The 72,089-nt window shown below is 41.0% G+C and overlaps 1 protein-coding gene across 2 annotated transcripts; it reads left to right on the top strand.

Moving 5' to 3' along the window:
* Positions 1-27,604: 27,604 nt before the first annotated feature.
* zc3h12aa (zinc finger CCCH-type containing 12Aa) lies at positions 27,605-53,763 on the top strand. Of its 2 annotated transcripts, none has more exons than XM_043717885.2 (6): positions 27,605-27,734; positions 33,970-34,574; positions 42,623-42,762; positions 44,940-45,174; positions 47,260-47,366; positions 49,787-53,763. In XM_043717885.2, the coding sequence occupies exons 1-6, from the start codon at positions 27,636-27,638 to the stop codon at positions 50,797-50,799; spliced, it is 2,199 nt and encodes a 732-aa protein (XP_043573820.1). In that variant the 5' UTR covers positions 27,605-27,635; the 3' UTR covers positions 50,800-53,763. The 2 variants fall into 2 exon arrangements, with proteins under 2 accessions (XP_043573820.1, XP_043573821.1); XM_043717886.2 differs by lacking the exon at positions 27,605-27,734 and adding an exon at positions 27,895-27,975.
* Positions 53,764-72,089: the final 18,326 nt, after the last annotated feature.

Genomic DNA, 72,089 nt, shown 5'->3' with positions numbered 1-72,089 from the left:
AAGCGCTTCGCAGGAGGCTCCCAAGCACTGATGATGTCGCCTAGCCAGGCAACGAAACGTTTGCAACAAAAACTTCCAGCTCGGCGAACAGAACCACAACAACGAGCACCCGAGCTGCAAATCTTCGCACAAACTTTGAGTATTTTATAAATTCCTACTTTGGAAATAGCACCAGTCCGACTCAAGGTTGGGATACAGACAGCCTCTAACCTCCCAACTTCAATGCATTGTCTTAGCTGAGATGTCACTTTTTTTTATGTTGATAAAACCTTAAATTATCTTGGAACTGTGAATTGAAAGGAGTTCTGGGATTTACATATTAATCATTCGAAACCTGCTTTCCCATTCTAAGTGATGAAAGACTTAACTGCTAGCTAGGTTTGTTAAATCCGTCACATCTTTTATGATAAATTCTGGAAAGGTTTGAAGTGATTCATTTTGGAAGGTTGAATTTGAATGCAGATTGCAGGGTTAAAGGCAGGATTCTTGGCAGTGTGGAGGAACAGAAGGATCTTGGGGTCCATTGTCCATAAATCCCTCAAAGTTGCCATCCAAGTTGATAGGGTTGTTAAGGAGGGTTTCATTAGCAGAGGGATTGAGTTTAAGAGCTGAGTAGTTGCGCTCCACCTCTATAGAGCCCTAGTTAGACCACACTTGGAATATTATGTTCTGGTTGCCTCATTATAGGAACTATGTGGAAACTTTAGAGAGGATGCAGAAAAGGTTTACCAAGATTCTGTTTGGACTGGAGAACATCACTTATGAAGAAAGGCTGAGGGAGCTGGGGCTTTCCTCACTGGAGCGAAGAAGGATGAGAGGTGACTTAATAGAGGTGGACAATATGATGAAAGGTATAGATAAAGTGAATAGTCAGAGACTTTTTCTGAGGGCAGAAATGTTTATCACAAAGAGGCATAATTTTAAGGTGGAAGGTTTAGGGGAGTTGTCAGAGGTAGGTTCTTTACACAGAGCGCGGTGGGTGTATGGAATGCACTGCCATTGCTGGTGGTACAGTACATTCAGGGCATTTAAGGGACACCTGGAGAGGCATACGAATGATTGTGAACTGAAGGGTATATAGGTTAGCCTGATCTTAAAGTAGGATAAAAGTCGGCACAACATCAAGGGCTGAAGACCCTATACTGTGCTATTTTGTTCTATGTTCTGTGTCCTATAATCTTGTCCCATTAGTTATGAAGGACTAGCGCTCCGAAAGCTATTGCTTCCAAATAAACCTGTAGGACTATAACCTAGTATTGTCTGATTTTTAACTTTGTCCACCCCCGTCCAAAACCAGCACATCCACAACTCGGGCAAAGTATGTTTAATATATAAACAGGTCAAAGTGTCCAAAGCACAGACAACACTGCCGTCAATTAGAAGCATAAGTTTGCAAAAACCCCCAAGTCAAACCCCACCAACCTTGAACTCTCAAACATCCAGCCTGAGCCTGATTTAAGAGGGAAGCTACCCCACGTGATGGCCAGGGTTCAAGTGCATAAAAGATGATGAAACATTCCAATCAGTGATTAAGCCATAATCCAAGGGCTTCTAATGAGAGGAGCACAACAAACCAAAGTTAGTACAGAGTCAGGGACCATAGAATGGGAAATCTAGCACAAGCCAGGACAGAGTCAGAGACCTCATAGGAAACAGAGGGAAGGAAGTTGAATACAGGTAGGGGGGCCTACAAGATGATGAGATGTCAGATATTGGGGTCAGGAACCATGAGGAAACAGAGTAGGGTCAGGGACACATGATGTAAGAGGTAGTGAAAAGGATTAGGGACCTAGAACAGAGAAGCGATGAAGTAGCTAATATAGGGTCAGGTGCCCACAAGGAAGAGACAGATATTGAAAAGTTAAAATAACAGGAAAAATGACACAGAGCCCAGAGTGGGAGGGGACACTATGGAAGTACCTAAATAAGAAGTAATCCAGGTGGGTCTGCCGTTGCATTGAGCAAATATCAGGTCCGGGACCCTCAGAACAGGAATGCTGGGAGGTGGCACAAAAAGCAGAAGGGAAGTGTGATTTAAACCTCAGGGAGTCTGAGCAGCTGTGAGGTAGAGAATGGGAGGAGGTGAAGCAAAGTAAAGAATTGGAGGAGGTGAAGCAGGAACTAGAGAAAATAAGAGTCAAAACAGCAGAGCAGGACCAGAGGAACCAGATGAACGTGGTACACTGGGACAGTTTCAGATCCAGTGTGATAGAGTGTACCAAGAGGAGCAGCGCGTGGCTCGTGATCGGAACGCAGCCAATAAAGCTGTGGGCAACCTGACCACGAAATGCAAAAGCCTATAATTTACATCAGAATTCTGCACCAGGCAAGCAAAAAAAACCAGAGCCCATGCTGTGGACCATTCATAATTTCGGTGTGAGATTGAAAAATTAAAGTGCCTACTTTCATGCAAAAGGGGAGGGCAAATGCATTTTTCAGCATCCCTGGAAAATCTCCCTTTCCAGTAGACGGACACACAGGCAACATGTATATCTGCAATACCTGACCTCCTGTAACTGTGGGAAACTAAAGGATCCATCTCTGCAGAGAGGAAGCATTACCTCCTGCAGCCCTTGCTCATATTGATTCTCCAAACAGCCCAAGGCTGTGAATGTGGCGTCACTCTGGTTAGACCCCACCACTGATCTTCCTTAACTGGGAATATATGACTGGGCAGATAAGTTGGTGAAGTAGCTTGCCCATGAAGGGGGACCATGGTAGTCCCCCATTCCGGAACAAATAGATACCGTCACTGGGAGCCAAACCAAGATCAAAGTTCTGTTACAGAGCAGTGACACCAAGTTAAAACAAATAAAGGAGGGAACCATCCCCGCTTCATGCAGGTAGTTCTCCTATAACACCGTAGCTGCTTAATAGAAAATCGCGGAATAGAAATAATGGGGCCAATGGGAAAAGTGGAATTGGGGCAGACCAGCAACAAATATCACTCACAATCGCTCAAAAATCATGTTGTGGCTGTACAGGACATTGGATAGGCCATTCTTAGAATACTGTGTTCAATTTTGGTCTCTCTGTGACAGGAAATATGTTGTTAAACTTTAAAGAGTTCAGAAAAGATTTAAAAGAATGTTGCCAGTTTGAGCTTTAGTGAGAGGCTGATTAGGCTGGGGCAATTTTTCCTGAATTGTCAGATACTGAGGGGCGACCTTATATAGATTTATAAAATCATGAAGGGGATGGGTAGAATGAATAGCCAAGGTCTTTTCACCAGGGTAGAGGAGTCCAATACTAGAGGGCATAGGTTTGAGGTGAGAGGAGAAAGATTTAAAAGGAACCTAAGGGGCCATTTTTTCCCACAGGAATGATGCATGTATGGAATGAGCTGCTAGAGAAAATAGAGTCAGAAAGTCAGGGAGATGTACAGACCTTTTGGTCCAACTCATCCATGCCAACCAGATATCCTAACCCAAACTAAACCGAGTTGACCACACTTAGCCCATATCCCTCGCAACCCTTCTTATTCATATACCCATCCAGGTGCCTTTTAAATGTTGCAACTGTATCAGCTCCGCCACTTCCTCTGGCAACTCATTCCATACACGCACCACCCTCTGCATGAAAGAGTTGGCCCTTATGTCCCTTTTATATCTTTCCCCTCTCAGCCTAAACCTGTGCCCTCTCGTTCTGGACTCCTCCACCCCAGAGAAAAGACTTTGTCTATTTATCCTATCCATGCCCTTCATGATTTTATAAACCTCTATAAGGTCACCCCTCAGGGGTGCTCCAGGGAAAATAGCCCCAGTCTATTCAATCTCTCCCTATAGCTCAAACCCTCCAACTATGGCAACTTCCTTGTAAATGTTTTCTGAACCCTTTCAAGTTTCACAACATCCTTCCAAAAGAAAGGAGGCCAAAATTGCATTTTTAAATTGCATTTATTCAAAGGCTCGGAAAAGTGCTTTAAAGACAAATCATGTTTTTGAACCATAGTCACTGCAGAGTCAAAATCTTGAAGCTCACTATCTAACAGCATCTTGGAGCATTGTCACTGTACAGACTCATTATCATCATCATCATCATCATCAGACAATAGTAGTTTCACAAATAAAAAAGCCTAACTACATTTTCAGGGCAACTAGGAATTGACAACAAATGCCAGCCTTGTCCATAATATCAATATCCCAAGAATGGATGTTTAAAAGAACATTGGCAGTTTCTCCATAGTCAGGTCAACAACAATGCAATAATGGCCAGCCAATCAGTTTTAGTGGTGTTGGTTCAGAAATTAATATTTACCAATTTAACAGAAGAACTTACACGCCTATTCTTAAGAATTCTCTTTTGCAGAGGGTTATGGATATTTCTTTAAAATATTTGAGAATGAGTTTAATAGAACTTTGAATTCTTAACAAATCGAGACATTCAGGGATAAGATGGGGGAAAAGTGTATGCAAGGTCAGAGATCATCCATGATGTTATCCAATATTTGAGCAGCAGTGAGAAGATGTCTGGTCTATACTTATTCACGTTTCATATGTTCTCTACTGCTCTTGCTTGAATAGTACCAAGAGATGTTTTATGACCATCTGAGAGGGTAGAATTCATCTGAATGAAAACACACCTAATGGTGCAGAAGGTATTCCATAGTCAGAACTGTCATTGTTCCTTTCAGAAGAAACTATTCAGAACTGTTAAAGACATATTTTGCACACCATAGACAAATGAATGTTGCAATACATTCAAACAATTACTGCCCACAAACATGCAAACAAATATGTCTCTGAGTCAGAGGGAGACCATCACTGTTTTGTGTTTTCAATTAATATGTCAGTAAACCTTTAAGAAACATGCTTATGATTCATTACTGTGTCGTAGACTATGACCTGAGGATATAAGTATCCCAGTCATGAAAAGGAACAGATATCACAGGCTTCATGCTGCTCTGAGCTACTGGGCCAAGCACAGCTGCCCTGCCCCAAACCAAGTGCAACAGGCCCCTTAGAGACCTGGGCTTTAGTTATTTGGTCCCTTGTGTACTCCCTGGTTGAAGGTGGCTCTGATCTCAGTCTCTGTCTTAACTCAGGCCACTTGGAGCATGACATGCTGAGAGCAGCACAGTACGCTTTGTCACTATATAGCCAGGCCCAGACACATTGCTGCCTCTAATTTAAAGTTGTATAGAACAGTGAGTTGAAATAAGGGTTTCATGACCTGTATACCCACATCTAATTTCTTATGTTACAGGAGATAATGTAAACATTGCTTCATGAGGAGAAGCAGCCCTGCTAGAAGCAAAATGCACAGTAATCACAGTGTTCACTCCTTAACTGGTTCATAATTTAAACTCCAAATCCTGCCAGCTTCCACTGTCTTTACTTTGTCAAACAATGAAAGGCTTGTTGTGTTTATAAACTTGGTGTACACTAATGAGATATCATTCTTAATCACTCTAGTGATTGGAGGATCAAGCCACTGAAGAGACTTTGCAAAAGAATAATAACTCTTCTGGATAATGTTGCAGCAGCAAGCTGGGACACACTTGGCTACCTGTTTAGCCAATAGATTTATCACAACTTCAATTGACAATATATAATTGTTGAATATGCAATGCCCTGCTGGGAAAATGATTCATTATCCAGAGAGACCAAGGTGTCAAGGGGTATCAGATTTGGTTGTTCTTGAATAGTAATGCTGTGTGCAATTCCTTATCTGAATTTCCAGTGCTCGATATAATGCAGGCAATGATCCTACTGTAAATAAGTAATTGGGAACTTAAGCAGGGGACTCTTGATGAAACAGATTACCAGTCTGATTGTTGCATTGATGTTTCATCCGGTCCTATAGCCCTGAAAATAATTAACCTCCATCATGTTCCATGCACTTGAAGAAATGGTCCTTGGGAATCCATAAGTTTGCATCCATCATCTGGATGACCCTCATATGACATCGCAGCTCACTGAATGGAACAAACTGAACCTTTAGGAAGGATCATTTTAAAACCAGAAGAATATGATTATTTTGTCTGTGCAGTCACAACCCAAAGTTGAATCGTTGAAGTTGTGAATTGATTAAAAGCTAAAGCATGATTGCTTTTAACCTTAGTTTAGATTAGTGTGGTGCTGGAAAAGCACAGCAGGTCAGGCAGCATCCGAGGAGCAGGAAAATCGACGTTTCGGGCAAAAGCCCTTCAGGGCTTCACTATTTGTCAAATAGTAAGGATATATATGAGGATTTGTAAAACAAAAATGCCACATTCTAAATTTACTGTTTTCAACGTTCCCTGCCAGGATTCTAACTCCAAGTTATTTTCAGAGATAAAAACTGAAAGTACTGTGAATGCTGTAAATCACAAACAAAAACATAAATTGAGGAAGGATCACTGGACCTGAAACATTAACTCTGATTTTCCTGCACCTCGGATGTTGCCTGACCTGCTGTGCTTTGCCAGCACCACTCTGATCTAAACTCTGGTTTCCAGCATCTGCAGTCCTCACTTTTGCCGAGTTGCTTTTAATCTTATCAAACAGGAGAGAGAATGTACAAGGTAAATCTCACCTCATCCAGGATTCTCAACATTCATATACGTACAGTATACACAAAAAGATGATCAAGGAAATGTGATTATTTGCATAGTTTTCGGAAACTGTGAAAATTTGACCATTAATACCCACAACAACTTGAGCCCCCCCAACATCCTGCCCTCAGCAGATTGCCCCACATTGCTCACTGGCCCTGATATAATGTGATTGACTTAAATTGGCTGCCCATTACTTACTATTGAACAGCCAATCTGACCCCAGTCTCTGACAATGAATAAAAACAGAAATTGTTGGAAAGGTTCACCAGGTTTGGCAGCTTGCGTGGAGAAAAATCAGAGTTAATGTTTCAGGTCTAGTGATCCTTCCTCAATTTAGGTTTTTGTTTGTGATTTACAGCATTCACAGTACTTTCAGTTTTTATCTCTGAAAATAACTTGGAGTTAGGATCCTGGCAGGGAACGTTGAAAACAGTAGATTTAGAATATGGCATTTTTGTTTTACAAATTCTCGTATATATCCTTACTATTTGACAAATAGTGAAGCAATGGAGCTGCTTTATATTTGGTAGGCATCTATTTTCAGTTTGATAACTTAAAAAAAACATTTGAAGCAATAGAGGAGAAACATCATTAAAGTGCTTCACACATGGGTTCTGCTTCAGTGACCCATGACAGAGCACATAGCTGAATTCTGAGTCACATGAGCTAATGTAAAAATATTATGGCTTTCCTCCACAGATATAAACACTCAAAGGAAAACAGCATCTATTAAAAATCTCACTTGCTGCCTTTGCAACAACAACTGTGGAAAAAGTTTCATTTTATTGACTGCATTTTGCTAGAAGCATTCAGTTGTCTGAGGTAGGGATTCCTTCCCCTTCCTCATGCAAATCAATGATTGATTAGCCAAGTTGTCACTTATGAAACTGGGTGATTTTGAACAGTAACCAACACTTAGTTTGAGGCTCTGTAAATCCAGTCAGCCCTGAGAGCATAGACTACCCATGCTGGTTACTTTTAATGCAGGCAGCATGCTCCTTCCTTGTTAGTTTTGATGATTTATGTTTGCTATAGAGAGGGTTTTCCAATTTGGGAGTATGATGATACATGTGGTTTATGGAAAATGTATTTTCTTTTTTGCGCATTGCCCACTTGCAATTAAAATCAGTTTGAGAATACTTTGAAGAGGGTTCATTTGTATCCTTACTGTCAGATCATTAGGCTCTAAGAATACCCATGTAACCTTGGTCTGGCAAGCAGAGGAACAGTACATAGTGTGTGCTGCCTGCTTGTAGAAAACACAAGAGAAATTGTGAAAGAGGAAGCAAGAAGGATTTTCACCAAATAGAACAGCTTTCTGCTTGGCAGCTTTTGTATAAATATTGATATTGAAGCAGGTCTCTCCAAATATTCGATTTGGAATTAGGTTTATTTCGCAAGTATTCAGCCACAGAGACACATGAGTGCAATGAAAAGTGTACAAATTCGCCATTTCCAGCACCATCTTACGTACAAAGATATCTCGGTACAAAATCTTAAGTATAAATTAGAAAATGAAGAAATAAAATCAAAAGTTCAGCATTACAGTCTTTCTAAGGCTAGGTACAAAGATACTAGGTACAAAATCTTAGCTACAGATTCAAAAAATGAAGCAATAAAGCAAAGAGTTCAGCATTACAGTCCTTCTAAAGCAAGGAGTCCATATTGGGCTTCACCTCAACTGGAAGTCCACGTTGGGCCTCCACAAGGCCGGGAGTCAATCGAGACCATCCAAGGAATGGAGGTAAATAGAGAGGGAAAATAAGTACAAATTTTTAAAAACATGAAGGAGGAGAAAGAAGAAATGGATGGAGCAAACCATCTCCAGCTTAGGAATTCTACTCCACTGACACCTCTCAGCCCAGCTCCACAGCTTATCCCTGTCCCTCTGTAACCTGCAACATCCTTCAACATTGTCCACAACTTTACCAACCTTAGTTTCATCCACAAATTTACTAACCCATCCTTCTATACCCTCATCCAGGTCATTTCTAAAAATGACAAACAGCAATGGACCCAAAACAGATCCTTGCAGTACATCACTAGTAATTGAACTCCAGGATGAACATTTCCCATCAACCACTATCCGCTGTCTTCTTTCAGCTAGCCAATTTCTGATCCAAACTGCTAAATCATGCTCAATCGCATGCCTTCATATTTTGTGCAATAGCCTATCATGGGGAACGTTATCAAATGCCTTACTGAAATGCATATGCACCATCTGAACTACTTTACCCTCATTCACCTGTTTGGTTACCTTCTCAAAGAATTCACTAAGGTTTGTGAGGCACAACCTACCCTTCACAAAACTGTGTTGACTATGCCTTATTTCTCTCCAGATGATTATAAACCTATCTGTTATAACCTTTTACAATACTTTACCCACAACCAAAGTAAGGCTCACTAGTCTATAATTACCAGGGTTGTCTCTATTCCGCTTCTTGAACGAAAGAACAACCTTTGCTATCCTCCAGTCTTCTGGCACTATTCCCGTAGCACTGATGACATCAAGATCAAAGCCAATGGCTCTGCAATCTCCTCCCTGGCTTCCCAGAGAATCCTAGATTAAATCCCTTCCAGCCCAGGAAACTTATCTATTTTCACACTTTCCAGAATTGCTAACACGTCCTCCTTGTGAACCTCAATCCCATCTAATCTAGTAGTCTGTAGCTCAGTATTCTCCTCGACAACATTGCTGTTTTCAAGTGTGAATACTGATGAAAAATATTCATTTAGTGCTTCTCCTATCTCCTCGGACTCTACGCACAACTTCCCACTACTGTCCTTGATTGGCACTAATCTTACTCTCGTCATTCTTTCATTCCTGATATACCTGTAGAAAGCCTTAGGGTTTTCCTTGATCCTAACTGCCAATGACTCTGTATGTCCCCTCCTGGATCTTCTTAGTCTCTCTGTAGGTCTTCCCTGGCTAGTTTGTAACTCTCACGCACCTTAACTGATCCTTCATTAGCTGCTGTTTTAGTGTGTTGGTGGGTTTGTGGGCTACCATGACGCCAAGGGGTCTGAGTAGTCTGGCAGTCATTTCCAAGATGTCTTTGATGTCGGGGAGAGTGGGAGGGTTTCTGGACGTGTTTTGTCTGCTTGTTTGGGTTTGTTGCTGAGAATTCGACGGACTGTGTTCATTGGGTACCCATTCTTTTTGAATACATGGTATAGGTGATTTTCTTCTGCTTTGCAGCTAATGAACTTGAAAGACCCTATACAGACAATAAGCAAAACTAATGTCATTTACAAAATACCATGCAAGGAATGTAACAAACAATACATTGGACAAACAGGCAGAACACTAGCCACCAGGATACATGAGCACCAACTAGCCACAAAAAGACATGACCCTCTCTCACTAGTATCCTCACATACGGATGAGGAAGGACACCACTTCGACTGGGAGAACACATCCATCCTAGGACAAGCCAAACAAAAACATGCATAAGAATTCCTAGAAGCATGGCATTCCAACCGGAACACATCGAGTTCATCCCCATCTACCACCCCCCTGAGAAAAGGAACAGGAAGTGACTTCACCACAGGAAATAACATCACCACAGGAAATGACATTACCAACCCAAACATATAAATAGAAAGCAGGAATTTTCAGCATTGCTTCACCTGAGGCCCACTGAAAATGTTACCTAGTAGGGTAAAGAAACATCTGGAATGAACCTTCCAGCTCAGCGAGCAAACCTACATCCAAAACCTCAACCTGAGCTACAAATCTTCTCAACACTCACTGAGCCTTCATGTCTCATCCTAACATAGGCTTTCTTCTTCTAGACAAGAGATTCAACTTCTTTAGTAAACCACGGCTCCCTCGCTCGACCACTTCCTCTCTGTCTGACGGGCACATACTTACCAAGGACACGCAGTAACTATTCCTTGAATAAGCTCCACATTTCAATTGTGCCCATCCCCTGCAATTTCCTGCCCCATCCTAAATCTTGCCTAATCACATCATAATTGCTTTTCCCCCAGCTATAACGCTTGCCCTGCAGTATATACCTATCCCTTTCCATCTCTAAAGTAAACATAACCAAATTGTGGTCACTATTACCAAAGTGCTCACCTACCTCCAAATCTAACACCTGATCGGGTTCATTACCCAGTATCAAATCCAATGTGGCCTCACTTCTTCTTGACCTGTCGACATACTGTGTCAGGAAACCCTCCTGCAGACATTGGATGAAAACTGACCCATCTAAATTACTCAAACAATAGTAATTCCAGTCAATATTTGGAAAGTTAAAGGCCCCATAACAACTACCCTGTTACTCTTGTTCCTATCCAGAATCATCTTTGCTATCCTTTCCTCTACATCTCTGGAACTATTCAGAGGCCTATAAAAAGCTCCCAACAGGGTGACATCTTCTTTCCTGTTTCTAACTTCAGCCCATGCTACCTCAGTAGACGTTTCCTCAAATGTTCTTTCTGCCACTGTAATACTGTCCTTGACTAACAATGCCACACCTCCCCTCTTTTTCCATCTTTTGTTTTTACTAAAACATTTAAATCCTGGAACTTCCAACAATGATTCATGTCCCTGCTCTATCTCTTTCTCTGAAATGGCCACAACATCGTAGTCCAGGTACCAAACAATGCTACAAGTTCACCCACCTTATTCTGGATGCTCCTGGCACTTCAAACCACCTTCCTGCTTGCCGGTGCTCTCTTGCGACCTTGAAACCATATTTCTGACCTCACTACTCTCAACCTACTGGATACTAGAACTACAACTTAGGTTCCCATCGCCCTGCTGAATTAGTTTAAACCCTCCTGAAGAGAATTAGAAAACTCCCCAGTATATTGATACCCCACTGGTTCAAGTGTAGACCATTCTGTTTGTAGAGGTCCCACCTACCCCAGAATGAGGTCATGAAGGGTCAACCACTTAAATTATTCAAGTTTCAATCTTTAGTGAAGACATCAATCTTATTCATGTTTACAAAAGCTGATGTGGTCAGAGTGCACTCAGAAACAGGATGATAGCAAGTGCTATGTAATGTTCATTAGACATTGTATTTGGTGCATCTGATATTGTGATAGACTGGGATGTGTATGTCACTGAGATGATATTGATCAATGCTGTAGCAAATGGAAATATTGTCTGATAATGCAACTGTGGCCACAACACAGGTTGTTGTGCAATTAAAAAGATAAAGAAAGTACTTGTCTTCATGCAATGACTCTAATGACCTAAGTCCCAAGAATGCTAAAGCTAATCAAATATTTTTAAAATGTTGTCTTTTATTCACTCTTTCATGAGGCTTTGGGTACTGTTGTAATGGCCATAATTTGTTCTTATTCTATAATTGCCCTTGAACCAAGTGGCAGTTAAGAGTCAACCACAATACTGTGGATGGTGCCATTGAAACAATATCTTTGCACTCACAATTTGGCACCCAGATTAATGTTCAGAGACTAGAACCTTTACTGTGCAGAAAGAGGCCATTCAGCCCATCAAGTCTGCAATGACTCTCTGAAAAGCATCCCACACAGACACACCACATCCCTGTAACCCACATTTCCCATGACAAATCCACATAGCCTGCACATCTTCGGAGTGTGGCAGGAAATTGCAGGGAATATAATCTAAAATTAGTCTCTCAAAGCAGAGGGTCTGGGTAGGTTACTCTTCGGAGGGTCAGTGTGGGCTTGTTGGGCTGAATGGCCTGTTTCCACACTGTAGGGAATATATATAATCTAAACTGGAGCACCCAAAAGAAACCCATGCAGATACAGGGGAAATTGTGCAAACCCCACACAAAGTTGTGTGACCCAAAGTTGGAATTGAACCTGGGTCCCTGGTGCTGTAAGGCAGCAGTGCTAATCAATGAGCCACCATTTCTGTGGAGGCAAGTTTGAGATCCAGTATGGCAACTGGTGGAATTTAAATTCAATTAATACATCTGCAGTGTAAAACTAGTCTCGGTAATGGAGATTGATGCCATTATCAATGAAATTTGCCATCCTTACCTGGTCTGACTAACATGTGACTCCTAATCCACTTGCTGTTTTCCCTAAAGTTATGTGACCATCTCCCACATATATGCTACAATGTAGGAAAAATGGCAGGCAATTAACTCAGGAACACAGTAAAGTCTCATATATATCTGATCATGGAATTTTTTACTGTAACATCAAGTTCATTCTGCCTTCTTTTGGTGGCTTCAGTCCATTGGTTATGCTTATATGAGAATTGCCAACTGTGAAATTGTGATTTAAAGCCAGTTAGCGTTATTGGGTTCTGTTAATTATACCTCTATTGTTCTCCCCCACCCCCCACCCCCTTATTTGGTTATCATCATAGTCCAGCATCTAATGGGACACTGCATTTTTCTACTGCAGAACAAGGGAGCAGAACTACACGTTTAATTGGAACCCATCTTGATGATAATTGCAATGGTCACCGTTACTGAGAACTCTAATTGAATTCCCCATTTCTAAAACTAAACCGGTTATTGTTAATTTTTTAGGCAAGTGAGTTTTACCAGAAATTTGTGCATAATTCTAGTTCAATAACTTATTACCAAAGTGGCACGATTAGCAGAATGCCACCAGTCTTTGAGAAGTTGAAGATAATCCTAATAAATTGCAAGTGTTGGCCGGTCCTAACTTTCCTAAATCTTTGACAATGGTAATAGATGCGAGTGACTTGTTGCAGTCTTGGAGATGAAAAGTTGGGAACCCAGTGGGATAGCTTTCTAAGAAACGAAACCAGTTTCATAGCAAATAGACTTTTGGATTATTGGCTGTTCAACACTTTGAAGACTTTTCCAACTGCACAAACGTATGAACAAGAAACAAGCGTAGGCCATTTGTCCTGCTCTGCCATTCAGTAAGATCACGGCTGATCTGAGTTTAACCTCAAGTTTAGATTCCTGCATATGCTGAAAATCTTCTATCCTCTTTGTAATTAAGAATCAATCTACCTCTATCTTAAAAAACATTTAAAGATTCTGCATCCACTGCCTTTTGAGAATGGGAATTCCAAAGATTTACAAACTTCTGAGAGGATTTTATTTTTCGCATCTCTAACTCAAATGGACAACCCCTTATTTTTAAACTATTTAGCTAAGAATCTGTGCATTTTTCATTAACAATAACAATAATAATAATCAATAATAAGATTCTGGAAATCCAAAGCAAAAACAGAAAGTGCTGGAGAAGCTCAGCAGCATCAGTGGAGACAAAAATAGACTTAATGTTTTGAATCCGGTGACCCTTCTTCAGAACTGACAAAGTCATTGGATGCAAAACATACACTTTTCAGCACTGCCATAACTCTTTTGAATTTCCCTCTCCATTTATCCCACTAACAAAAAGTCACAAAAAAAAATAAAATATTGGTTTTTAATGTGACCCTCTGTCTGTAAAGGCTGGATAAATCCATGGTGATTTAGATTCACCAGCAACAGGAAACATTCTTTCCACATCCACTCTGTCAAGTCCCCTCAGGGTCTTATATGTTTCAGTGAAGTCACCTTTGACTCTTCTGAACTCCAGAAGATGCAGGCACAGCTGGTCTAGCCTGTCCTCATCAGACGATTTGCTCATTACATGTGTCAGTTCAGTAAACCTTCTCCAAACTGCTTCCAACACATTAACATACTTCTGTGAGTACAGTGACCTGTACTGTAACCAGTCTCACCAATGCCCTGTATAACTGAACAATAACCTCTCTACTCTTCCATTCACTTCTCTTTGCAATAAAACACAATATTTTATTAGCATTTCTGATTACTTTCTATGCCTACATACCAACCCTCTATCAGGACACCCAGACCTCTCTGCATCTCAGAATTCTGTAACCTCTCACCATTTAGATAAGATGCCTCCTTTTATTTTTTCTGCCAAAATGGAAAATGTAACATTTCAGATGTTGTCCACTCAATCTATCTGTATCTTTTTGCTCAAAACAGTAACAGAGAAACATTGAACTATACTGACCATAATCTATTGGGATTCACCAAAATTTTTATTTTTAAAACTCAAAGTACAAGATTATTCAGATGGAATCTTTTGTTTCATGCATTTAATATAAATGATGTTCAGATTACTGAAAAAGATAATGTAATTACACAAGCACTGCCCTCAGTGTAAAATGCTGGAATAAACTAAATATTTAAGGAATACTATGATCGCATAAATATGTATAGGGAAAAGGAAAGGTAAGTGGATGTAAGTCTTGAGCTTTGTTGTTTGTGCATGGCAAACCTTGTGATGAAATGCATTTTTGATATGGTGTTTATTCTTATAAGAATGAGGCAGATAAAGACTGTATCTTGTTATTTTATTTCTAATTGTGGCATGCATTGAGAAATGACTCTTTTACAACAAAGGAAGGAATTGCTGTACTTTTAAAAAACCAAGTTACTGAAACTCATTGTAAATTGTGTTTGCACTCTTGCTTTGCAAGCAGTTGGAGAAGGTGTAAATAGATGGCACAGTAATCATGTGTATAAAGAGAGATTTCGCCAGCAACAAGTAACTGATTAGTTTGGGCAATTGTGACCAGTCATGGATGCCAATGGTCAGCAGCCTGACAATGAATCTCTGATTGGATGCTGGATAGTTGAAAGCTTGTGGATAAGAAACCCTCAGACCTTAGGAGGTGAGATGCTGTTTCTTTCTCTCTAGTAAAATACTAGAAAGCTGGTTGTTTTTATGAATTGCTGTAAGGAATTGTTTTTAATGAATAAGTTAGAGACGTTATCACTTGTGACTCCTGGGAGGAAGACAAAGAACCCAAAGGACAGGCTCAAGGAAATAAAAGACTTGGGAAAGTAAAGGAACCTCTCCATCAAATCCTGAGGACTGGTGCCAATGTATAGCTTCCCCTGGTTATTTTCCTCTCCATTCAAAATACCGTTTTTATTGTCTAACTGTCCATCCGTATGTGTGTGCAGCAGAGCTTTAAAAGGAGTAAGAGGTTTATTTTGTGGAGTTACATGTCAACAATTCATAGTTAATCACCTGTGGTTAGGATCCATTTAGTTGAAACAAATATTAGCTCTTGTTAGGTTGAGAAATCTGGTCCATGTTTTCTGTTAAACCAAGTCTATAAAACAGGAAAATTGGGATTCTCCTTGCTTTGACTTTTTTTTTTAAATTTATGATGACTCTAGGAATAGCAAGGCTTGATTTGCAGAATGCGACAATAATGAGGCATAACACTTGCATGATGCATTACAGAACCTCACCAATGACAGCATCTCCAAACCTGCAATATCTACCACCTAGAAAGAGAATGGCAGCAGATACTTGGGAATACCACCACCTAAAGTTTCCCTTCCAAGCCACAGAACATTTTGTCTCAGAACTAAGTCACCATTCCCTTACTGTCACTTGGTAAAATTGTGAAACAAACTCTCTAATAGCACTGTGGGTGTCTCTTTACCCTATAGATTTCAGTGGTTCAGGAGATAGCTCACTGCCATCTTCCCCAAGGTATTGAAGAATGAGCAATGAATGCTGGCTGAGCTAGAAGCCCATCCAGTTAAAGAACAAAAAGAATGTTTATGCCTTCCTTTTCTGCTAATACTGATGCAAAGAATTATTAAATATGTCTACCATTTACTTATTAGACCGTAAGATAAGCTATAGGACCAGAATTAGGCAAATCAGCTCATCAAGTCCACTGTACTATTCAATGATACCTGATTCTCCTGCTTTCTCTCCATACTTGTTGACACCCTTCCCAATCAGGATTCCATCTATCTCTGTCTTAAGTACACTCAATGACATGGCTTCCACAGCCCTCTGCGACAATGTGTTCCACAGATTAATCACCTTCTGGCTAAAATGTATTTCATTAATGACATCACCATGAGCAATTTTTACTGGGCTCAAATTGTTCTTAGATAGCTTTTCTTTTATTCATGATGTAATTGTGAAAATATGTTGTACTGCTTTTGACAGCACCTTTCAGTCAATCAAGTGTCCTTTACAACTCCCTGTGCAGGAACTGATGTATCATCATGTTTGTTAGTCATGCTTCATTTTGAATTCTCTCCCCAAGCTTCTCCACCTCTCTATTTGTCTTTCCTCCTTAAAACTTACCTCTGACTAAGTTGCTCCCTAAAAGACTCCATGTCACCTCTACTTTATAAGATCACATTGTGATGTTTCAGTAGATTAAGGATGTTGTGTAAGTACACATCTCTGTGATCAATCCACTACTCACCCACCCTTTATCCAATCTTGCAGATCTTTTTAAAATGTGTCTGTTTAAAAAAGCAACAATCAAGTCAAGAAAGGCCTAAAGCATCTCTATCCATTAGCATGTGAGAGTGTTACGTACGTATCAAAATATTGAAAGTATTGCCTGCTGTAGGTAGGAAAGTCTACAGATCTGTTACAGGAAATATAGATAGAGTCATAGAGATGTACAGCATGGAAACAGACCCTTCGGTCCAACCCATCCATGCCAAACAAATTCCCAACCCAACCTAGTCCCACCTGCCAGCACCTGGCCCATATCCCCCCAAAACCCTTCCTATTCATATACCCATCCAAATGCCTTTTAAATGTTGCAATTGTACCAGCCTTCACCACTTCCTCTGGCAGCTCATTCCATACACACACCACCCTCTGTGTGAAAAAGTTGCCCCTTAGGTCTCTTTTATATCTTTCCCCTCTAAACCTATACCCTCTAGTTCTGGACTCCCCAACCCCAGGAAAAAAACTTTGTCTATTCATCCTATCCATGCCCCTCATGATTTTGTAAACCTCTATAAGATCACCCCTCAGCCTCTGACGCTCCAGGGAAAACAGCCCCAGCCTGTTCAGCCTCTCCATATAGCTCAAATCCTCCAACTCTGGCAACGTCCTTATAAAACTTTTCTGAACCCTTTCAAGTTTCACAACATCTTTCCGATAGGATGGAGACACGAATTGCACGCAATATTCAAACAGTGGCCTAATCAATGTCCTGTACAGCCGCAACATGACCTCCCAACTCCTGTACTCAATGCTCTGACTAATAAAGGAAAGCATGCCAAACACCTTCTTCACTATCCTATCTAGCTGTGACGCCACTTTCAAGGAGCTATGAACCTGCATTCCAAGATCTCTTTGTTCAGCAACACTCCCTAGGACGTTACCACTAAGTGTATAAGTCCTGCTAAGATTTGCTTTCCCAAAATACAGCACCTCACATTTATTTGAATTAAACTCCATCTGCCACTTCTCGGCCCATTGGCCCATTTGATCAAGATCCTGTTGTAATCTGAGGTAACCTTCTTCACTGTCCACTACACCTCCAATTTTGGTGTCATCAGCAAACTTACTAACTGTACCTCTTATGCTCGCATCCAAATCATTTATGTAAATGACAAAAAGTAGAGGATCCAGCACCGATCCTTGTGGCACTCCACTGGTCACAGGCCTCCAGTCTGAAAAACAACCCTCCACCACCACCCTCTGTCTTCTACCAGTGGCACCACATTAGCCAACCTCCAGTCTTCCGGCACCTCACCTGTGACTATCGATGATACAAATATCTCAGCAAGAGGTCCAACAATCATTTCTCTAACTTCCCACAGAGTTCTAGGGTGCACCTAATCAGGTCATGGGGATTTATCCACCTTAATGCATTACAAGACATCTAGCACTTTCTCCTCTGTAATATGGACATTTTGCAAGGTGTCACCATTTATTTCCCTACATTCTATACCTTCCATATCCTTTTCCACAGTAAATACTGATGCAAAATACTCGTTTAGTATCTCCCCCATTTTCTGCAGCTCCACACAAAGGCCGCCTTGCTGATCTTTGAGGGGCCCTATACTCTCCCTAGTTACCCTTTTGTCATTAATATATTTGTAAAAACCCTTTGGATTCTCCTTTATTCTATTTGCCAAAGCTATCTCATGTCTCCTTTTTGCCCTTCTGATTTCCCTCTTAAGTATACTCCTACTGCCTTTATACTCTTCTAAGGATTCACTTGATCTATCCTGTCTATACCTTACATATGCTTCCTTCTTTTTCTTAACCAAATCCTCAATTTCTTTAGTTATCCAGCATTCCCTGTACCTACCAGCCTTTCCTTTCACCCTAACAGGAAAATACTTTCTCTGGATTCTCGTTACGTTATTTCTGAAGGCTTCCCATTTTCCAACCATCCCTTTACCTGCGAACATCTGCCCCCAATCAGCTTTTGAAGGTTCTTCCCTCATACCATCAAAATTGGCCTTTCTCCAATTTAGAACTTCAACTTTTAGATCTTGACAATTTACAAGCATCAATATGCTGTTTTTACAAATCATTCTCATTAGGTGTTGACTGAGAGACAAGTCTGAGGCAGAAGTATTTTTAGCTTCACCTGCCACTTAAATTTGTATGACAACACACCTCTTTAATTAGAACTCACAGCTATTTCACATCTAAATTACACATGTCAATGTTATTTGTTGTCCTTCTTCATACCTTGGTTTGTCTCGAGGACACCAGTTCTAATGTGAGCTGTGAGCTTGCCAACACATAATTGTCTAGTGTTAACGTGGAAAGAAAAAACAGTAGTTCTTGGAAATGACCAGTACTAGTCCAAACTGATCTCGTACTCCAGGTCACACCAATGTGGTCTCTCATACGTTTGAGCAGTATCTTTTCTTATGGTTAACTTGGCATGGTTTTAACAAATGTAAAACCACAGTCCTCCTGCTTCAGAATTGAGCATGACAAACAAATGATACATCAGTTCCTGCACAGGAAGCTGTAAAAGGCACTTGAGTTACCAATAACTTGGATTATTCCTAGAGACTTGATCCATCACATGATCTCCCATGGCTGTTTTATGAGGTAATTTTCATGTTGTGTTGGCTCTACCATCACACCATCTGTGAGTGGAGAAAGGGAGTTTGACTCTTTTGGATGGAGCTGATGTACCTATGGGTGTATCATAAAGTCCAGTTATAATGCCTGACCAAACATATTTGTACTTCTTGCTACAATGTCATAAACCTTCTTGTTACCTGAAAATAGTGTTTCTTCTTTAGATACTCTAAGGTGGTGTGTATTCAAACAATAATCATTCAGTCGCCCCTAATAAAGCAAAGGCAAAGGAGCATTGGTGGAATGATGCAAGACACATGGTCAATTTGAATGTGACTGAAGGAGCCAAAAGCTGAGTGAGTATAGGTGGGAATTTGGTTCAAAATTGGAATTCAGTGCAGAGGGGTCAGAGCTGCATTAACTAAGGAGTACTGAAAGAAGTACACTCTCCAGAATAAGAGCTAAGAGGAAGAAGATAAAAGTATGGATTGAGCAGTGAGACCATTGGAGGATGACATTATGAACCATAGTATGTTATGATTGCAGAGAAAGAAGCTGTTTTCTTAAAATATAGATGGTCAAGTATAAGATTGATACTGGTCATTTTTTAGAGAAAGAGCAGTGAATCTAGAGAAATTAATTAATAAGTTTTATCTATACAGAATAGTGATAACAGAATGCTTGATGTTTTGTTGCTGCAACATGTGGGAGCTGCTAGACACTAAGGTGAACCAGAGTGAACACATCCATATTAAGTGTTTGCAGCTCGAGGAACTTTGGATCAGAGTGAAGGAGCTGGAGTTCAATCCACAGACATTGAACCACACCAGTGAAGGGAAAAGGTACTTGGATACTTTGCTCCAGAGGGCAGGCACATCCCTCAGACTAGGGAATTCAAATCTGGTCTGTGATCTGGGACAGGAGGGTGTGACTGCAGGGAGGCAGGTTTGGAAATCCAAAGGTTGCAGTTAAAGAGCCTTGCCCACTGCAATTATCCAATACTTTGGAGGTTCCTACAAACATTGCAGATATGATTGGGCACTGCAGGGGAGATGAGTGAACCAACCATGACTGCTTTATACAGGGGGCTATTCAAGTTGAGGAAGATAATAGGAATGTAGCCATGGTAAAGAGCAATATAATTCAGGGACTATAGAAGCCCTACAGTGTGGAAGCAGGCCATTCAGTCCATTGAATCCACATCAATCCTTCAAAGTTCATCCCAAACCATTCCATATCTCCCCCCCTCCGCAACCCATTCCTGTAATCCCACATTTCTCATGGCTAACCCACCTAGCCTGCAGTTCTCTAGACACTATGTGCAATTTAGCATGGCCAATCCACCAAGCCTGCACAGCTTTGGCCTGTGAGTGGAAACTGAAGCACCCACAGGAAACAGCAGACACAGGGTGAACGTGCAAACTCCACACAGACAGTCACCCGAGACTGGAATCAAACTTGGGTCCCTGATGCTGTGAGGCAGCAGTGCACTTCCCTAAATATACACTGTTCTCTCACGTTGTGAGTATAAATCTGAAGCTGTGTTGCCTGTCCAGTGTCAGTGTTAAAGACATTCTCGAGAGGCTAAAGAAAATCTTATAGTGAGAGTGGACGAATCCAATTATTGTCATTCATGTTGGTACCAATCACATTCATAAGACTTGAAAGGGAGTTTGCTAAAAGTATGTGAACAGTTATAAGATGAATTATAAAGCAGACAGTCCAAGCTAATAATCCCTGGATTACTACCTGAGTCACAAGCAAATCGCTGTAGGTAAAATAAAGTCATGGAGTTAACTGTGTGGCTTAAAGTTTGGTGTGAGTGGTATGGATTTCACTTAATGGAGGACTAACACCAGTACTGAAGGAGAAAGGAACTGTTCCAGTTGGAGGGCTTCACTTGAATTCTTCTCGGAACAATATACTGTTCAACCAAATAACCAAGGCTGTACAGGGGCCTTTATTAACACTCTTTTCTATGTTTAATCACTCTGTTCCTTTCCACTCCACCCTGGATATCATTACCCAAATGGCTGTCGTGAAATACTGTCATATCATTTTGCTTTGTAAGACTACATTTCACCTGTCCCAAACCCTTCTCCCTAACAGTAGCTACACTGTAAGTCACAGAATAAACCAGGAGATAATAAGATGTGAAAAACACAGTACATTAATCATGTGTGCTTTAACCTTCATGGAGATTGGGAAAGTCAGATTGGCAGAGGTAGCCACGAGGAACAATTCATGGTATCAAATTTCCAAGGAAAATATGTTGTGGATCCAAATAGGGATCATACTATTTTAGATTTGGTGATATTTAATGAGACAGGTTTAAGATCGCCTACAAAACTGTGACCATAAAATGACAAAGTTTCACAATCGGTTTTAGAGGCAGAAATGTATTAGAAACAACTGTGCTAAACTAAAATGATGGCAATTACAAAGTATTGAAGGCAGAGCTAGCTGGAGTGGACTGGGAAAGGAGTTTAGCAGCAAAGATGTTTATAAAAATCAGTAATTGCTCAAAGCAAAAATATATCACAGTAAGAAAGAAGGATTCATGGAAGGCAATAAGCCAACCATAGTTAGCGTTACGGATCAGACTAAATCCCCTCAAAATATATTAAGAAGATAGTCTAGACCATTCATTTTTCTTATTTAAAAGTTAAGCATAAGGCATTGTGTTCCAAATGCAATTCATTTGGTGAAACTACTCGACTTTAAGCAAAACACAGTTTATTTTTACACTACAGTTAAAATACAGAACAAATAAAAATAAAAGAATTGGCTTAATTGTAACTCTATCAAAATGCTTAACTATATATATATATTAACTACTACCAATTAACTGTTCCTATGTAGTAACATCCCATAAATACACCCTTGGCAAAGACAAATCCAGTAAAATAGATTGTCTTACATGCAATTCTTGCAGCAGGAAGAGGACCCCAGCTTTTAGCTTAACAGAGAGAGGATTAAGAGCTTCCACATCCAATTAACGACCCTAACAACTGCGAAAAGCTAAAACTAAAAATACTGGTTCTGTAGAACGCACTTCAGTTGCTTCTATTGTTCCAACTAAAAGAAAACCCAATGTGTCACAAGCTGTTTACTCACTGACTTTGACCAGACCACTTGATACCGCTGTCTCAACCTTTCTTCATTAAAAAAAGCACAAAATATACCTTAAAAAGCCATAGAGTCATCACAGAAGTTAAGGGTAATATCAAATTGTGAAAGGAAAACCTTCAATGTCACAAAGAATAGTTGTAAGCCAGAAGATTGGGAAGGTTTTACAGACCAACAAATGATGGCATAAGGAATAATAAAGGGCAAGATAATAAATTTTGAGGTAATCTTGTGAGTAATATCAAGACAGACAGCTTCTTTAAATATACAGAGGGAGATGCCAAAGTGAAAATTCTCAAGAGAATGAAGCTGGGAAAATGATAATGAGGAACCAGGAAATGGCAGAGGAGCTGAATAAATACTTTGCATCAATCTTTCATAGTAGAAGACACTAACAGCACTCCAAAAATACTGAATAGTCAAGAGGCAAAAGAGGGGAGAGGAAATAAACACAATAACTTACACAACAGAAAATGTGTTAAGGGAATAATGTGGCTAAAGACCCAACTTCCTGTTGAACAGATAGTATCCATCTTAAGATAGTGAAAGACATAGCTGCAGAGGTAATGAATGCAAGAATTCTCAGATTCTGGAAGAGTGCGGAGGGGTTGGAAAACTTCCTATATAATACCTTTGTTCAAGTGAAGGAGACAAAAAATGTAGATAATTTTAGACCAGTTAGCTTAACATCCTTTGAAATAAAGGCAAACATTCCAATTGTCTTGAAGATAGTGAGGTCTGCTACTACCTGCTGAACTTGTGTGCCAGCTTTCTGAGATTCATGCACGAGGAATCACAAGTGTGCAACCTTCTGCAGTCTTTCTTCATTTAAGTAGTATTTAGCTCTTTTGTTTTTCCCACAACATGCATGACTTCACATTTTGCAACACTGTATTCCATTTGACAAGTTTTTACCTACAACTTTCCTTATCTTGCATCCCTCTGCAGACTCGCTGTGTCATCCACACTAATATAAAACACTGAGCACTAGTGTTTATTGTATGAAGTAACTGTATATGCTGCACCTTATTAAACACATCTGGAAATCCAAATATATTACATCTGCTGGTACCTTTATCAACCTTGCTTGTTATTTCAAAGAATTCTAATAAATTTGTCAAGCATAAATTTCTCTTTGTGCAAACTCTGCTTGTTTCTATAATTTTTAAATGCTCTCATTATATCCTTTATAATTAGATTTATTTATTTTGATTTGATTTATTATTGTCACATGTACCTAGGTACAGTGAAATGTTTTGTTTTACGAATCTTACAGGCACGTCATACTATACAGGAGCATCATGGTAACAGAACAGAGGGCAGGATATAGTGTTATAGCTGCTGAGAAGGTGTAGAGAGAGATCAATGTTAACATTAAAAACATTCCACATCATGGGAACAGTGACTTACCAGGGTAGCCACGTCTGAGCACCAGGAGGTGTTGATTAGGAGGCAGACCCCATTGTCCCTTCCCTTGCCTGAGGATGCTGAGGCGTCTATTCAGGGAACTGAGAACTTGTTGTAAGGGATGATTGGGTGTAGCAGAAGTGAGCCTTGTCTCTGTAAAACATAGCACACAGCAGTCTCTCAATTTTCTTTAGAAAGTGTAACTAGCTTCAAATTCATCCATTTTATTCTCAATTGTTTGGATGTATGCCAGGAATATACTAGGAAGGAGGGGTCTTGAAACCTTGGAGTTTCAGTCTCACCTGAAATCCAGTGCATCTCCCTAGATCCTAATATTTACCCACAAAATCAGCATTCAGGGTTAAGGTTAGATTTTAACTTTGTTTTACCTGCACTTCAGGTGTATTAAACATGGCATTCTCAAAATTGTAGCCCTAACAGAACTCTTATCCAGTATAAAACATAGAACATAGAACATTACAGTGCAGTACAGGCCCTGCAGCCCTTGATTTGCCCTGATTTGTGGAACCAATCTGAAGCCTATCTATCCTACACTGCTCCATTTTCATCCATATGTTTATCCAATGACATTTAAATTCCATTAAAGTGGGCAAGTCCACTATTGTTGCAGGCAGGGCGCTCCATCCCCTTACTACTCTCTGAGTAAAGAAACTACCTCTGACTTCTGTCCTCTATCTATCATCCCTCAATTTAAAGCTATGTCCCCTCATGCTAGCCATCACCATCTGAGGAAAAAGGCTGTTACTGTTCACCTTATCTAACCCTCTGATTATCTTATATGTCTCAATTAAATCACCTCTCAAGCTTCTTCTCTCTAATGAAAACAGCCTCAAGTCCCTCAGCCTTTCCTCATAAGATCTTCCTTCCATACAAGGCAACATCCTAGTAACTCTTCTCTGAACCCTTTCCAAACCTTCCACGGTCTTTTTTATAATGCAGTGACCAGAACTGTACGCAATACTGCAAGTGCAGCTGCTCCAAAGTTTTGTACAGCTGCAACATGACCTCATGGCTCTGAAACTCAATCCCTCCACCAATAAAAGCTAACACACTGTATGCCTTCTTAACAACCCTATCAATCTGGGTGGCAATGTTCAGGGATCTACGTACATGGACACCAAGATCTCTCTGCTCATCTACGCTGCCAGGAACCTTACCATTAGCTCAGTACTCTTTATTCCTATTGTCCCTTCTAAAGTGAATCACCTCACACTTTTCCACATTAAACTCTACTTTCCACCTCTCAACCTAGCTCTGCAATTTATCTATGTCCCTCTGTTAACTGCAACATCCTTTGGCACTGTCCACATCTCCACTGACCTTTGTTTCATCGACAAATTTACTAACCCATCCTTCGACACCCTCATCCAGGTCGTTTATAAAAATTACAAATAGAAGTGGACTCAAAACAGATCTTTGCAGTACAGCACTAGTTACTGAACTCCAGGATGAATGTTTCCCATCAACCACCAACCTCTGTCTTCTTTCAGCTAGCAAGTTTTTGATCCTATTAAATTCGACAGATAGGAATACACTTCAATCAGTTTTTAATCATTAAATTTATTCATATATTATATATAAAATGTAAAAGTAAACTTGACAATAAATGTTTATTCTATTCTATTTCTGTTCTATTCTATATTCTTGGGAGGTAAAACAGATATGTCTGCAAGAGGTGATGTTTACTGAGATGGGTGATAACCAGCCCCCCATCATGTAGGAGATTAGATTAGATTAGATTACTTACAGTATGGAAACAGGCCCTTCAGCCCAACAAGTCCATACCGCCCTGCCGAAGCGCAACCCACCCATACCCCTACATTTACATTTACCCCTTATCTAACACTACGGGCAATTTAGTATGGCCAATTCACCTGACCTGCACATCTTTGGACTGTGGGAGGAAACCAGAGCACCCGGAGGAAACCCACGCAGACACGGGGAGAACGTGCAAACTCCACACAGTCAGTCGCCTGAGGTGGGAATTGAACCCGGGTCTCTGGCGCTGTGAGGCAGCAGTGCTAACCACTGTGCCACCGTGCCGCCCACATGAGGTCATGTCTTATTTATATGTGTCTCCTGCATAAAGGTTCCAGATGCATGGGCTTCACAGTCGACTTTGCCCAACAGTCACCAAATATACATTTGCAGTTTATCTTTCTACAATAATCCTTATTAAGAAAAATCATATTCTGAAATTTAAAGTTCAATAAATATTTTTAATATGAACTGTGTAGCACCTGTATGAATCCTCTGCCCAATTATTCACATCAAACAGTATCCAATTATGACATGAACCACAATTCCAAGAAGTTGGCAGAGCTGGGAGCATTAGAAACCATACAGGAAGCTCAATTGCCTAATATGGTATTAAAAACAGAAAGCACTCGAAATACTCAGCCTGTCTGGCAGCATCAGTGATGAGTTAATGGCTTGAGTTGAATATAACTCTTTCTCAGAACTGAGACCATCTTCAAAATTGAGGAGATGGTTGTGCGGGCAATAATGATGGCATGATATTGTCACTGGATTGGTAATCCAGAAGCTCAGGCTATAGTTCTGAGGATGCAGTTTCAAAATTCAACAATGACAGCAGGTGGAATTTAAATTCAATTAATATATTGGAAATATGTAAACAGTATCAGTGATAGTGACCATTGACTATTATTCATTTTTATAAAAACTTATTGAGTTCATTCATGTCTGTTAGGGACAAAAATCTGCAATTCTGACTTAAATATGTGAGTCGAGAGCATAGTGCTGGAAAAGACAGCAGGTCAGGCAGCATCTGAAGAGCAGGAAAGTCGATGTTTCGGGTAAGAGACTTTTATCAGGAATGAGGCTTGTGAACCGAGGGGGCGGAGAGATAAATGGGAGGGGGGTGGGGCTGGGGGCAAGGTAGCTGAGAGTGCATTAGGTAGATGGAGGTCAGGATAATGGTGATAGGTTGGAGAGGAGGGTGGAGCAGATAGGTAGGAAGGAAGATGGATTGATAGGACAGTTCATGAGGACTATGCTGAATTCAGAGGTTGGATATGGGATAAGGTGGGGGGGGGGAGGGGAAATGAGGAAACTGGTGAAATCCATATTGATGTCGTGGGGTTGGAGGGTACCGAGGCAGAATATGAGTCGTTCTTCCTCCAGACGTCGGGTGGTTAGGGTGTGGTGATGGTCTGACGCCTGGAGGAAACATGTCTCATCTTCCACATTGGGACCCTCCATTGCCACGGCATCAATGTGGAATTCACCAGTTTCCTCATTTCCCCTCCCTTTGCAATGCTCACTCTCCCCACTAGATATGTGACTCCAGACCTACAGCAATGGGGTCCTGGAATTAACTGCCCAGTGCAATGCTTGGGCAAGGGCAATTAAGAATGGGCAATAAATGATAGTGTTGCCAATGGTGCCTACATTTCACGAATGAATAAAAATAAAGCACATTCAACCCAAAACATCAACTCATGTTTCTTTCTGCACAGATGCTGCCTGGTTCCCTGAGTGTTTCTGCTGTTTCTGCAGATACATAGTGTATCACTTAAAACTGTATAAGTAGACTCAGCAAATTATGTGTGAAAAGTGGAGCAGGTCCGATCAGCCCAGGCAGATTTCCTAATCGCTTTCAGCTATTTGCACTGGTGAGAATCAGGAAGTACAAGTGCTTGGCGGGGAGCGGGGTGGATTCTGCATGTATTTAAGTTGTTTCCTGGCAACAAAACAATTTCATGACATCACAAGCGGAGAGATATAAGCTATGACTCCGGTCCAGCAATCAGTTGAACGCACAGACTTAGGTGTGATTGGAATGCACCTATTGGGACTAGTAAATGGAGAACCGTGCAAACAGAGTCTGGTAAGTATGTTTCCCCTCTTGCTTTTCTCACATTCAAGGCTAGGTAACAGATCTAAAGTCCTTTGAGGGGTTCTTTCAATGCTCTGAGGTGCATTTTTACACCACTTTGTGTAGAGTGGGAGGACGTATACAGTAAGACTGAACTTGCTGAGACTAACTCATCAGTAGGGACGAAGCTGTTCGGCAGAACCCGGGACTGTTCTGAACTGGGCATTACTGTAAAAATGTCAATGCTTTTCTGGTGAGTATATCAGTGTGACGTTCAGATAGGAAATGATGAGCATAATAATTCCTGGGGACGGGAAAGGGAATGTAAACTAGTTGATAATGTCACGAACATGTTTTGTTTAAACTGTGGCAGTGGGGGGGGGGGGTCCGGTTAGAAATTAAAGAGAGCGCGTGAGACATGTTAAGTGAGCCGCTGATTTAAAATAAAGTTTGGTGACAACATCCCGGCTGAAAGGAAGTAAAATTGATTTGTTTGTAGTTCCGTCTTCAGTTATACAAAGCTGTAGAGTGGCTCAGTGGCCTCTCGGTAATTGGTATGATCGTTAGTAGTGAAGCACATGCCGTGTCTTGTGCCCACAAGGGTGGGTGTTCATTCTAAGAAGAGTCAGAAATGATACAGGCGGCTTGTTGTTCTTGCACAACCGGTATGTGTAACCTTAAAAAATGAAAGAGAGCAGTGTTGGAACAAACGAATCTTGAAAATGTATCATGAGTACGGAAATGACAGAATCAAGGAAACCACCGTCCCACTGAACCCTCAATTCGTCTCATGGTGTAGCTTTGAGAATTAATGTTCGTGTGTGTGTGTTCTCACGCCTTATTTTTATCTGCTTTTTAAAGCCAAAAGGGTCACGTTCTCAATTATTTTTTTCTGTAGTAACCATTTTTTTTGTAACATCTGGCGTGTTTGCGAATTTGTCTCGGTATAGTTATTGTGGCGAATTCATACATTGAAGGTGAAAAATAGTAACTGAGGGGAAAAGGAAAGGAGTGACATGGCGAGGATGCAACAAGCATAAACACCAATACAGACTTTTTGGTTGATTGTGCTGCAATTGTGCTGTGGAATTCCATGATTCAGGTGATCACAAAACAGTTCTGAAGAATTTCTATGTTCTTTACCCATGACAAAGTTTCTGGTAGCCCCTCCTGAAATAGAGGATGTAATGTAGAGGCTTGAATAAGTTACTGAGAATTGAATCAAAAAAGATTAATTTTTTTCACGAGGATTTAATTAGTTTGAGTTGTCCTGATATATCGTAGAAATCATTTCAGAAAATGATCAAGTTTTGCCGTGCTATCTAATGAAGAAACTCCTACCAGCAATGTCTCCCTTACCCCTGCCTTCCACAGTTCTTTTAGAGGAAAAATGAATGAGAATAGCAGGAGTTGGGAACCCTACAATTCAATGTGTTTTGTGAAGTCACATTAACATTCCATGTCTAGAAACACTACAAAAATGTTCAGTTCAAATGTATAAGGAAGATTTTAAATATTCATCACAGCATATAGACACCCTAGGACATTCTACTATTTTAAACACTCTTTAAATGTCAGCTGTCTTCATTCATCTGACAAACCTTTGAACTGTATGTTCCAGAAAATGTAAGTTTTGAGAGAAAAAAATAGATTGGATGAAACAGACTCAGTTTTCTCGGTTATAACCTTTAGTTTCTGTTCAATGGAAAAGGGAAATGGAATTCTTAATCATTAAAGGTCGACATTAAGAACTGTATTTTTATTTCAGGCTCTTGTATTAATTTTAAAACTTGTCTCTAAATTTTATGGAGGACTTAACTGAAGCAGGGAATTGAAATGTTATTGACAAATATTCAATCTTGGATCCAGGACAGAGTCAGAGAGGCATCAGAAGCCCATAATAAACTAACATTGAGATATGGATGACACTGGCAAGGCCAGCATTTGTTACCAATTCCTAACTGCCAATAAAGAGATGATAAGCTATATTTATGAAGTATAGGTAGACCCATAATGCTACCATGGATGGAATTTCAGGATTTAGATCCAGTGACCGTGAAGGAATAGAGATACAGTTCCAAGTGAAAATGATAACTTGGAGGGGAGCTGACAGCTCATTGTGTATTCATGAAGAACACTTTGCACCTCAAGGCTGTAGCCTGAGGAAGGTGTTGATGAATTAACCTTGACAAACTACAGACACTGGGAGAATGTGCAAACTCCACACAGACAGTCATCTGAAGTTGGAATCAAACCTGGGTCCCTGGTACTGTGAGGCAGCAGTGCTAACCACTGAGCCACCATGCTGCCCCTAGCATAGTGATTTACCAGTTGATGATTATAGTATGGCAGTCTTCTATTTATGAATGAGACATACTGATGGGAGAGCTCCCATCTCCTGTCATCCCCTACCTCACTTTCTTTTCAATGATTGTGGATAGGTCTCAGGCAGTCTACAATTGAAATGATGGAAAGTTCATGAACTGAGCCAATAACTGGAAAGTGAATTTCGTCGCCATGTTGAATGGCTTTGTTTTCTCCTCTTTCTGGGGAACCGCTTACATCCAATCTTCACATCACTATAAGGACATAAGTTAAACTGACATAAATTAAATTTCCTTGGATGGTGATGGCTAGCACGAGGGGACATAGCTTTAAATTGAGGGATAATAGATATAGAACAGATGTCAGAGGTAGGTATTCTTTACTCAGAGAATGGTAGAGGCATGGAATGCCCTGCCTGCAACAGTAGTACACTCACCAACTTTAAGGGCATTTAAATGGTTATTGGATAAACATATGGATGATAATTGCTTAGATGGGCTTAAGATTAGTTTCACAAATTGGCACGACATTGAAGGCTGAAGGGCCTGTACTGCACTGTAATGTTCTATGTTCTATAACCATTTCAACAGAGGGCTTTGGCTTCTAAACAATGTAAATATTTTAAAAATTTTCAGCAAGTTTGTCTCCTGTTCAAGTCTTTTTCTAATTATATATTGACCCATACAGCATCAGAAATACAGCCTGACTACCCTGTATCATTTTAGCTGTTGTGCAGGCTGCCACATTTGGCTTAGCAACAGTCACTGCACTGAAAGAAAGGACTTTGAGACATTTCAACATGTTACACGGACGTTTATCATGCAGCACTGGGCAAAGATTGCTTTTGTAAACATGTTTTGCAGCTTGGAATAATAGGGAAGATAAGAGCACAGAGCAGTCACGTGGTCGATTAATGGTGAGAGAAGGTACGAAGTTTAAATCACTCAAAAGGGCAATTCCGTGAATCAGTTACAGTCACGATAAGTTATAAATAAGATATGCAGATCCATTTAAATCATACAGGTATGGTCAGGAGGCCTTATTTGCATGGTCTATTAAACCACAGTTTGACAAGGGGCAGATAAATTGGCATGAGTAATGTTTCATAAAAAATATTATTGCAAAAAAAAGCCACTAAAATTTTTGAAAAGAATGTTGGCTAGATAGCTGCAATTATGATTATGAAAATGTTGATTATAACATGTTGATTCCAAGCTGTAGACCATAATTTAGAAATATACATGAGGTTACGTCATTAGGAGCTAAAAGATTTGTTTTCACATGTTGAAAACTATAAGGAACGTTTTTACAAACCCAATGAATTGATGTTTGTAAAAATTATGGATACACCACAGATGATGAAAACTGTCAATGAGATTTAGAAGCAGATCTGAGTGCATTTTATCCAGTTATCATTTATTATTTTACAATATCCAATATAATATAAGAAAACCTTTGCGTTGCTCCGAAAGCTAGTGTGCTTCCAATTAAACCTGTTGGACTACAACCTAGTGTTGTGTGATTTTTAACTTTGTACACCCCAGTCCAACACCGGCATCTCCAAATTTTGCAATGCAAAATATCTTTCAGAACCACAGGACACCCCAAACTGCTTAAGACAAAGAAACCCCTAGAAATGCAGTTTGGTGTAATACAGGAAATTTAGTAACCAAATTGCACACATCAAGGTTCCATACTATCTGAACCAGCTACATATGCAGTACATCTCTGTATTATTACAGAGTAAGTAAATGCCCTCAAGTAAATGTCCAGTCACGAGTGGTGTGCCCACAAGGGTCTGTTTGTTATTTTTATTAATGATTTGGACGCAGACATAAGTGGATGGGTTAGTAAGTTTGCAGATGATACTAAAGTCAGTGGAGTGGTGAACAGTGTGGAAGAATGTTGCAGGTTGCAGGGGGACTTGGATAAACTGCAGAACTGGGCTGAAAGGTGGCAAATGGGGTTCAGTGCAGATAAATGTGAGGTGATTCACTTTGGGAAGAATAACAAAAAGGCAGAATACTGGGTCAATGGAAAGATTCTTGGTAATGTGGATGTGCAGAAGAATCTTGGTGTCTATGTACATAGATCCCTGGAAGTTGTCACCCAGGTAGATTGTGCTCTTAAGAAGGCATTCAGTATGTTAGGTTTTGTTGGTAGAAGGATTGAGTTCTGGTACCATGATGTCATGCCACAACTGTATAAAACACTAATGCAACCTCACTTGGAATATTGTATACAGTTCTGGTAGCCACATTACAGGAAGGCTGTGGAAGCATTGGAAAAGGTGCAGAGGAGATTTACCAGGATGTTGCTTGTTCTGGAGAGAAGGTCTTATGATGAAAGGCTGAAGGACTTGGGTCGGTTCTCATTGGAAAGAAGAAGGTTAAGAGGCAATTTAATAGAGACATACAAGATGATCAGAGGATTAGATAGGGTGGACAGTGAAAATCTTTTTCCTAGGATGATGGCATCTGCTTGTACGAGGGGGCATAGCTGCAAATTGAGGAGTGATAAATTTAAGACAGATGTTTGAGGCAGGTTCTTTACTCAGAGTGGTAAGGGCGTGGAATGCCCTGCCTGCCAGTGTAGTTAACTCAGCATATTAGGGGCATTTAAACAGTCCTTGGATAAGCACATGGATGATGATGGGAAAATCTAAGGTGATAGGCTTAGATTAGTTCACAGGTTGGCAACATCAAGGGACAAAGGGCCTGTTCTGTGCTGTATTGTTCTATGTACTTCTATGCAGAGCTTACTGAAAAAAAAAGTGCACATTGTGATGAAATGTCATCAGATATTATCAGCAAACCTATTATGTGCCCCCATTTTGGTTTGTTCTCCTTTCAATGATGTTGTCAAGTCCAAAAGATTTGAGTAGAATGGCTGAGGTCATTCCAGCTACCCCCAACGTTTGTCATTTATTTGTACTGGCTTTTGTCAGCCATTGAGAGGGACAGTGGTGAGAACAAGAACCATAGATGTGTAAAGTACGTAGGTCTGCATGTACAGCCTTCAGTCCATTTGCTGTGGAGATTATCTTGCAGTGTAGATGAATAGCTTATACAGGCAAATATAAATGGGTCAATTAAATGATTCATTTAAATCTCTAATTTAGTCTCAGTTAGGAAAAGCAAAAGCTATTAAACTAAGAGAAAGTGCTGAAAATACTCAGAATGTCAATCAGTATCAGTGGAGAGAGAAGCACCTTTTCTCAGAAAACCAATCCTGTTCTCCATTCTAATCCAGGACAAACCTCTCCATCAGAAATTTGAACATGCCTGGTAATTACTGCTCCCATGCACACAACAGGACATTCTCAGGGTCCCAACAGTTAACAAGAACTCAAGTTCAGCACGTCATATTTCCTGATATCAGAAGATTTTGCAAATTAACTCTGTTTCTCCTTGTACAGAAACTGTCATCCCTGGTTAACATTCCCAGCAGTTATGATGTTTAGATTTCCAGTATCTATTAGCTTTTCTATTATGAGTAACTTCATCATTGCCAAACATCATTGTGACTAAACACTAAAGGGGTTCATTCACACATGTAAATTAGCTTTTTGCATGCTTCTGACATAGAATATGAGACAAATATTGAAAATTTATTCGCAGTCAATGTCTGTTTATTCTGTGTACTTGCAATTTTTGAATAGTTTTGGAACAGAACCTCAGTTTCATGTTAGAACAACAGGTTAAAATTTAACCTTAATTTGCAAAAGTTTCAGGAATTTGCTATTTTCTACAACAAAGCGCACTTGTAATTGAGAGGTTCATTTTATAAACTCAATGCCCTCTTCCCATTTCAATTTGGGTGAAGTAAGACTTTGTGCTGTGAATAATAGTTGTGACTGCTTTTAAAACATCAAGTTTTTTTTATTAGTAATGCAAATGTACTACTATTTACCTCTTCCCAGGATTTAGATTTAAAAGAACGTGGAGTCTCTCTACAAGAGAACATGAATTTGGCGGAACATGCACAATACAGCCATAAACCTTCCTTGGATTTCCCTAACTGGACAAAGAATTTCCTGGTTGATTCCTCCCATCCATCAAGGACTAATCCTACCAAGCAGAAACTGACTTTGAGTGAAGTCCAGTCAAATGATGAATGTAAAAGTAACAGTTCAAAAGAATCCAGAACGGGTAATAAACTAGAGGCAGAGTTCGGGAGAAAGCAAGAGGTTGAGGAATCCCCAGCACAGAATTCCCCTGACTCCTCCGAATTGCAGATGAAAGTGGACTTCTTTCGTAAGTTGGGTTACTCAGCGGAGCAGATTCATATGGTTTTCCAAAAAGTGGACAGTAGCGCCGATACCAACACCATACTCGGAGAACTAGTGAAGGCACAAGGCACGATGGAAAAGGAGCACGCACCAGAAGAAGTGCCTGTACCTATCCTGGTGTCTCGTGGAGGTCCTTCAGCCAAAGTCCCAGCTGGTGGACCAGTGACCGAAGAGCTGCAGGAGCAGAAAGTCAACTTGCGAGCAATTGTTATAGATGGCAGCAATGTTGCTATGAGGTATGTTATTGTTATTGGGTTTTTAGCCTGTTCGTGCTCAGAGTATGTAGGAACATATTGTTAACCATCAACACTCTAATGCTGCAAGAGGAAATACAGGTACATTCCCCACTATCTTCTGATCTACTGTAAGTGTTTGAATTTCAATTCACCACAAGGTCAAGAATTGAAAAACAATAGGGGATTTTTTTTTTAATAGAGGAAGTCTTGTGTCTTACCATCTTGTGTCTTAACCTATACCTTTAGCTAGTATGGCCATTCTGTAATCACATCCCATTGCTGTGATACGTGGTTTTAGCTCTGACATAAGGAAGGGGAACTGGAAGTCTTCATGGGGCCTCACATGGAAAGTTATGGCCTTTCTGTTATTGTTTTGTGCTGGTCCTCCTCACCCTTCCCTGCCTTGCCCACACCTCTGTCAACAGAACCTCAGTCACCACATGTACCTGAATAACCAGCTGTTGGCCACGCCTAGCCCAACTTCAACAAGACAAAGGTCGTAGCCCACTCACTTCCCACCTGTCCCATGTGAAGAGTTAAACGCTAGCATGTTAATGAGGCAAATTGTCATGGCCTCATTCACTGATGGAAATTATAATATTCTATTGGCTGTCATATTGATTCCACACAATACTCTCCTGCCTTCCCTTTTCCCGGGAGAGAGGTCCATGTATGTGGTCAATAGTATATGTGTCAGGAGTCATAATAGTGTATATGTTCCTGTGTCAGGAGCTCTAATACCTGAAATCCAAAGTCCTTACTATGATGAGGCTGAGAATGTGGAAAGGAATTACAATGGTTGTAAAATAATTCTGCCTATAAACTTTGTGCAAACTTCAAGCTAATGAGCCAATTCCTGGAACCATTTGACATTCTGGGAATCTAGTCTTTGTTTCCTGTATTGATTTTGTACCCTTGACCCTCTGCTGACTCACCAGCTGCACATGTTTTCATGTATAAATCTTTCATTAACTATATGCAAATTGGCTGCACTTCCTGCTGAGGGGAATTTTTGGCTTGGCATGGCTAGCAGAAGTGAACTTACTGTGTGTCTGTTACCAGGCTGTGAATTAAACAATGAAGGATTCCAGAGACTGTCACTGCCCATGCACTGAATTATTTACCATAGTATCACAGGATGGTGGGATTGACACATCTACAACCAGACAGACAGACAGAGAGAGGGTCCACTGGCAGATTAGATTAAGTATGTAAAATCTGACCTCAACCTGTGACAGATATGCCTTTGAAGGGATTGACTCCAGTGGCTAATTGCAGATCTCTAATTATCAAATTTAAATATGGTTCCACTCATTATATTTTGCTTGTTTAATATTATTTAACTATTCAATTGTCCCATGTCTCATGAAAGCATGCACTTAATGAAGGGTTCTTTTAGCCTTGCTTTTGGGTCAGGAGCACAATGTCTTCACATTTGTCTCCTCAAACAAATTTTCTGCTGCCCGTTCTCCAGCACCCCTATCCCTAAAAGTTCTGAGTGGTTGTGGATTTGGGAGGCTTTTCCAACAGCACCTTATTATTACTATTTTGAATGCTATGACAGTGACATCAACCATTCGTCAGATGAGCTGTAGTCAAAGCAGCTGCTTTTAAGCATTGTTCTAATGGGTGTTGCCATGAAGAACAGATCAAATCTGACAGGCTGGGATTTAACTCTTCTACAAGCAAGAGTATTTTCTGTTCTGTGAGATACCGACCTAAAACAGTGTAACTCTTGGAAGTTGAGCTCAGGTTTAAGGTATCCAATTTTGACATTGAGAGTAATCCTCTTGCTTACTAAAGTTTCACTAAAGGTGAAATTCTAAATGAAAATAAACTCACCCTATCCTTTCTTGTTCATCAAAACTAATGATGATAATTGAATAATCACAGCTCAGAAACCAATTTGGGCAAGATTGGAAAACGGTTTAGAACAAATACAGAGATTAAATTGTATCTTATCCTCAACTTGTGTGTTTGAAATCTGAAGGACTAATGTAATCATGTTCATTTGATCCTTTACAGGATTTGTTTCCCATTGAACAATGTCCGCATTTTCAACTTAATATTTTTAATTTAGAAAGTGCAAACTTGCAAATGAAAATATATCCTTAAGTTTAATTGTGTTCTTATATACCATCTACGAAACAAAGTTGTGACCTTGTAAGAACAACCTCTCGAAACACCACTCCTTGAAGAAAAATATCATAATGAAGAAAAGTTTCGCAAATCTTTCAGGAAACATATGAAGCAATGGGGTTAATTAAACTAAAAAGTATCAAATTGCTTCTAACATAATTCATTTGCAATTGCAATATAGACACACCTTCTTGAAGTAAGAAAATCATTTGCAAAACAGAGAATAATGAAGGCAGCATTAAATAATTACAAAACTATGACAAGACATTTAACAATGTAGTGTGCACAATTCATTCCAATAAATATGGAGGAAGTAATCAAAGCCAGCACTTAAGTAAGATTAACAATGGTAATAAATAGCAATAAATTTAGATGCTGCATTTATTCAGTAATACTGCACAGTTATGGTTCTGAATATGTTCTCAAACCATTAACCTGTGGTCAGTTTTGGCTTGGCTGAGCATTTGTCAAACTCACATGGGCACACTGGTTTGATAGCTATACCATATTGACAATCCAAATTCATTAGAATGTGCAGAGTGAATCTGCTGCCTGATTCCAGTGAGCAGGAATGGGAATTGAGGATCCATGGGAAGAGTCCTTGTCAGTGAGACTTGGGGGTGGAACAACCTGAGGTGACCATACAGGACGTTATGGGGGTGGCAGCAGGAAACACAATGCATGGGAGGCCTTGATTTCCTATTGTGAGCTCGTTGCTACTCCTGATTCACAGGGAACACAATAGCATTTTATAGAAATTAACTTCCAGTCCATAAGCTTCACTCAGTTCTGTTCCTTTTTTTTCAGCATAGTGCCTGAATGTGATTGAACAGGAAGATTGGTTCTGAATCCTTTCTGGGTAATAGGGTTAAAATTGAGACTGTATCCTATTACCCCATTCTCATTCGACTGAGAAGGGCAAGCTTTGCACCATTCTTGATTTTCATGAATGACACAGTGGGTTGGGAAGGTCTCTCCCAGTGTCTGCAGGTAAACTCAAAAGTATTTGCCAATTCATTGTAGGGGCTTTCCTTCAATTAGAAAAAACTTATTCTTATCAATGATCTTGGTGCTATCATAACTGTAATAAATTGGGAAACTCATTTAAACAAAAATAAAAAAAAAAGGATTAGCTGTTTCCTTGTTACTCACTTGTCTGTAAGTTGCATAGCTTATCAGATATGTTGGCTGTTGTTCTTGACTCCATCCAGGACATTTTAATATAATTGCATGGTGTTTCCCTGAGGAAACATGTTACCATTCTGACATTAAATCCATTTCAGGACTAGGTGATTTGAGTATCCTTAATTCAGGGACTGCACAGTAAGTACAATAGTTGGAGTTCAGGAAATTATTATGCTTGGTAAACAAGTATAACTGATGGAAGCTATTTTGACTTCCTGACATGGATACCGTTTCATGTGTCATAAAACATCAGAGGAAATTATTCGGTATCACAGACATCACGTTGTTTCAGCTGTGGCTTAATGGCTTGCGTCTAATTCAGGAAGTCATGGCTTTAAGTCTGCTTTCAGACATTGAACACAAAATCTAGGTTAACTCTCCAGCTAACGTTGAGGGAGTGCTAGACCGTCAAAGTTCTTTGACTCAATCCTGTCCAAGACATTTTAATATAATTGCATGGTTTTTCCCCTGAGGAAACATGTTACCAATCTAACATCAAATCCATTTCAGAACATGGGATTTGAGTATCCTAAAGTTGCTCACTTATGGTTGAGATAATAAAATGAGGTCCTGCCTGCCACCTCAGGTGGACGTAAAAGATCTCATTTGTACAATTATGAAAAAGGAGTTTAGGTAACATCATCAGTGTTCCAAAGTCATGCATCTGACAGGAAAAAGTAGATGATAGACAATAGACAATAGGTGCAGGAGTAGGCCATTCAGCCCTTCGAGCCTGCACCGCCATTCAATATGATCATGGCTGATCATTCCTAATCAGTATCCTGTTCCTGCCTTATCTCTATAACCCTTGATTCCACTATCTTTGATCTGAGAGAAAATTATTCTTAGTGGAATCTTGTGTGCATAATGTGGTCACTATGTTTCTTATATCACAAGAGCGTACCTCCAAGAAATGTTTCATTAGCTAGAAAGATGTCTCCAGTCACAATCATCAAAAACACAATGCTTTTTAAAATTATGCTTGACCTTGAATTGTACAAAATAATCACTCCTTTCCATATATTACAGGTTGATGCTTGCATTATTTTTGATATTTACACAAGCAAGCAATGCTTTCGAAGTTTCATTGTAAATTAGCATGTTGAAAATATTCCAAGAAGAGATCACAAATCGTCCTAGCCCTCACGAGAACTTTTAAAATGTGACAAACTTAAATATAAAAATGTCATAATATCTGAGTGATTTAGAATATTAATCCAATTAAGTTATTATTAGTCACCTTCTGAGACCAACAGTTATTATTTATTTGAGTCAAGTTGCATCTATAATCTGTTCTCAGAACTTCATATAAAAATGTTGTGGTGATCTTTTTATTATTTTCCTGTTTACTTATTTTGGTCCAAGCTAATAGTAATACTCGACTAGTCAGATCTCGGTGTGAAAATTGGCTTGATAGGCCATACATTTTAGTTTTGTAATTTGATTTCCACAGTGGTCAGTCGCTGAAATTATTTACACAAGGTTGCCAGTTTCTAACAAAAAAAACACAAGTTATTGCACAAAATATAAAGATATTTATATATAATTTATAAAGTTCTTAGCATAAACAGCAAAAGGAAGAATTCAACCCTTTCCCAGACAGTCACCCCAAGTGAAGTTTCACTCCTATCTGAAATGGCTTATTTAACTGATGAGGGAGCAAATATTTCCTTTTGGTGACTTTCTATACAATGACCAGATGTGATTCTCTTTCCATTGCTGTGTCTCCCTGAGTGACGCAGATGCCAGCAACTTCACTGCAACTTTTCCTTACAGAGTTCTAAAAAAAAACTGTACATAAACTGTGCAAACAGTTTGAAGACTTCTTTTTAGCTATGAAACCCCAAACTACCACAAACCAAACCTCCTGCTGGTATGAAACTGTGCTTCTCAAATGAAACCTGGATATGTATAGAAATCAGATTAGGGGACGTCATTAAAGTTCAACCACACAACCATTTCATTAATTAAATCCCCAGGTAGTTTATTTAAGCATTTAGCTTCAGATGCATATTTTCTTGGAAATAATGTTTGAACTCACTGTTCAGAAACTATTTTTTGATCATTATATTAAAGCAAAGCCACATTTTCAGAATCAAAACTAAAATCTCTTTCCTTTCACTTTCCATTCAAATTCACAAATAATAAAAAATACTACAAACCTGCAACTCAAAATCTCTTCATCATTTGACATAAGGGCAAGAGTTCTTAATGTTTGACAGGACTTCTAGAAATAACAATGTTTTCTTTGTACTGTGCAGGTTACAAACTCTCTGCGCAGTTATTATTCTGTCTACAGCCATTTTACACAATAAGGATCATGACTTATATTTCTTCCACTCATCAAGTTGTCACTGGCTTGGTTATTTTAATAAATTAAACCTTCAAAAAATCACATGCCTTGCAGAAAATGTTGCTTTTGGGATCAAATTTCACCAGCCTTTTGTTACCTCAACTGGATTACGAGAAATTTCTTTCATTCTGAATTGAGTCAGGGATTAGTGCAATGTACTTTCCTTCTCTATTACAGTAAGCACCTCTAATGTCAAATTTGCAACATATCTCTATGATTATTTTATTTCCTCCTTCATATGATCGCACATTGATCTCAGGTGACTCATTCAGATTGAGGGAGATAAGGCATTGATACTTGGCCAATTCATAATTTTGCAGACATATGGCTCAAACTTATTGAATGGCTGTGACACACACACACAGTTGGGTGGCACAGTGGCTCAGTAGTTAGCACTGCTGCCTCACAGCACCATGGGCCCAGGTTCAATCCCTGCCTTGGGTGACTGTCTGTGTGGAGTTTGCACATTCTCCCTGTGTCTGCGTGGGTTTTCTTTGGATGCTCAAGTTTCCTCCCACAATCCGAAGATGTGAATTGGCCATGCTAAACTGCCCATAGTGTTAGGTGCATCAGTCAGACGGAAATGCATCTGGGTGGGTTACTCTTCAGAGGGTCGGTACGGACTTGTTGGGCCGAATTGTCTGTTTCCACACTGTGGGGAATCTAATCTAAACATGCATATACATCAAACTATATGCATTATGAATACATCTATAAACAAATACACATACACAGAATCTTCTGCTCCAAAGGGGGAGTGCTTGGAATTAGAAATGATACTCAATTAAACAGGATGTTAACTTTCTAACCAAAGGCCGATTGAGTGTCTAAAGGGGTGAATTAAGGCTGCAATTAATACAGTTTGAGCAGGTCTGGAATCGTACAACAAATACATCAGGTAAACCAGTCAGGACAGTTTGGCTGCTGAGGGCAAGGTAATGTGCCTGATCAAGGAATGGATGTAGGGCAAGGGAGTCTGCTCATTGCCTTTACTTCTGATTTTTCCTGCCCTCTTCTGTGATGTTCAACCCAAGAATCTCTTCCACCACAAACATTTCCTGTAGCCCTGGGTCCACCAAAATGCCAGGACTTCAAGGGTGTTCTTCCAGTATCAGTCACAGCCCCTTTGGATAGACCCCTGCCATCTCTACAAAATTCTGACCTCCCCATTTGGCCTTTCCTTGTCATCTAACTGCATGTTTCTTTCATGTGACCGAAAGACCAATATTGCGTGAGCTCACGTCGGATTTCAACAGATAAGGATGTCAAACTGGAAGTAATGTCAGAAAAATAAGATATAGAAATTCAATAATTGCATTATTGAATTCAGAAAGAATTTCCTTGTCTAAAAAATGATACTAATGTGAACTTGCTACCACAGGGAGTGGTTGAGGCAAGTCATATCGAAGTACCAAGGGGAAACAAGACAAATATATCAGGGAGAAGAGAATATATAGAAACAATGATAAATTTAGATGAGGACAGATGGGAGGAAGCTTGAATATAGCATGAAAAACAAGCATGGACTGGTTATGCTGAATTACCTGTTCCTATCCTGTATGCCCTATATAGTGTATTACGTGATTGAATTGATGAACCAAATTGTAATATGATCTCCAAGTGGCAGAATCATAAACTTCAGATATTCCTATTTTAATTTGTTATGTATCATGTATTGAGACTTAGAGTTGTCATTCTACATTAGGCACCCATTCTTCCCAATAATGTTGTCACACATCCCCAATTACATAACACCAGTTATATGACCCAAATGTCTTTTGAAATTTGAGGCATTCCACACCTCTCAGGACTGTGCATTGTCTGCATTAAGTGGCCAAATAAAGCCACGATTGTGCTGTTACTGAGCACTTCAGTGCCCTTACTGCTGAGGTTGCTAGAATTTATATGCAGTTGCATACTTCTGGTTGTGTTACTCAGCAAATTGATACGTTGGCATTTAGAGCCATGGGCTTCATGGAGACAATTTCTCAATTGTCATTTCCTGCAAGGTAAGTTTCCAAACCTCAAACCAACTATCAGACTGAGGCAACTGAGCAATCGAGAAGAAAACTCAAGATTTCATGAGAAGAAGAGGGGGAGAAACGCTGGGTGGGAGTGTGTCATTTTTACGCTGAAATTGTAGTACAAAAGAGTTATTAGCACTATAATGCAGTGTTAGTTAGCAGCCTGCTCAGTTTACATGTTAGTTTTTTTTTGCCTGCCTTTTACACTCAGCTCATACATTTGTAGCTGACCAATGTAAAATTCAGAGTGGATTGGTTTAATGCCTTCAATTATAAGTGCTGTCAGAATTTTAAGATGCAGCATGCAGTGAACACTAACTCCTAGTTTATCTGCTCTTATGTTTCAGTCACGGGAATAAAGAGGTATTCTCCTGTCATGGCATTCAGCTGGCTGTGAACTGGTTCCTGGAAAGAGGTCACAAAGATATCACTGTATTTGTCCCATCTTGGAGGAAGGAGCAACCAAGGCCCGATGTGCCAATCACAGGTACACAAGTGTTTCGATTGATTTGCCATTAATCCCATTGTACTGAAAACACTATCTCTATTATCATTGTTCAGGATCATTGTGAAAAGAGCAAAATAAAGCAATAACTTTTAAGGAAATGTTGGGCTCTCCACGTCAGTGCTTGCTGCATGCTGAGTCAATAACTTTTTAAACAAGACCCCACTAAGCTCAGTTTTTTGGGGGACAATTAACTGCAGTCTTGTTACTAAAATGAAACATGTGTTTCTTTAAATGGTAAATGAAATGCTTGTGACTGCAGAAATTCACCAACGATCCTTAGACTGCAGCATCTAAACCCACAACCACTCCCATCTAGAAGGACAAGGGCAGCAGGTCCAGCCCATACTTTAGGGTGCGAAACTAAATCGATAAAATCTGATTGCTTCTTGGTTGCCTTGTGATTCGGCAGTAAGTAACATACAATGATCTCGGTAATTTCTGCAGCCCGTATTCTTGTATGATCTAGGCGTGTACCTTATTGCCATTTATAGGAGCAATATAGATGCTGCATTTCAAACATAACAACAGCTCATAAAAAGCTTTGGCTGTGGAGCACTTTTAAATGTCCTGAGATTGAAAAAGATACTTTATAAATTTTAATTTTTGCAACATTGTGGATAGCATATTAGTGTATATTCTACTCCAAAAGTGTGCCACTTGTCATGTTGATAGAGTCCTCTAGGACATTTGTTTTGATTCAGTTGGGGATGTGGGCATTGTTGGCTGGACCAGCATTTATTGCTTCTCCCCCTAGCTGCCCTTCAGAAGGTGATGGTGAGCTGCCTTCTGATTTGCTGCAGTCTGTGTGCGAAAGGTTGACCACAATGGCCTTAGGAGGGAATGCCATTGTTTTGACCCAGGGACAGTGAAGGAACAGCAATATATTTCCAAGTCAGCATGGTAAGTGGCTTAAAGGGGAACTTGCAGCTGGTGGTGTTCCAATGTAACTGCTGCCCCCATCCTTCTCGATGGGAGTAGTTGTGTGTTTGGAAGGTGCAATCTAAGGATCATTGGTGAATTTCTGCAATGCATCTTCTAAGTAGTACACAAGGATGCTACTGAGTGTCAGTGATGAAGGGAGTGGATGCTTGTGGATGTTGTGCCAATTAAGCAGGCTGCTTTGTTCTAGAAGGCTTCCTGCTTATTGAATGTTGGAGTTTCGCCCAACAAGGCAGGAGGGGAATATTCCATCACACTCCTGACATGTTTGAAATGGTATGTGCACATGTGAAACAGGAGGTCTGTCATATGTCTGTGTCCCCCTTTTCAAAAAATGTGAGCAACAACCTCATGCATTCTGCTGTCTGTATTCTGTGCTGCTTTGGAGTCAAATCAGCAGTTTTATTTTGTACAATTTAGCTTCCACTACCAACCATCAAGTACTTTCTCCTCACCATCTTTGTCAACCTCCCATCCTCTCCAAATCATAACTCCACTGATCACCTTGGTCAATGTCCAATCTGACCCTTCTTCCTTCTCATTCTCCCTGGTAACTCGACTAATTTTAATCTTAGCTTTCACTTCCAGGTGACAGTCCTGACAACTAATCCCAGCATTCTAATTAATCGCAGTCTTGGTTGAAATCAGCTACCTGAAATTGACATTCTCATTTACATGGGCATTCATCTTCATCAGAGAGAACTTAACAACAGACATCGACATAGCTTCAAATTGTCTTCTTTCTGAGAGTTTAAACATGCCGAGTGCTCATTATCTATTGATGTCCAATTAGCAGTCGCAAAATACTCTGCATCCTGAGAATGAGTGAAACTCAAAATATACTTTTAGCAAATCATAACCAAATTATTTAACGGAATATTTATTGTATTTGACGCTGCATAGCTTCACAGGTCCGAGCAGCTCCTCACAAATGAGTTACCTTCATGGAAGAACAAGATTAATTACACTATCATCTGATAAGTATTTCCAACTTCATAAATATTTAGAATTCTAAAGCTGTCAGCTGCTTTCTGGAGAGGCATGTTCTATTAACGGAAGTCTTCATAAATAAGCATTCAATTAGAGAATTAATGGATGGATTATGGTAATTTCTGCACAGTGAATCATAGTTCTGTTAACAAAGAGTGTCAGGAAAACCACATTAGTTTATTTTTACTGTCACTTTAATTGCTAATCCATCATCAATTCCCATTTAGACCAGCACATCCTTCGAGAGCTTGAAAAGAGAAAGATACTTGTCTTCACGCCATCGCGGCGAGTTGGTGGGAAAAGGATCGTCTGTTACGATGATCGTTTTATTGTCAAACTGGCATACGAGACGGATGGTATCATTGTTTCAAATGATACCTACCGGGACCTGCAGAATGAAAAACCTGAGTGGAAGAAGTTCATTGAAGAGCGTCTGCTGATGTACTCATTTGTGAATGACAAGTAAGTCTTTAGTAGAAAGCATTTCTCTTAATGCATTTCTGCCAATTATTTCAGACCGACATCCAGATATATCAACACCCTTAACTTTTATCACCTATAATTATAATTATAACCTATAATTAACTGACCGCAACTTCCATTTTTGTTTCATCACCTTGTCTAATAATTTAAACCATGATGGTGTTCTGGATCATCACCTAACTTAATCATTTTATCAGAAGTTTATTAAGCATTAACCAAGCTTTGTCATAAACCTAACCCAGACTTGGTAAGAACAGCAGGTTACTTTCTCTAAAGGAAATTCCTGAGTTTATGCAACAATCTGAGTTTTATCATTACAGCTTTTTATATTTTTTAAACTGAATCCAAATTCTCAAACCACCATAGCAATATTTTAGCTCTCAATCTCTATTATTAGCCAATGAGCAAAGCCACCAAACCACTCTAAATTAATTCATATAAGATTAAATATTTACATAAATATCAGTTCAAAGAAGATTAAATACATACGTAACATGATTGTACAGTCGCAAATGGCAAGCATGTGAATGAGATTTATAATCAGTAAGTCAGAGAGCAAAACCAAAAGATTGGGTGTCCATTTGCAGTGAGAAATGCTTTTAAATGAGCCACACTTTAAAATTAAAATGCGTGAATTCTACTCCTAAAGGTGAGCACTATATCTGGCAATGCAAAGCATTTTAAACCCTAAAACGGGGATGTGACCTATTTGAGGTTGAGGTCACTCCAAGCTTGCAATGAAGACTGGGAACCAGTTCAACTCTCTTTGGACTTAATAACCAATCCTTCAACAATGTGAGGCATAAAATCAAAGGAGAAAAATGCTTACTGTCATTAATTGGTAATGACCGCAAAAGAAATCTGTGTTGAGTTAACTGTTCTCATTAAGTGGGAAAGAGGTGAGCCTGGGTAAACAGAAAGGAAAATCAGACAAAGGTATCAAGTTGGGGGTCAGACCCATTATCACCAATCACATGTCTGGGTTAAAGAGTGATCCCAGCACATTCTGTTTGCACTCAGCAGGGTCTTGCATTGACATTGTGAGGCAACTTTGATTCCCAGCCAACATTGAACCAGTGACTGAAGTTGGTTCTCAGTCTCCATGGTGCATGTTCTGGACATTGTGCTAGCCCCAGACATGAACAAATTGGAACAAAAGAAAAAGCTTTACAGATGCAAAAAGGACAAGACTGCTCAGCTTATCTAATTGATTATTGCTTCTTTTTTCTCATTACAAGGAAACAAATAATTTTTTAAAAACTTGGTAAATGTAACTGAATTCAAAGTCCACTGCACAGTGGTGGAGAACTTGTCCATGTTGTAAAATGTGGGAAAAGAGAGCAGTATTGGCATTGTGCCGGTGATCAGTTTTGGAAATGACCAGTGACTGCACTATAATTTTGAAATTGACCTGATTATTTCAACCAGGAAGAGAAAGCAAAGTTATCATTTAAAGTGTTGCATGTGTCCGAGAGTGACTCACAGAACAGTTTTTCCTTCTACCTTTGATCTTTCTTTCAACTGTTTCTTTATTTGATGAATACTTGAGTTCATCATGATGACATGTCACAATTACAGAATGGAAAGTACCTCCAGCTTTTGCAATTAACTCCATATGAGGCACTCCCAGGTTCATTGCTCTTTCTACAAATTATCACCAAGTTAATTTAGCCTTGAAGAACAATCAGTACATCATTTTGGCATTCCATTTTTGATCATCTCTGCTGCCTTCATCTTGAAGCTTCACAACATTGAGAGAACTGTAAAATAATTACTGACTGTCTTTCACCAGTTGGGACTGGATTCAGAGCAATGTGCTGGGGCTAACATTGTCTGTGGGTCACCGTTTTTCTCAATAGCTCCATGACCACTAAACCCATTTGTGAATTTGGGCAACACTGAGTGTATTAAGTATAACGGGTGCAGTGATCTTAACCATGTTTGATCATTTCAATCTGACCTTGTCCTGTGGAACTTTCTCTTTATTGCAAAATGTTTGGATTAACTAATGTTGATGGTTACTTAGTTTCCCCTTTCTAATAATGGATTTCTCCTGGTCTGCAGGTTCATGCCCCCTGATGACCCCCTTGGGCGTCATGGTCCTAGTTTAGATAATTTCTTACGTATCAAGCCTGTAATACCAGAGCATAAGCGACAACACTGCCCCTACGGTGAGTACTTTGATCGGCAATATGCAATGGTTTGGTCTCAGGTAATCTAATCAGCCTACCACTCCACGAGTGAGCCACAGTGTGGTTAAATTGTACGGGGATATGGGCAGCTCCCATTTGACTTGAAATAAAATTTCAACTGAATATTTGAATGCTGTGTGGCATAACCTGGTTAGATTTCAGCAGTTCTCTATGGGTATTTGACTTCTGTTGAATCTCTGTGGATTTAGCTAACTGAAGTGCTTTACAATGGGAAAGGTATCTTCACGTTAAATTATTTAGATGAACCTTGCAATAGTTCGGTGCAGAAAAATGGAGAGGGTCTAAGACAAGTTTGGGAAGTTCTAGAAGGAAGTAGGGAGAGGGTGGAATCCTTCACCCAAGTGGAAAACCCAGATACCAGGGGGCTAAGGTTTAAGGCAGAGGGGGGAAAGTTTAAAGGAGTTTTCTCAGGAATGATTTTCACACAGAGGACGGTAGGTGCCTGAAGCGTGCTGCTAGAGGAGGTGTTAGAAATGGACATGTTAGCAAAGTTTAAGAGGCATGTACACAGATACATGAACAGACAGGGAATAGGGGGATACCACCATGTACAAGCAGATGGGATTAGTCTAGAATGGCATCATGGTCGGCACAGACTTGGTAGGATGAAGGGCCAGCTGTAGTGTTCCACATTCTATGACCTGTTGTTTTGGTTGAGCTGGAAAGCCAGTGACAAAACGATGTGGCTGGCTCAATAAGGCAATTTTGGCAGATCATTTTGGGATACTTTGGAAGGGATTTGTTTTTATCATATTACAAAATGACTAACAATTGTATCGGACCTTTCACAAAAACAGGATATTGTCAGTCACAGAAGTGCTGTTGCAATGTTGGAAATAGACCACATGCTATGTACAACAAACTCCCACTAAACAAAATCATGACTGTGAAATTTGTTTTGGTAACATTAACTAGGGGATAATTGTTTGACTGGAGGCTGAGGATAACTCTCCTACTGATCATCATATTAATGTCTTCCAATTTCTTACAAGTTGTTTCACTGTAAGAATTAAAACCCTACATTGTTTACACTGGAATTAAGAAAATCACCTAAGCCTGATGTCATTAATAAAAATAGAAACTGCTGAAGCAACTCAGCAATTATGGCGGTATCTGTGGAGAGAAAGAAGGGTTAATTTTTTGAGTCTAACTTCAGAACTGCAGAAGGGTCACTGAATGCAAAATGTCAATGCTGTTTTCTCTCCACAGAGGCTCCTGCACCTGCTGAGTTTCTCCTAATATTTCTGTTTTTATTTCAGATTTCCAACATCTGCAATTTTTTCAGTTTATTTCCGTGATGTTACTAAACTGTTCTGAAGTCAGTACCTGCTATTTGTGGGTCAAATACCAATTTCAAGAAGATAGTTTTTCCTTTTCTCAAATTTTTCAATTGGATCATTGTCAATATGTTCCAATAGTCATAGCTGGCTTAAGGGTTGTATCATGTTCATGGCTATATGGCAATTGTTGCACTTGGCATATTCACTTGTGACTATACCTTCTAGGATACTTCCTCACAACAACAGAGATTGACCGTGCAGGAATACAGAGGCACAAAGCCAAGTATCGTCCAGTTTTTTTAAGCCAACATGGTAGTTCTTCAACAGAATTCAATTAGTCTTTGTTGTTCATCGATTGTCAGAGATTACAAATCAGGCTCATGAGTTTTCAAACTTGAATTTTAAGTATCTTATTTAATGTCCAAGAAAATGAACCCAGTAACTCACTGCCATTAGCCACTTAGCTATCTGAATGAAGAAGACCAGAGATACAATCTTTTATAATTGGCTGGACTAACTCATCAGGCCTAACAATTGCTTGCTGTATTGCCAAGTTAAAATAAGAAGGTGTCAGCTAGAGTTCAGCCTTCTCACCCTGTCTACACTGCCTCTTTGAAGTATGTAATGTACATGATGGTTGAGAATGGAATCAATTTTGGCCTTTTATGGTGCAACAGTACCATGGCCGAAGGAGCAGGGAGCAGTGGTTCCATTAAAGGTGCATGTTGGCACTGCCAAAGAGGTGCAGGGCAAAAGGCAAAATATATATACATTGTGACATTTTAATAAAATGTCTCAACAACAACATGAGATTGCATTTGTATAATAGCTCTAACATTGTAAAACGCCCCAGAGTACTTTATAGATCCACCATTAAAGAAAAATTGACGCCAGCCACAAACTGAGACTATAACCTGAAACACTTGTCAAAGATGTAGGTATTAAACCTTACAAAATGGAGAGAACTGAAGAGATGAAGATTTAGAAAAGGAATTCCAAAGCTTAATATCTATATTTTGATGCCACATATGTAGCAAATTGTTTTACAAAGGATTTAAAGAAAAACTTATATTTTTATTTTCATTTTCTTTACTACAGGCAAAAAGTGTACTTATGGCATCAAATGTAAATTCTACCACCCGGAGCGAATTAACCAGCCCCAACGTTCTTTAGCAGATGAGCTCCGTGCTACAGCGAGGTCCTCTCCAACTAAGAGCCTCAATTCTGCAAGCCCACACAAAGAAGAGAAAAAGGCAAGTGTGCCAAAGCGGCCGACATATACCGAAAGTGGTCCAGCCACTTTTAATCAAACTGACAATATCTCAGGGAAGAGGCTCAGCCCAGAAAGACAACACGCAGCACAGATTGCAAACCCGCCTGAGAGCAGTGCAATGTTAAAAGGAATTGCACAAACCAAGCAATCATCAAATACAAACGCTGAGTGGTTTAATCATACAGCCTTTGACAACACCTCAACCAATTCAGTATGTTCAAACGCACATAAAAGTTACGATGAAGGCTTTGTGTCATTTGAGAAAGAATTCTCTGACATCTGGCCTTCTAGATCTCAAAGTCACAGTGAGCCATACTCTATAAACAATGGACAGTATTATTTACCAACCCACAGTTTAGACCATCATCAATACAGCTATCATTCCCATGAGTCAATGCCATCAATCGGAGCTTGTGGTTACCCTCCTCATAATCCACCCAGTAGCTCGCACTGTTGCATGGCCATAGGCAGAATGTCAATCCATCCACAGTTCAGTCTACCAAGTGACTTTAATTCGCCAGGCTCGCAGAGACCACGAAGCTGTTGGCCTGACCCACACCAGATCTCATCAAACAGCAGGTCAAGCAGTCTTCCAGATCCTCATGGGTGGGCACTGAAAAGATGTGACCAACAGCTCATGGATCCCTACTGGAAAAATAGCCAATGGCCATCACATGACCACTGCAGAGAGGAGCGGGAGACTGTCCGCATGAAGCTATGTGCCATTTTCCAACCCCACCTCGTGGATACTGTTATGAAACAATACCCACACCTTTTAGACCCCCAAGAGTTAGCTGCCACAATTCTAGCTTATAAATCCCAAACCCCTAATATTTAAGTTGCCACAGCACTAAGAGTTCACTAGTTTATCCAAACAAATTGTTCACCGTTAATGTGATAATTAATCCGAATCAAATGGATTGTAATGCACAAATTTTACTTGCATTAGTATATAACATTTATAGGTGTATTCATAAAATTCCTTGGTAGTCGAATTTGTTTTATTGCAGTGTTTGTAGAAAACAGTTCAAGATACTTTAAGACCGATTTCTAATCAATACAGTGTTTCAGAATATGACTCTTGCATTACAGTCTCATTTTACTGTAGGTGATATGAGAAGAGTAACTTTATGTCCACAAGCTCAAAATAGCTTTTACATAAGCAGCTGGGATTTTCTAAATTTACTTTTAATGATTTTTACTGTTATCTGTACATATTGTACATTAATCATCCTTAACTGTACATATTGTAATCTGTGCATGCTGTAATTGGTTTACATATATATATATATATATATATATATATATGTATACTGCAATCAATATGTATTGTCTAATATGTTAAACTGTATATACTGTACATATTGTAATACATATATACTGTACATACTGAATTCCATACATTTCATGTCACAGTTTTGACTCCTGTATAGTGCTGTTCTCACAACTGATACCTTTAGTTTTGTGGGATGGGAGTTTATACCTATTTTGGAAGCACTGCTCTGCTTGAGGAGTGCAGACCATGTCAACTTTTATGCACATGTATGTGAACTCAGTGCAATCAAATTGTCAAAAAAGAATTGTCTTGTGGGCTTTGTATAAAGCTACAGTTTTGTTATCAATGTGAAACAAAAGCATCACTCAGCCCACAAGCTGGATGTGTTGATACATATTGTATCTTTACTAAGTTGTCGCTTTGATTGTGTCTTAGAAATGTCTCGGAGAAAGATTTGTTTCAGTGGTGAATGCAGTTGGATGATTTCGATCATGGAAAATTAACTTCACGTTACTGCTTGAAGTAACATCAGCCATTAAATTTGTTACACGTTCAGGAGCAGCTTGTTAGCTAAGTGAAACTGTCAATTCAGTTAGTCTTGACAAAGTGGGATATGCACCTAGGAAGAAGAATGGTGCTTTAATAATGCTTTCTTAATTGGCTGTCTTAACCTGCAAAAAACAGAAAGGTGTTTGTTGTAGCAAATGAAGAGTCAAAAGGAGGCTGCAAACTTACATCTAAACTCTGCTTTAATCTATTTGTAAATATTTGACAATGTCAGTAGGCCTGACATCATTCATTTTGATGAATACAAATTCAAGCATCTTACCAAATATGAAAGTTAGTAAGTATGTAAGTTAGCTCGCTGAGCTGGAAGGTTTGATATCAGACGTTTTGTCACCATGACTAGGTAACATCATCAGTGAGAGTCTCCGGTGAAGGGTTAGTGATATGTCCCACCTCTCTATTTATAGGTCTTGCTTTCTTAAAGTGGGTGATGTCGTTTCCAGTTCTTTTTTTTCAAGGGAAGGTAGATGGGATCGAAATCGATTTGTTTATTAATGGAGTTCTAGTTAGAATGCCGAAACATCTGAAAACAACCTTCCAGCTCAGCAAGATAACTTACATACTTATCATCAACCTGAACTATAAATCTTCACAAAAATTGCTATAAAACTTAGTCTTTTGGATTTTAGTTTAAATTGGTTTGCCCCAATGACATCCTTTGCAACTGATTTAAACTTAGTGTACACTGTCAGACTGGCTGTTTTTGATTGAATAGTTGTTCATGAAGTCAATTCTGCAGTCACCACTGAAGGGCAATTGAAATTGGCTGCATTGGCACCATGTGCCAATCTACAGATTGTAGGGATTGCTAATCTGGTGTATTTGACTTCTATGCAAGAGACACCTGAAAAAATCAGAACTACAAAATCATTTGTAATGGTTTTGTTCTAGTTAAGCAAACTGCTTACATTAAAAAAATTATGTTAAGACTTTGTATTTTTGACTTTTTATAAACAGTTTATCTTTGTGCTAAGTAAACTATAAGATATGAGCTTGTGTTTGAAGCTGAACTATATGGCATGACTGCTTGATACCAAAAGTGATGGATCTTAAAAGGGCTAAGTGAACGGGGGAAGTATTTTGCAACTTATTGGGCTTTAATTGCAGAGGCACAACAATGTGAGGTGAGATTTCATTTCCCTGCATGTTGGACACAAGGAAATATCTTCCCAGTTTTCTGGTATTGAGGTCACATTATTATCTCACCAATGTACAATGCAAACTTTGTTTATACAGTGACAAGTACAATTGTGCTATTATGAACAGTAGTGTGGATTTTGGAAATCTTCCGCACCCAGAATGGAACACCCGTGGACCTGAGCCCCAACCTTATGTTTCCCTTTCATTTATCCTGCTACTGCACAGGCAGCAACTTCCAGAACGGTGTGTTTGCCTGCCAATTACCATGTACAGACCCTTCTGTGCAGCTTAGAGGGAACGTTGGTCCCAACCGTTCCAATCCTCCACTATAAGAAGGACTTTCTTATATTCTGTTTATAATCATATGTTGCCTAACATCATAAGGTGCTCAAATAAATTAGGACACGTCCATGACAGTACATTTTATTGGTGAGTTGTTGACAGGAGTAAATCTAGGGGAGAATCAACCTACCATTTTGTAAGTTTTGAAACGTCACAAAGTATCTTGCAAAAGAACTATATTTTTAGCATTAATCATATTAGATAATCAATGATTCCATAATTATTAAAGCAAGAAAATCTGTAGCTGAAATGTTTCAGTAAACTGGAGGTCAAGGAAGATCCATGAAGAGTATTACATGTTTCTTGTGCTCATTTTTTTCTTTCTGGTTACTAAAATGCTTTCCTGTATTTCCTGAGTTGTGACATTATTTTGCAGTCTATGGTTAGTGTATTTCCTGTTCAGAAAAGAACTGTAAATGACAAAAAAAATGCGTAAATCTATGAAAAAGCAATAAAGTACTAGCATATGCAAAGACATCCTGTGACGTAGTGTTGTTTCTCTCAGTTATTTTCCTATTTACAAACATACATCTCAATGAAGGTGTTAGTTGTAATGAAGTTAGCAGTGCTTTTATCACTGTGTCAGAAGGTTTTTGGGTCTAGTGCTGTTGTTATTGTGTCACCATACTCTTACCAGACCGTAGGGGCTGCTCTCTCATGAGAGAGAGAAGCAATTGGTGCTGATTTAACCTTAGGACCAGCAGACCTCAAACGAAGAGTCCTTCATGGTAACTTCAAACCGGTGATGGGAATTGAATCCACACTGTTGGCATCACACTGTTCTGTAAACCAACGATCCAGCCAACTGGGCTAAACTGATTCCCCAGGTCTAGTGCTTTACTGTTGAGATTTGAGCATAAAATCAAAGCTGACACTTCAGCGCAGTACTGAAGGAGTCCTGCACAGTGGAGGGTGCAGGCTGTTGGATGAGATGTGGAAGTTTCCATCTGCTTTCAAATCATAGAATCTCTACAGTGTAGAAACAGGGCCTTCAGCCCGCAAGTCCAAGCTGACCCTCCATAGAGTACCTGACCCAGAACCATTACCGTAATCCTATATTTACCCCTGACTAATACACCTAACCTGCAAATCCCTGAACACTATGGGCAATTTAGCACAGCCAGTTCACCTAACCTGCACACTTCAATTGTGGGAGGAAACCCACACAGACGGGGCCAGGGTCGGGGGGAGCAAATACTCCATACAGCCAGTCACCCAAGGCTGGAATTGAACCCAGGTCCTTGGTACTCTGAGGTAGTAGTGCTAGCCACTGTGCCACCCCAAAAGATCATAGGAAGTTGCAAGACAATACAAGTATGATGATCAGGAGGAGAGTTATCATCTACATCCAGACTACTAATAATCCTTTAATTAACATTACCAAAACAAATTTCATGGTCAAAATCACAATGCTGTTTGTAGGAGCTTGTTGTACACAGCATGCTACTGTGTTTCCAACATTTGCAACAGTGAATACACTTCAGCTACACTTCAGTGGTTGACAACTGTTCTGGAACATCCTGTATTTGGGAAAGGTGCCATATAATTGTTACAAAGGCAAATCCATCTGTTGATTGGCAGGGCTCTTCTGGATGATGGGTGATAATTGGCTAGTTAAGGCATTCAGTTGATGATCAAACAATGGCCTCAAAAAGTAGTCCAAGGGTAGTCAATGTAGTTGAACAAATAACTGTCGATTGGATTGCAATACTTCCTTTGCACCACTCCTTCATCTAATGATATGAACCTGCCCACACGGGGATGGGAGTCCAAAGGTGATTGCTATTTACCAAGGAATGATGACTTTGGAATGTGTTAACCCACATTAAATTTACTCTAATCTACTCTAAAATGACTACTCTCAATGAGAACATTGCTGCAAATGTATTCATTTGTGAAATGCAAATTAGGTTGCAAAATACTGAATGACAAAGCAATGGGAGTATCCCATGTGTTACGTGTCCCAGCTTGTGGTGCCAGAATTTCATACTCTGCCTCCAAGTACCTAACCAGTTCCAGTTAAGGCAAGAAATGGCAGCCAGGAGTGAAATATGCTGAATTGAAGGCAGAAACACTTGACCTTCTAAAGAAAGAGATATAGAAAAAGTTGAAAATACTCAGTGGCTCATGCAGCATCAGATAAACAGGTTTAGTATTTCAAGCCCTAATGACGTGAAATTTTCAGCAACAACTTATATTGACATAGGATTTTTAACATAGCAATAGATCCCAAGACGCAGATTGTAAAAGTGACACTGAGTTGCTAATATTTGACCAGATAAGCAAAAGCTTGGTCAAAGAGGTGAGATTGAAAGAAATGTTTTATGAAGGAAAGAAATAAGGCAGATAGGTGTTCGGAGGGAGTATTCCAGAACAACTGAAGATAGGCACTCGACAACTGAAGACAGTTGCAAATGGTGGAGAACATACAGTTTAGATTGAACAAGGGACCAGAAGTAGAGGGATGCAGGTATCTCAGAGGGTTGTCGGTTGAAGGAGGTTACAGAGATAGTGTGGGCTGAGACCATGAGGAATTTGAAAACAAGGGAAAAAATCTGGGAACAAATTTGGGTCAGCAAACAGGGATGATAGGAAAAAGTGGCATGCTTGGAGTTAATTCATATAATCCCTGTAGTATGGATAGAGCCTTTCAGCCCAATAAGCCTTTCAGCATCGACACTCCAAAGAGTAATCCACCCAGACCTATTCCCCCTACTGGATTATTGTACATTTACCCCAACAAATGCACCTAACCTACACATCCCAGAACACTATGGGCAAACTAACATAGTCAATTCACCTGTCCTGCACTTCTTTGGATTGTGGGAGGAAACCGGAGCACCCGGAGGGAACCCATGTAGACACAGTGCAAACTCCACACAGTCACCCGAGGCCGGATCAAACCCCGGTCCCAGGAACTTTGAAGCAGCAGTGCTAATCACTGAGCCACTGTGAGGCTAAAATGGCAGAGTTTTAGAGAACCATTTTATCTGGAGTAGGTAACCAGCCATGAGAGTGTAGGAATAGCTGAGTTTTGCAATCACAAGGTAAAGAAGGCATGGATAAAGGTTTCAGCAGCAGATGAGCTGAGGAAGAGCTGCTTCAGAAAGTCATGGGACTGCAGCTATGCTAATTTTAACTCGGAATGAATGTACTTTTCTTCCTTAGGGACAGCAATGCATGAAGGAGAAAGTGAGGACTGCAGATGTTGGAGATTAGAGTCGAGAGTGTGTTGCTGGAAAAGCACAGCAGGTCAGGCAGCATCCGATGAGCAGGAGAATCGGTTTCAGGCAGAAAAGCTTTATCAGGAATGAGGTTTTGAGCTGAGGGGGTTAGAGAGATAAATGGGAGGGGTTTAGGGCTGGGGGTTTGGTGGCTGAGAGTGCGATAGGTGGATGGAGATGGGGGTAAGGGTGATAGGTCAGAGAGGAGGGTGGAGCAGATAGGTAGGAAGGAAGATGGACAGGTAGGACAGGCCATGAGGGTGATACCGAATTGAAAGGTTGGAACTAGGATAAGGTAGGGGGAGGGGAAATTAGGAAACTGGTGAAATCCACATTGATGCCGTGTGGCTGGAGGGTCCTGAGGTGGAAGATGACATTCTTCCTCCAGGCATCGGGTAGTTAGGGAGTGGCGATGGAGGAGGACCAGGACCTGCATGTCCTTGGCAGAGTGGGGGAGTGAGTTGAAGTGTTCGGCCACATGGTGGTGGGGTAGGTTGGTGCGGGTGTCCCGGAGATGTTCTCTGAAGCTCTCTGCAAATAGCTGAGGAAGGGCCAACATTCAGTAATGCTACAAAGGTGGAAAATTGTGGCAATTTTCACTGACACAAATATGAAGTTGGCAGAATCACATGCACCACCAAGATTACAAACAGAATCACAGAATTGTTCTGGTGCAGAAGGAAGTCATTCAGCTCATCTTGTCCATACCAGCTCTTCAAACAAGCATCATTACTCAGTACAAAACTCCTATTCCTGTTTACCAACCCCTTGCATATTATTTCAAATCCCTTGTATATTATTTCCACACAAATAATCATCCAATGCCCTCTTGAATACCTCAATTCAACCTGCCTCCACCACATTTTCAGTCAGTGCGTTCGAGACCCTAACTATGCACTGAGTGAAAAGTGTTTTCTTTACACCACACGTTCTTCTTTTGTGTATCACTTTAAATCTATGCCCTCACATTCTTGCTCCATTTATGAGTGGGAACAACTCCTCCTCATCTGCTCTATCCAGGCCTATTCATGATTTTGAAAACCTCTATCAAATCTCCTCTCAGCCTTCTCCCCAAAGAGGACAGTTCCAATTTCTTCATCCCATACTCATCACTGAAGTGTCTCAGTCCTGGAGCCATTCTTGTTAATTGCTTCCGCAGTCTCTACAATACCTTCGCCACTTTTCCATAATAGAACATAGAACATAGAACAATATAACGCAGAACAGGCCCTTTGGCCCTCGATGTTGCGCCGACCTGTGAACTATTCTCAGCTCGTCCTCCTACACTATCCCAAAATCATCCATGTGCTTATCTAAGGATTGTTTAAATCTCCCTAATGTGGTTGAGTTGACTACATTAGCAGGTAGGGCATTCCAGCTCTTACCATTCTCTGTGTAAAGAACTTTCCTCTGACATCTGTCTTAAATCTATCACCCCTCAATTTGTAGTTATGCCCTCTTGTACAAGCTGACGTCATCATCCTAGGAAAATGTATTTCACTGTCTACCCTATCTAATCCTCTGATCATCTTGTATGTCGCTATCAAATCCCCCCTCCAATGAGAACAGACCCAAGTCTCTCAGCCTTTCCTCATAAGACCTTCCCTCCAGAGCAGGCAGCATCCTGGTAAATCTCCTCTGCACCTTTTCCAATGCTTCCACAGCCTTCCTGTAATTGGGCGACCAGAACTGTACACAATATTCCAAGTGCGGCCGCACCAGCGTTTTGTATAGTTGCAGCATGATATTGCGGTTCCGGAACTCAATCCCTCTACCAAGAAACCTAACACACCGTATGCCTTCTTAACAGCACTATCCACCTGGGTGGCAACTTTCAGGGATCTATGTACATGGACTCCAAGATCCCTCTGCACATCCATACTACCAAGAATCTTTCCATTGACCCAGTACTCTGCCTTCCTGTTAGCCTTCCCAAAGTGCATCACCTCACATTTAGCTGCATTGAACTCCATTTGCCACCTCTCAGCCTAATTCTGCAGTTTACCCAAGTCCCCCTGCAACCTGTAACATTCTTCCAAACTGTCCACTACGCTATCGACTTTAGATTAGATTATAGATTACATTACAGTGTGGAAACAGGCCCTTCGGCCCAACAAGTCCTCACCGACCCGCCGAAGCGTAACCCACCCATACCCCTACATTTACCCCTTACCTAACACTACGGGCAATTTAGCATGGCCAATTCATCTGACCTGCACATCTTTGGATTGTGGGAGGAAACCGGAGCACCCGGAGGAAACCCACGCAGACACGGGGAGAACATGCAAACTCCACACAGTCAGTCGCCTGAGGCGGGAATTGAACCCGGGTCTCTGGTGCTGTGAGGTAGCAGTGCTAACCACTGTGCCACCGTGCCGCCCAGTGTCGTCTTCAAATTTACTAATCCATTCACCTATGCCTGCGTCTAAGTCATTTATAAAAATGACAAACAGCAGTGGTCCCAAAACAGATCCTTGTGGCACACCACTAGTAACTGGACTCCAGACTGAATATTTTCCATCAACCACCACTCGCTGCCTTCTTCCAGAAAGCCAGTTTCTAATCCAAACTGCTAAATCACCCTCAATTCCATGCCTTTGCATTTTCTACATCAGCCTACCATGTGGAACCTTATCAAAGGCTTTACTGAAGTCCATGTATACCACGTCAACTGCCCTACCCTTATCCACGTGCTTGGTCACCTTCTCAAAAACCTCAATGAGGTTTGTGAGACATGACCTGCCCTTGACGAAACCATGTTGACTATCTGAAATCAAATTGTTGCTTGCTAGATGATTATCAATGTTGCACACATAAATACTCTAGCAGCAATCTAACAAGTGTCTTGTACAAGTTCAACAGCAATATACTCTATGCCCCTGCGAATAAAGCCAAGGACACTGTATGCTTTATTAATTGCTCTATCCACCTGTCTTGGAACGTTCAATGATCTGTTCATATATACAGCCAGATACCTCTATTTCTGCATCTCTTTTAGAATTGTAGCCCTTATTTTATACTGTCTTTCAATGTCATCCCAATCAAAGTAAATGATTATGTATTTAAACAAATTAATCTTGAAATGTTACAAGGTAGAGAAGTGGTGTAATAAATTTAGGAACAGAGTTTGCAATGAAACGTTCAAACAATGGTTTCGATCTTTCCTCTATTTATTTGGAGAAGATTTTTGCTCATCCATATGGAATGGTGGATAAGCAGTCAGATAATTCACTAACAACACAGGAGTCAAATGACGGGGTGGTGAAGTAGGTGTCATCAGCATTGATGCTTGGGAACATCGGAAATAGGAGCAGGTGTCAGCAATTTAGCCCTTTGCCCCTCCATTCAACTATGTTTTCCCTCAATGCCATTTTCACGCATTAATGCTGGATACCTTTAAAATGTAGAAGCCTGTTGATTGATCTCAGTGTCGGACATATTCAATGACTGACCGACCACAGACTTCAGGGGTCAAGAATTCCAAAGGTTCACCAAGCAATGAGTGAAGAAATTGCTCCACATCTCCACGAAAACCAGAATTACTGATTCTGGATAACATCACCAGTGTCAGATATTTCTGTCTCCACAGGGGCTGTCAGACATGATGGGTATTCCCCACAACTTTTGTTTCAGATTTCTAGCATCTATAGTATTTTAGTTTATAAATGTAACATTTTTTATGACCTTAAGTTATCCCAAAGTGCTTTACAGCCACTTTTGAAATATTTTTAAATTCCTAATTAGAAAATTAACTTATTGACATTTTCACAATCATCAAGTCTCTTCATTATGCAGAGCATAGTGAAATATTGCTTCCTTCCAATTCTTTTTTATCATTATGAATGATTGAATGCACTGATTTTGTTATGTTTTAGTCTGTGACTTTGATAATTAATATTACCACAGAAATTTTCTCTCTGCTATTCCTGGAGCTGCATTTATTGTAAACACCATCACTGGGTGGTGAAGCCAATGTGCACAGGCTCTAACACAGCTTTACCGGCAAGCTCCTGACTGTCGGCTCACTAAAATCAAAGGCCATTGCATTCTGGCAGAATTGACTTGCCAAGTTGTGCTTTTATTACCTCACCACACTGTGTTGCTAAAACATCCATCCAAGAGGTGCCCCTTAAATGACTTTGAAAACTACTGACCCAGAGGCATGCCCAGAAAGTGCCCTCCGTACCACACCCACCACCCCACCCATTGCAGTGAGGGTGGGAGGGAGAGGTGGAATTAACAGCCAGCAGTAAGGGAGTGAGGATGTGCTGGGTGGGGTGATGAGCAGCCAGTAGTGAGGGGGTGGGGTGGGAGTTGGGGTATTGGTAGGGGTGATGAGCAGCCAGTAGTGGGGGGGGGGTGGGGGGTGGGGGTGATGAGCAGCCAGTAGTGAGGGGGTGGGGTGGGAGTTGGGGTATTGGTAGGGGTGATGAGCAGCCAGTAGTGGGGGGGGTGGGGTGGGGGTGGGGGTGATGAGCAGCCACTAGTGGCCAGCAGGTTTGTAGCTGAAAGACTCTGTCGTGGTGGGATGATGCCATCTGTGCATTCGCAGGAAGATGGCAGCCATCTTTGCTGGCTGTCTAGGGATTGGTGAAACACACTCAGTTCACCTGTCGCATCCAACAGGAGCTAAAAGATCCGTGGTAATCAATTCGCAAGGTCACACATACAATAATGTGACCACGACCAAATAATCCATTCTAGTGGTGAGTCAGGTGAAGGACAAGTTATGAACAATACACTGATCTGAACTACTCAACCTCGGTTAAATAGTGGACCTTCGATAATTCACCGAGAAAAGCTAACAGAGCCTTGTTTTAATCATTCAGAAGGTGGCACCTTGAGTGTTGCAAAGTTTCATTGGTACTGCCCTTGATGTGGTGCAAAAAGCTATGAAATGGGATTTGGATTCATTCTGTACAGACTGAGAGCTCAGGGGATGCAAACAGAGCCATGGCTGACAGCAATCAAATTTTCATTTGTACAGAACTTAAAGGGGTGATTGCTATACCAGTTAGGAATGAATGTGAGTACAGCCATCACCTTCATAAGATGAATCCAAATTGAAATTTATAACCAGTAGCCAGTTCACACGAGCCAATTAGAAAAGGCCATATTCTTGTTGCATCAATTTGAACCAGTCGTGATACAAAACCCAAGCTGGTACTTCAGCATAGGGCTAAGTGGCGCTATCTTACCTTTGAAATGTTACACTAAGGCTTTGTCTATCCTTTCAAAGTTGACATAAAGGATCCTGCTGGAGCCTTATTGGCTGCTCGGCTGATCTTGTTGCTGGCTACGGAGAGTGAGGTGGTCACTGAGACATGAAGGGTCTGTCGAGACATGTCTCTGTGTAAATGAGTTTTAAATTCATTTTGTGGCCACCTCTTTCAGGAGGATTTTAGCAGTACAGTGCTGCAAGTTTAATAAAACCACAAAGGGAGGTCCTCCTTTTGTCAAAGAAATATTCATCAATCAATTGCTAAAACAGATTTGCTGATCATTTATTGCATTGCTGTTTATGGGAGTTTGCCGTGAGCAATTTGGTTGCTGTAAGTCTTACATCACAACTGTTTTAAAATACATTGTATTGCTGTAAAGCGTTATGTGGCTCGCTGAGATTTTGAGATGCATTTTACATATAAATATTTAATTTGAGTATATTGAGCGTCTCACAGATCTATTGTGCTTAATAAGGATCCATCATGCATTGCTGTCGAGAGTGTGGTGCTAGAAAAGCACAGCAGGTGAGGCAGCGTTCGAGGAGCAGGAGAGTCAACGTTTCAGGCATAAGCCCTTCATCAGGAATGAGGCTTGTAGGCCGGAGGACTGAGAGATAAATGGGAGGAGGGCAGGGTTGGAGGAAAGGTAGCTGAGAATGCGATATGTAGATGAAGGTGGGGGAGAAGGTGACAGGTTGGAGACGAGGTGGAGCATATAGACGGGAAAGGTGATGAACAGGCCAAGAGGGTTCTGAGTTGGAGGCTTGGGACTGGGATAAGGTGAGGGGTGGGGAAATGAGGAACCTGGTGAAATTCACAATGTCTGATCCTGTGGGGTTGCAGGGCCCCAAGGCAGAAGATGAAGCGTTCTTCCTCCAGGTGTTGGGTGGTTAGGGAGTGGCAATGGAGGAGGCCCAGCACCTGCATGTCCTTGGCAGACTGGGAGGGAGACCTGAAGTGTTCAGCCACAGGACAGTGGGGTTGGTTGGTGTGCGTGTCCAAGGGATGTTCTTTGAAATGATCGGCAAGTTGGCGTCCAGTCTCCTCAATGTTGAGGAGACCACATCGGATGCAACAGATACAGTAGATGACATTGGTGGAGGTACAGGTAAATTTCTGTCAGATTGGAAGGATCTTTGGGGCCTTGGACAGAGGTGAGGGGGGAAGTGTGGATTTATGCCGGGAATATGCCGGGAGTGGGGTGTGGGCAGGTGGGGGTCATGAATTTGACGAGGGAGTCACCCAGGGAATGATCTCTCCGGAACGCTGATAGGGGTGGGGCAGGAAATATGTCCTTAGTGGTGGGGTCTATTTGTAGGTGGCGGAAGTGGTGAAGTGATACGATGTATACGGAGGTTTGTTTGGTGGCAGGTGAGGACAAGGGAGGGTTCTGTCCTTGTTGCATTGGGAGGGTTGGGGTTCAAGGGCTGTGGCACGGGAAGTGGAGGAGATGCACGAGGGGGCATCGCCAACCATGTGGGAGGGGAAATTGCGATCTTTGATAAAGGAGGCCATCTGGGATTTGCTGAGGTGGAATTGGTCATCTTGGGAACAGATGGGGCGGAGTGGAGGAATTGGGAATAAGTGATGGCATTTTTATAGGAGATAAGGTGGGAAGAGGTGTAGTCCAGGCAGCTGTGGGAGTCCGTGGCTTGTAGTAGATGTCCGTGGTTAGTCAGTCGCCGGAGATGGAGATGGAGAGGCCCAGGAAGTGGAGGGAGGTGTCCGAGATGGTGGAGGTGATTTTGAGGTTGGGGTGCAAGGTGTTAGTGAAGTTGATGAACTCCTTGTGGGAGCACGAATTAGCATGATACAGTCATCGATGTAATGGAGGAAAAGATGGGGAGTGGTGCCGGTGTAGCTGCGGAAGATGAGCTGTTCCACCTACCCGACAAAGAGGCAGGCAGAGCTCTGGCCCATGCGGGTGTCCATGACTGCCCTTTTGGCTTGGAGGAAATGGGAGAAATGGAAGGAGAAGTTGTTGAGTGTGAGGACCAGTATGGCCAGGCGGATGAGGGTGTTGGTGGAAGGGTACTAGTTGAGAGGACGTGAAAGACAGAAACAGAGGGCTTGGAGGACTTTGTCATAGTCGATAGATGTGTACAGGGACTGAATGTCCACTGGGAAGATAAGGCGTTGGGGGCTCGGAAACGAAAGACGTGGAGGAGGTGAAGGGCGTGCATGGTGTCCTGAACGTAGGTGGGGAGTTCCTCGACTAAAGGAGACAGGACTGTGTCGAGGTATGAAGAGATGAGTTCAGTGGGACAGGAGCAGGCTAAGCCAATGGGTCAACCGGGGAAGTCAGGTTTGTGAATCTTCGGTAGATTTGGCCAGTGCGGTGTTCACGGACAATGAAGTTGGAGGCTGTGGATGGGACACCACCTGAGGTGATGAGGTTGTGGTTGGTCTGGGAGATGTCAGTTTGGTGATAGGAGGTGAGGTTGTGATCAAGGGGGCAGGAGGAGGAGGTGCTTGTGAGTTGACACCAGGCATCAGCAGTGTAGAGGTCGATGTGCCAAACTACCACTGCACCCCCACCCTCCCACTCCCGTCTGCTGTTTTAATGGTGAAGTTGGGGTTGGAGAGGAGGGCGTGGAGGGCTGCACGTTGCGAGGGCAGGAGGTTGGAGTGGGTGAGGGGGGTGAACAGGTTGAGGTGGTCTAAGTCACGGCGGCAGTTAAAAATGAAGAGGTCAAGTGCGAGTAACAGGCCAGTATGGGGTGTCCAGGTGGATGGGGTGTGATGGAGGTGATAGAAGGGGTCCTCGATGGAGCGTGTGGGGCGGGGGAGAATCTTGATTGAAAAAGTGGGCCTAAAGGCAGAGGTGCGGAAGAAATGTTCAAGGTCACAACGTGTCGAACTCATTAATCTGGGAATGTAGAGGAATGAATGCGAGGCCTTTGCTGAGGACTAAATGTTCATTCGCAGTGAGGGGGAGGTCTGGGGGAATAGTGAAAACACGATAGAGCTGGGAAATAGGACCTGGAGCAGGGCTGGAGCTGGGTGTGGGGGCAGAAACAATCACTTCAGTGGGCATGGTTATGGGGTCAGGAGTAATGTCACCAATGGAAGTGATGCTCACCATGGGGCGGAAGTGGGACCTACAGGGGGGTAGAACTCCCTTGAACCCCAACACAACAAGAACAGAACCACTCCCCGGTCCTCACCTCTCTGGGACACCCGCAACAACCAACTCCACCGCCCTGTGGCTGAACACTTCAACTCCCCCTCCCACTCAGCCAAGGACATGCTGGTCCTGGGCCTCCTCCATTGCCAAACCCTCCAATTCTATAGATGAAAAGAAGGAATACTAAATGACTTCTAGCCAATGCCTGAAGGAAGAACGCCTCATCTTCCGCCTTGGGACCCTGCAACCACACGGGATCAATGTGGAGTTCATCAGTTTCTTCATTTCTTCTCCCCTCACATTATCCCAATCCCAACCTTCCAACTCGGCATCACCTTTCCTGTCTATCTGCTCTACCCTCCTCTGCGACCTATCTCCTTCTCCCCCACCTTCATCAATGTATCACATTTTCAGCTACCTCCCCCCCACTCACTCCCCCCCCCCCCCATTTATCTCTCAAGCCCCCAGCCCACAAGCCTCATTATGCCCGAAACATCAATTCTCCTGCTCCTCAGATGCTGCCTGACCTGCTGTGCTTTTCCAGCACCACACTCTCGACTCTGATCTCCAGCATCTGCAGTCCTCACTTTCTCCTTCATGCATTGCTGTCCCTAAGGAAGAAAAAACATTCATTCTGAGTTAAAATTAACATAGCTGCAGTCCCATGACTTTCTGAACCAGCCAGCTGGTGTCTTGCCAGGAAATGAACAACTTTTTATGAAGAACTTAAACAGCCCAGCAATTGGAAAACAAAACAGTTCATATCTTTCCTGTGATTGCAGAATGATACCAGTGGTTTTATAAGTATTAAATAGAAGGAGAACGCCAAACAAACAGCTCATGTAAAGTTCTAAGCATATACTTATGAGGAAAGCTAGGAATATTCACACTGAGGAGCTGCTTGCTATAGGGGGAAAGGCTGTTTGGCAAAATGCGTTATTTTCTCTGAATTTGAATAGATCATCATGACCGGATAAAAACCACTTATTTCGCTGAAAAATTATGCAAGTGTTTTCACTGTGTTCTCCTTCCAACTATTTGTAACCTTGTGCCCAAAGGTGAAAATTTGGTGAAGAAGGAAAATTATTTGTTCTCAAAAGAGTGAAAGGTTCAGTTGGAAAAATATCAAATATGAACATGAAGAAGAATCTATCTGGTACTTTTAACATAAGTTTAGCAATTTGGTATCATTAAGATATTTAACTCCTTGACAACAGAATGGCTACAAGTCATTTAATATTCCTTCTTTTCATCTATAGAATTTCACCTGACACTGTGACACTGCATTAATCTGTCAGCCTGTTGGGTAACTGAGGGAGTTTGGTCGAATATTGGCTTTCCATCAACTTTATTTTGTTCTCTATTGCGTAGGATTCATATTGTCATTTGACCTGACTTCCTGCCCTGTCTGGTGAGTCCAACAAAAATTAAGAGCATCTTGATTGTCTAGACATTGGTTTACTTCACACACATTGATCATTTTCCCACATTTCAATCTTTAGGTTAGTATGTTGTGAAATGATTTGTTGCCCTTGTGGCCTAAGCATTGGATAGAAGTGGGCTCCTTATTATAGCAGCTTACTCCTAGGAGATTACTGCTTCTGATTGTACCTCTGCAACTCGGATCAGGTTATTTTTCCACCAGCACCTACCTATCATTTATTTAGAGCAGTGAAAAAGGAAGATTGGATGATTGGCATTGGCTAGCATCTTGAGAATGGCCAAGTGCCTTCACTTTCCCTTCAGTTACTCTACTGGTCCCTGGATCAGTCCCTCTTCTGGTTAATGAGCCTAGCTGTTCTGAAAGCCTGAGAGTTTGAGATGGCTGGGACAGAGGGCCGACAACAGGATATTGCTCCTGAGGCTCCAATGTGTGAACATCATCAATCACTCAGAAGTATTTGTTATGAACTAGGCCAGACCACTCAAAACATTCTTAAGCAGGCAGCCCCAGATCATAACTTTGCAATTCGTTTTGGTAAGTGTACAGTGAAAATTACCTGGAGTAAGATAGCTAGGTTGACCACTAAATTTTCAAACAGACAAAAATTTATTCACAAAATTACACAATGAAACACAAATAACAGAATAAAGAACCCCTGCAGAGCTCAGCCTATCCAATTAGACTTAATTATGCTGTTCCGAATATACACAACAGTCCCAATAAGCAAACTCCCTTTAAAACCCAGTATAAATGGAACACATGCTTACAGTTTGAAGTTGAAGGGCAGAGAGAGAAAGAGAGTTTCCACACAGCTCCCTGTTGAACTTCTTACCAGGTCACGACTGACCTAAAACTGCTCAGCTCAGCTAGAAAGCTGACCACTCCCCTTTCTTTATACAAGCCCCTTCTAAAGCATGACCACTATGGCCTGAAGTCTCATCTGTTTACATATAAACAAAAGGCCTCTCAAAATCCTTTTCATCTCTGGACCAAATCAGATTGATCGGAGCTGAGCCCGGTTTCTTGCCCCTCTGAAAAAAATCAAAGACAGAGTCTCCTTGAGCCAAGGAACAGCTTTTAGAAACAAAAAGGGACTAGCTTTGTGACACATTTTCTTTCCTTTCTCAGCTGTTCCTTGTCATCATCAGCATCATTCTCTAGCCATCCCCACACTCCTTAAATAACTGTTGGGAAGGAGCCATTATTTTAGGATGGGTAGGCTTAACCTCACCTTGGGACTAATGAGACAGGTGTGTCGAAGCCTATAATTATGACAGGGTTTAAAACATACTATGAAATTTATGTTGTTGTGGGATCACCAAACAGTGCCCACCAAACCCGTTGTATGGTTAGGGGTGAGTTTCCTTTTATTCATTTGCAGGATGAGGGCATTGCTGGCTAGGCCAGCATGTATTGCCCATCCCTAATTGCCCAGAGGACAGTTAAGAGTCAACCACATTGTTGTGGACCTGCAGTCAAATGTAGACCAGATCAGGTAAAGATGTCAATTTTCTTCCCTAAAGGACATTGGTGATTCAGATGGGTATTTCCGATAATCAAGAATGGTTTCATGGTCATCATTAGACTTTTAATTCCAGGTTTTTTAAAACTGAATTCAAATTCCAACGTCTGTCCTGGTGGGATTCAAACCCGGGTCCCCGGAACATTACCCGAATCCCAGGATTAACAGTCCAGCAGTAATATGGTTAATATCACTAATTCAACAAAATGGCCTGTTCATCATTGTGGACCAACTCACTGATAATCAAAATGCCATATCTGGGCCCTGCTTTTACTGGGTAATTTCTACAAGCATACAAACATATGAGCAAGGAGCAGGAGTACACAATTTGGCCCCTTCTGCTTGCTCCTCAACTGAATACAATTACAGCCCCTCTGATTGTAACCACAAATCCATCACCCCCTGATTGCTTTTCACCTCTTTGCTTACTGAGAAACAGCTCTGCCTTTAAAAATACTCTACATGCACCATGCCAAGGGTTCATGACCCTCTGTGGAGAAATAAAAGACTGCGTAACTCCACTGCTATCCCCTTGTATATCACCAGTATCTGGCTATCTTTAGAAATTACAATTACAATGTACCCCTGTCCAGCCTGCCATTCTTCATCCTACAGAAACCTGAGCTTCTCTAATGCTCTCGCTGCACCCTCACTAGTCCCATTCACCTGCAAGTCCTGTGCTCACTGCCCTGCATTGGTTCCAAATCTGGCAAGGCCTTAGCTTCCTGTTTTATGGCCTTCTCACTCTCCTCCAGTACCTCCTCCAGTTTGACATTCCTCTGAGATCATTGCACAACTCCGATGTTGAACATAGTTCCTGATTCTAAGTGCTCCAACAGTAGCAGTGATACCTCCTGGGTGCTAAGCTGTGGAAATTCCCCCTCCTCCATTCCTCTAGGTCTCTCTTGACTCCTTTTAAGTCATGCCTTTAGTTTATTCATTTGTGGGATGAGGGCATTGCTGGCAGGCCAGCATTTATTGCTCATCCCTTGTTGCCCTTAAGCAGGTGGTGGTGAACTGCTTTCTTGAACAGCTGCAGAACATATGCCATAGGTTGACCCACAATGACCTTAGGCAGAGAATTCCAAGATTTTGATCAAATGACACTCAAAGAATGATGATATATTTCCTAGTCAGAATGGTGAGTGCCTTGGAGGGGAACTTGCAGGTGGTGGTATTCCCACCAAATATCTGCTGCCTTTGACCTCCTAGATGGAAGTCGTCATAGGCTTGAAAAGAACAACTCTGACAAAGATTTTAAAATTTGACTGTCCTAAAACTTTCCTTATGTGGCTTGATATTAAAATTTGTTTGATAATGTTCATGTCAAATGCCTAATGCTGTTTTACAGTGTCAGAAGTTCTATGTAAATGCTAGTTGTGGCTATTGTAAAGGATTCTTCCTCAGCACGAATAAATCATTTTGTTTTCTACTTGACCACTTTTGGACACAAACAATCCTTTCTCAAATGCCCCAATCTCTGGTAATTTTTCTCTCTTTCCTCCTCCCTACAGATTTGACATGAAACATCCCCATTCTTTCATCTTACTCCTGCCTCATGACAAGCTAGTTTTTCTTTCTATTCATCATTTTTTGAATGTGAGTGTCACTCGTAAGCCATAGCCTAATGTCCAATTGCCCCTGAGAGGTTGGTGATGAGCCACTGTCTTGTACTGCTGCAGTCCATGTGTTGAAGCTGTTCCCTCACCGCTAATAAAAAGGTCGATCCAGCACTTTGCCCTAGCTGAAAGAATGGTGATATTGTTCCATATCAGAATGGTACATAATGCAGAAAAGAACTTGAATTGGTAGTTGTACCATACATCTATAGCCTTTCTCCTTCTAGAGGGTATACTTTGCTGAATTGGAAGGTGCTTTTAAAGGAGCCAATGTGTATTCCTGCATGCATATTATAGATGGTAAGTTCTGCCCCAATGGAATGATTCGAGAGTGTGGTGCTGGACAAGCACAGCAGGTCAGGCAGCATCCGAGGAGCAGGAGAATTGATGGTTCAGGCAAAAGCCCGAAATGCAGATTCTCCTGCTTCTCAGATGTTGCCTTACCTGCTGTGCTTGTCCAGCACCACATTCTCAACTCTAACCTCCAGCATCGGCAGTCCCCACTTTCACTGAATGGAATGAATGTTGACGGTGGTGAAAAGTCTATTGGTCAAGTGGGCTGCTTTGCCTTGAATATTGTGGAACTTGTTGAATATTGTTGGAACTGCATACAGCTACGTAAGTGGACAGCATTCTATCCACTGCTCAACTATGATTGTGGACAAGCTCTGGGGAGTCAAGAAGTGAGTTACTCAACATAAAATTCCCAGCCTTTGATCTACTGATGTCAAACATTGACTTCTGTGGCCAATCCAATTAAGTTTCTGGTTGATGATAATCCTCATGATGTTGATAGTGAGGGATCCAGTGATGACAGTGCACATGGTGATCACATTATAGACTTGTAAAGCAAAATCTTCGATCATGTGAAGATTAGTCAGGCAGGTGTTGCACCTATCTAAAAACATTTAGAGTCGAAAAGTGTGGCGTTGGGAAAACACAGCAGGTCAGGCAGCATCTGAGGAACAGGAGAGTCAATGCTTCATTGGGAATGGCGGAATGGAGGGTTGTGTGGGGGGAAGGGGGTGGAGAGGTAAATAAGGGGCCAGGGCTAGGGCCAGGGAAGGTGGCTGGGAAGGTGGTTGGGAAGGTGATAGGTGGATGCAGGTGATGGGAGGGGGGCAGTGGGGAGAGTGGAGCAGATAGGTGGGAATGAAGATGGGCAGGTGGGACTGTTCAAGAGGATGGTGCCGAGTTGGAAGGTTGTATCTGAGATGAGGTGGGGGGGAGGGAAGATTTAGAAACTGGTGCAGTCAATGTTGATGCCATGTGGTTGGACGGTCCCAAGGTGGAAGATGAGGCACTCTTCCTCCAGTTGTCAGGTGGCTTGGATTTGGTGGTGGAGGCCCAGGACTTGCTTGTCCATGGGAGAATGGGAGGGGGAGTTGAAGTGATCAGCCACAAAGTTGGAGGGTTAATAGGTGCCTGTGTCCCAGAGATGTGTGTTTCAGAGATGTTTCCTGGGACATTTCTGGAACACACACACCAAACAACCACACTGACCTCTGGCTGACCACTTCAACTTCCCTTCCCATTCTCCCATGGACATGCAAGTCCTGGGCCACCTTCACCACCAAATCTAAGCCACCTGACAACTGGAGGAAGAATGCCTCATCTTCCGCCTTAGGACTTTTCAACCACATGACAACAACATCAACTTCACTAGTTTCCAAATCTCCCCTCCACCCATCTCACCCCAGATCCAACCCTCCAACTTGGCACCACCCTCTTGAACTGTCCTACCTGTCCATGTTCCTTCCCACCAATCCTCTCCACCCTCCCCACTGTCCGATCACTATTACCCCTACCTACATGTACCTAATGCCTTCCTAACCACCTCACCCTACCCCATCCGCACCCCCTCTATTTATCTCTCAGGCCTCTTCATTCCCCACATTCCTGATGAAAGGCTTATGTCTGACACGTCAACTCTCCTGCTCCTCGGATGCTGCCTGACCTGCTATGCTTTTCCAGCACCACATTTTTCGACTCTGACTCTCTGACTCTGCAGTGTTCACTTTCTCCGAAAAACATTTAGGACCTAGTTAAAATCTCAAGGAGAGAAAGTGCAAGTCCTTAAATTCATGTTTCAAGTGTCTTAAAATAACCAGCTCCACGTCCCTAACTCTCACCTCCGTCACTCAGTACTAACTGTTTTAAGTGCGTAAATGCACGTTGATACATCAATGATAAATTGACTAGTTCCTGTTTCCTTTCCTCATTTTCTTTTACCACAGATATTTCAGTTTGTCAATCACTGACTGCCTTTTTGCGAAATTCGGAGAAACAAATATTAATGGAAATAGAGTTACAGTGTCATATGACACAGAAACAACGCTTCAATCAATTCATCTGTGCTGACCTTATGGAGGTTTATAAACTTGTGAGGGGCATGGATTGGGTGAACAGCTAAAGTCTTTAAAATTGATAAGTTAATACTTGCAATTAAATAGCAAGTTTATTAACATTGGGTCATCCCAAAGTTGTTTACAACCAACAAATTGTTTTTGAAATGTAGGCACTGATGTTTTATAGAAAGCTTGGCAGCTGATTTACACATGGTAATCCCCATACACAGCAATCTGATAATGAGTTGATCACATATTGATTGATGGATGAATATTGGCAATAAACATGAGGTACAT

The sequence above is a fragment of the Chiloscyllium plagiosum genome, unplaced genomic scaffold (genome assembly GCF_037043375.1).
Source record: "Chiloscyllium plagiosum isolate Xiang-an unplaced genomic scaffold, Cpla_swu_hap1 HiC_scaffold_30, whole genome shotgun sequence".
Taxonomy (NCBI): Eukaryota; Metazoa; Chordata; class Chondrichthyes; order Orectolobiformes; family Hemiscylliidae; genus Chiloscyllium; species Chiloscyllium plagiosum.
Note: the sequence above shows the minus strand (reverse complement) of the source record. Positions and strands in the feature narration are given on the sequence as shown.

Excerpts from the sequence above, each read along its gene's own strand:
- zc3h12aa (XM_043717885.2), top strand. The coding sequence starts at position 27,636 with ATGACTCCGGTCCAGCAATCAGTTGAACGCACAGACTTAGGTGTGATT. Across the intron at positions 42,763-44,939 it reads GCCCGATGTGCCAATCACAG|ACCAGCACATCCTTCGAGAG; the intron begins GTACACAAGTGT and ends ATTCCCATTTAG. Across the intron at positions 45,175-47,259 it reads TACTCATTTGTGAATGACAA|GTTCATGCCCCCTGATGACC; the intron begins GTAAGTCTTTAG and ends CCTGGTCTGCAG.